The following is a 72,089-nucleotide window of genomic DNA, read 5'->3' on the forward strand; positions in this document are numbered from 1 at the left end:
CTTATTCATTGAACAACAAATTTCTCTTTAACACGATGCAAACAATACAAACAGTGTAATGGACTATTGAAGGTCTTTTTCTTTACAGTTGAAGATTAAAAAAATAATTAAAGGAATTAAGATTTAGATCGCATTCAAAATAACTAGGGAAGAGCACCACAAATTCTTCGTATGACTCCTTCTTGACCTGTTAAAGGCCTGATTTCACTCATCTTCACCATTGCAGCTGGAAAGTCCGACTTGAACTAATGCTAACAGATTTATGCAAAAATTTGAGGTTCGACCTGGATGAAGTTCAAGAACCCTATATTTTTCCCCAAATTTTTGATGTTTTAAATACATGCAAGTACCTAATCTAACTACTAATGGTGATAGAATCATACCTTGATGTTGTTAGAACGAGAGGAGACGTCGGAATTCTGCGGAAAATCGCCTGAGCCAGAGAATTTTCGGGGAAACGGGGCGTGTGGAATGAAGTAACTGTTATGAAAAAGGGGTTTTATCCCGACAGTCGCGCCGACACGGCCCCGTGTCTAGCGGACACGGCCTCGTGCCGAGCAATTTTAAAAATATATATATATATTTTTTAAGTGCTCGTGTGAGTGCCCTGTTTTCCCAAAACTTGGTTAGAAAACTTACCGATTAAGATGTGATCCCGCTTGTTCGTAACTTACCAGGTATGATGTTGGTGCTTTTACTCTTCAACCATTTGAAGCGAGATTTCTTCCTCTTCATCCTCAATAAATCCTTGGTAGAGCTTTAGCCGTTGGCCATTGACTTTGAATGGAATTCCATTTCGAGATTTAATTTCTACTGCACCGTCTGGAAAAATATGGGTGATAGAAAAAGGCCCTGACCACCTAGACTTTAATTTTCCAAGAAATAATTGAAGTCGTAAATTAAACAAAAGAACTTGTTCTCCTACTTGAAATTCAGTAGGTTTAATGTGTTTATCATGCAAATTTTTCATTCTTTCCTTATAAATTTCAGAGTTAGAGTATGCATAATTTCTTAAGTCGTCTAATTCATTCAATTGACAAAATCGATTTTTACCTGCATATTCTAAATCTAAGTTTACATTTCTTTGTGTTTTCTGTTCATTGCGTTTTAGAGGTAAATGAACAACTCAAATTTGTAGAGAGACCTCTACAAACTGAAGATAGGAAAATTAAGAATCTCAAGCATAAGAGATTAGTTCTGGTCAAAGTGAAGTGGGACTCCAAAAGAGGACCTGAATACACATGGGAGCTTGAATCAGAAATGCAAAGGAAATATCCACACTTGTTCCAGTAGATCTAGAGGACGAGCTCTAAAACAAGGTGGGGAGGATATAACAACCCTAACGTAAGTCTACACCCTCATAAATTTTTCGACACCCTAATATATCTTGAAATGTATCAATATGTTTTTATATGCACCCCGTATGTGAAAACCGAGCCCAAAATACAATATAACATATAAAATAAATTAAAAACCTTAAATCTTAAGTTAAGGCGGGCCGCGTATGACCTCACCTCAACTTAACGCGGGCCGCATTAAGGTGTAACCGGACTCCGCTGAAATCATCAGTTGATGCGGGCCGCGTATGAGTTCGTCTAAGTTCATGCGGGCCGCGAGCGACCTAGAATGTGGCGCAGCCCGGTGATGACACGTGTCATCACCGTGTCAAGTCTAGATGGTGATTCGGACGAGCTACGCATTGACCGGAGGTCAACGCGGGCCGCGTAGGCCCTGTGCTCATTGAACGCGGGCCGCGAGAAAGACAGAATCAGGCCCTATAAATAGAAGGCAATGAGCCTTTAGTCCGATCGTTCACTTTCTTTCTTTCTTTCTAAATTTCTGTAGTGGTGTTATTATACCCGGGCGTTATACCCCCTAATTAGCGAGGTTCTGCTACGATGTAAGTATTATAACCCCTGGAGACGTATTAGATACTCTGCCCGATTGATCTAGGGTTCCGTAACGGCTGTCGTGGTTCTGCCCGACGTAGTCGTTGGAATGCCGTCTCGGGGAGGGTATTACTAATGTTAAAATGGGTTATTATACTAACACACGTGCATTTGTGTAAATTATAGATATTCACCAGGAAACCCTAAAGAATAACCTAAGACATCAATGTGAGTTGATCCGCTTTTTGTAAACCTTTTGTTAAATATTTTTACAAAACCTTACATACTTTTCTATGCGAATAACAGTTATTGAGTATTTGTAAGAATACAATTATCGTGGGTATGTTGGGGTTTTGTATACAAAATTTGTTACTACCTGGTTAAGGAGTAACATTTCCACAAGTCAGGTCTGACAGTACCGACGGGTGATAATTGATATAACTTGGAAACAAATGTAATTGCGGGATCGCCCTCAATACTGTTCACTGTGAAATTATTTTTATTTAAACCTGATTAAACTGGGATTCACTCACCAGTATTTCCCACTGACAAAATATTTTTAAAACGCGTTTCAGGTAACAAAATGTGAAAGCCAAATAGAAGCCAGCTGGACAGCACTGACGGCTTGGAAAAGTGGCAATAAAGTTACCTAAGAATAAAAGAGATGTTTTTATTAAATAAATAGGATTTATTCCTATGAAATATGTGTACTGAAAACTTGGGTTTTACCCACGTGTTTAATATTATCAAACGAGGTGGTTTACTCTGATTAAATATTTCATAACTACGGTCCTGATGAAAATTTTCGCTGCCAAATTGGATAAATAAACGTGATACCACCGAAACTGGCTCACGGCCGCCCGTTCCCGGGAACTAGGGATCGGGGGCTGTGACAACATCAAAAGTGCGAAGCCAAACAAAGGGTAGATGAAATTCGTATATAATCAACATAAGTATCTTAACGCCAATGACACTTGTGATTAATTAGGGTGATTGGTCTTTATTTAATGGGTGATGTTATAATAATAAAATATATATAAGAAATATAGTATTTTAACATGGGTTCACCAACTCTTGGACCACGCCAAGTCTAACATATAGACCGTGTTAGACGAGTCACTAGACCAAGTATTTTAATATTTAACTCATACCAAGCTTCATCTTCAACCCAAGCAACACAAAGGGTTTAGCCAATAATGGCCATAACTTGTCCACAAACAATGATTATTGAGTTAATCATGATGGATCAAGCATGATAGTATTTGTCATTTTATGATTTGTTCTAAATTTTGCGAGTTAACACGCTGCAATATGCATGTGGTTCAACATTTTCACATCTATTTTTTATGGTTTAACGGCTTCATCGAAACTCGCATGTCCTAAGCCGACTTAGTTATTTTTTTCCATGTTTTACTTGCCTGGTTAAATTTTTGCGAGCTAACACGCTGTAACGTGTGTGCATGATTCATCAACATTACGTTTACTTTTTATTCAGTTTAACGTTCACGCTGCAAAGCGCAGGTCATAGATACTAGTTTTTATTTTTATTATGTATAAACACTAGTTTATCTATTCTTTATTTTCAACACTCAGTATACTAATTTTTTCCATCCCATATCATATTGTTTGTAAAGATACATATTTTTATAGTTCACAAAAATTTTAGAGTAAATTGCTAAAATGGTCCTTGAGGTTTGGTCACTTTTGCCACTTTAGTTCAAAACTCAAACTTTTTGAATCTGGGTGGGTCCGTGTGGTTTCAATTTTGTTGCCATCATCCAAGATCAAAATCTGGTCAGATTTTTCAGTTAACATCCATATTTTTTTTTGTCTTTTTCCTCCATTTTAATGAAGGGCAAAATGGTCTTTTAATGTTTTATTATAACAAATTAGAAAGATCTGACCATTTTTCCCTTCATTAAAAGGGAGGAAAAAGACAAAAAAGCTGGATGTTAACTAAAAAATCTGATCAGATTTTGATTTTGGATGAAAATGGCAAAAAAATTGAAACCACAGGGACCCGGATTCAAGAGGTTTGAGTTTTGAACTAAAGTGTCAAAAGTAACCAAACCTTAGGGACCATTTTGACAGTTTATTCAAAATTTTGTACTCCATAGATAATAGTAGAATTTGCTAAAATTCGACGTGTTCTTCAATTTAGGGTTTTGTAATTTTGTAATTCGCACATTATCGTCGTTTGTTTTTCAGACCATTTGTTGATTGTTTTAACTTGAGTTAGTATTAATGTGTTCATTAGTGATAGTATTCTGTACGAGACATACTGTAATCATGCCTAGTCATGCACATGTAATGCATTGTAAGACCAAGTTAACGCTAAATTAAGTCTATGTGAACCACTTATATTGATACATCTAATTAAAGCTGTACGGATGCTAACATGGCCAAAAGAGGGTTATACTCTCCTTATGAAAGAAATTTCGTCCTCGAAACTTAGACAATGATATGCTTAGAATTCAAGTTACAAGTTCATTTATAATGGAAGTGTCAAAGCACATAACTTTATATCTTTACTGACAACCAATTATATAATTTGTGACTTTCAAATCATAAACAAAAGAAAGTTATGATTACTTACAAATGCCGATACCTATATACACTTTTGTATCTTTAACTTTACCTATAAAAATTAAAAGGTTTTTCTCTTTCATTAACCCACCGTAGGTTTCCCCGTTAAGAAAAAAAGAAAGACATGCGCTTCTTTTCCAATTGGGTAGTTTCCTAGGGTAACCGATTTCATCTGAAGGATCTAAACATGTTCGATTTCAATCATTTCAGTAAATTTTTATCTTATTATACCTGTTTTGTTTAATAAGGAACGCACATAAATAGGTTAAACACATCACAAAAAGATATATAATCTTTTGAAGTAAGGTATTTTTAAAATTCGAATACGCTGATAACAGGCATTGTGGGTGGTGTGGATTCTTTTATTTTTTTAATTGTTAATTAATATATAGACCTATGATTTAGCTTTGTTTCACTATTTCTTTTTTTTTTAAATTTTTTATTACTCACCCACCACATTTCACAATTCACATTTAGACAACACACCTTCGTGAACGGTGAAACCACTCTGCACGTATGGCGCTCATGTGATGCACTTTTTTTTTTCTTTTTTTTACATTTCACATTCACCATAACACATCCTCCAACTTAGATCATACTCTTATTGTAATTGTTTCAAAAGGAATAATCAAAGATATAGATTTAATCACAAGAAGCTATAAAAAAGATTTAACACCTCCATCGACAACGACACTATGTATTGTTGTTTAATGTTTATGCATTCCCCAAGAGCCATATTCCCCCTCAACTCCGTACAACCACCATCGCAAACGGCGGCATAACAATCAACCGCTGGAACAATGTATTCGCATACCTTGAATGGTGGTGCGTCCACGTAATCATCTAACACTTAGTTTCACTTGATTTTTGGTTTATGAGCTTATTATAAATAATAAAATTACTGTAAACATTTGGTAGTTTTTGGGTAGTCTAAGTATTTTATTTTGCTTTAATGGTTATTTATGCTCTTAAATTATTAAAAATACATAGACACCTCAGAAAAAAAAATCTGCCTTTTGGTCGACAACCTTCTTGTGAATCCCAAGTCTATTGTAGAATGTTTAGGATTTTTAGAAACTCGTAGATAGGGTTTCCACCCTTATGGATTTCTTTTCGGTATTGATTTTTGTTTCTTTATTTCCAGCAAGTGTTTAACCAATTTTCCTCATAAAACCACTATATCAAACTTTTTTAAGTACAAGTTAAGTGGATTCATCATAAAAAGATGAATCTAGGCTTTTTGAATACATCTTCTAGCCTGGTGCATATTTTAAGTTTGTTTTGTACACTTTTTGTTCATTCACTTTGTTCAAACCACTTTCTGAAGTTTATTTTCATAAAGTTTTACATTTTTATAACCCTAACAACTTAATGGCGATGTTGGTTTAAGAATCTTTAAAAAATAATTATTATTTTACCAGATGTGATGTAGAATACTTGTTTGTTTTAGTGTGTTGAATGTTTTTCCATGTTTTGGGTGAATAATTGAGGAACATCCTCACATATGTGCATGTATTATAGATTATTCCTTTATCACAACATCTTCGTGGCCACTAAAACAACAAGTTCAACAAATAAAACAATAACATTGGTTCCTTCAGTTCTCCATGTATATTTTCTTGAAAGTTTTGAAGCATTCCCAAGTTCTTTCATGACTTGGAAATTTGTGAATCCTTTAAAAGTAGAAGTTTTACCTTTTAAAGATGAAAAAAAGATGAAGATTGCTTAGAGTTTCTATAAAGATCACATACTCCCATTGTTAAAGAAATTTCATCCTCGAAATTTAGACTTTGATGTGCTTAGAATTCTTGTTACAAGTTCTTTTACAACGGAAGTGTTAAAGCACATAACTTTATATCTTTACTGACAATCATTTAAATAACGCATAACTTTCAAATTCAGAAACGAAAAAGTAGAAAGTTACAATTATTAACAAATGACGAGACCTATATACATATTTGTATCTTTTACTTTACTTGTAAAAAACGAAAAGGTTTTTCTCTTTCATTAACCTACCATAGGTTTCCCTGTTAAGAAAAAAGAAAGACATGTGCTTCTTTTCCAAATGGGTAGTTTCCTAAGGTATCCAATTTCATTCGAAAGATCTAAACATGTTCGATTTCTTAACTTTCATTAAATTTTTATCTTATTATTCTTGCTGAATAAGGAACACATATTAAATAGGTTACACACATCTCAAAAAACATATATAATGTTTTGAAGGAAGGCATTTTTTATATTTGAATACGCTTATAACAGGCGTTGGGGTGGTGTGGGTACTTCCTTTACTTTTTAATTATAATTAATATATAAACATGTGATTTTGCACTATTTCACCATTTTTTTCATTTTTTTATTACTCACCCACCTCATTTCACATTATGACAACACACCTTAGTGAACGCTAAAACCACACCTGCATATATGGCGCCCATGTGACGCACCTTTTTTTTTACATTTCACATTCACCATAACACATACTCCAACTTAGATGATACTCGTATTTTGATTATTTCAAAAGCAACAATCAAGTTGATAGATATAATCACACGAAGCTATAAAAAAATTTAACACCTCCATCGACAACCACACTGCGTATTGTTGTTTATGCATTCCCCAAGAGCCATATTCCCCCTTAACTCCGTACAATCACCATCACAAACGGCGGCATAACAATCAACCGCTGGAAAAATTTATTAACATACCTTGAATGGTGGTGCGTCCACATCATCACCTAACACATAACAATAATCATTTTATGTGATATTAAACATATATAAAAAGACAAAGAATCAATTAGAATATAGTAAATCACATGTAATAGTAGTCACGATTAGTAAAAAAAAGATGCAAACAAGCTTCATTCTAGTATTGATTTGTGGTTTCAATAACTTTTATCACAACACAGATTCATTCACAACATTGTGCATTTATAAGTTTGTTGGCAATCTTATGAATTAAGTGTCTATATCCGTTACCATATATCAATAATAAATAGCTAATTAATATATGTATTTAAGTATAGTATAATTTTATACAACACAAACTATTTAAAATCTACTGTATTAAAATATAGTATTTTCTAACTTTTTTTACCAGTTAATTAATTTATTACCTTTACCGACACTCAATTATACGTGCATGCACCGACATAGCCAAATTTAACTTTCAAAGTAAAGAACTACCCAATGCATTGTTAGAGTTGTATCAAGGGCGTTGCCATCCATTCCAACTTTGACGGGGTGGTAAAGGCTTTTGCTTTTTTGGGTAAAGATCTGGGTACAATTCCTGGCATGAGATATATTTAATATTAAATTGGTGTAATTTAGAAGTAGGAGTAGCATAACTTTTATCGTTAAAAAGGGCTTTGCTTATCTACTGTAAGAGAGTTGGGCGGACTATTACACAATCATCTTACATATTAAAATTAAAACAAAAGATACACATGTTTTTCTGGTTCTCCATTTATTTTTATTTCTACACTAAATGTCTTTCCACAATTATATGTATTAAATTATTTGTATATAATAATATTTTTCCATAGTCCATTAATTCAAAAGGATAGTTTTAAGGAGTTTAATGAGAGATAGTGTGTAATATGGAAGAAAGAGTGATGTTTTTATGGAATGATATAGTCGAATGGAGAATGACATATGAGAGCGAGTATGTACTTTTATAAGAGAATATGTATGTGAGAGGGGAAAATTGGATGTTTCCACAAAAGACAGGAATCCAGGAAGATGCCATGAGTTCTTTTTTAATAGAGTTAACTTCTGTTTTGCTCTGTTTTGGTCATTTTAACAGTTTTGCCCCAATCGTTTAAACAGTGACATTTTCGTTAAATAGTTTACTAAGTTTTTTCCCTGACACTTCCTAAATCTATTATGTTTATTAACTAGATGGTATTTTGTTAACTTCAAGTATAAAACTAAGGGTATTTTGGTAAAGTTACAAATAAAGATTATATAATAATATATACATATATATACACACACACGTTAGGAGTTGGCTACAAAGTCTAAATTTCCTTAAAAGTGTAAAAACACTTAAAACACTGTATTGTCAACCATAAAACACACCAAAAACCCACAAATAACAAAATAAAGATTACTTAAACATCATATCTGTGGCGGGATGTTTAAGTAACAGATTATGAATGTCAGTCACTATACAAAACACAAAAATATGGTGAGATCTAACAGATTATGTGAAAAAAAATCTCATTGAAACAAATTTCAAAATTCATAATTCGTACGTACAACTGAAACAAAATCCAAATTGTCTCATCCAGGATTACCATCTATATGAATGTTCACAATTCGTACCACTGAAACACACACATCCATGATCCATCACTAATCACATAAACTTACACAAACCCAGCAAAGCCCATCTTACTTCTTCACTATTCTAAAAAAACACAGAGTAATCGCATATACTTTATACATACATGCTCTTTTAATCAAAAGGTATTTGATTGGACGTAAAGGTTGAAGTATAACAATCACAGGCACGTAAAATCGATTCGAAAATTTCATGAATTAAGTCATCAATAATCATAGGAGTATTTGATTATCACCTATAGAAATTGAATGAAACACACAAATAAACAAATAAATCAATTTTGACTTTATAAAAGTCAAACTGGTTTAATATCTTCTATGTTGAGAAACGAATTGAAATCAACAAATGGTTTTTCAAAATTTGATCAAATTTAATCCTTTTCTTCACCAATAAGTTTAATTGAATATTTTTTAAAACACTAAACTGTTGGTGCACTTGTGTCTGTACTTTGTCTGTATTTCGTCACGATATTACGATGTCTTTTATTAGTCATGTAAGTTTGACCAAGTCAACCGTCCTTCTGGTTTGACTTGGCCAAACAGTTAGAAAATGGTTGTCACATGCTTGTGTCGAAGGATGTCACATCGAAGGATAGTTTAGATCCTTCGATGAGTTCGAAACATGAACCTTTCGATGGATGTTGATAGACCTCGATAGATCATCCTTCGAGGAATATGTAGATCCTTCGACAGGTTTATCATCGATAGATGATCCTTCGATCATCTATCTGATCCTTCGACCAGACGACCAGCTTTGGGTATATATACCCATGTAGTGTGTTCATTTCATTTTATGAGACAGAAGCAAGACAGAAAGATAGACACTCGAGAGATAGAGAGAGTATTCTGTCAAGAACACACACACACTTAGAGAGTTTGCAAAACAGATTTGTAAATATTGAGCTTGTTACCGAACCTTCATACGTATTAATACTAGTGGTGTTAATCGGTGAATATTGTGTGTCTTGTGTTTGTGCTTGTTTCATCTCGGTTTGCACTCTAGCTTGGATTCCGCACTTGCTAGTGTGTTTCACATAACAAGGTTAAGGTTTGACCTCATCCTCCGAGGGACCTACAAGTGGTATCAGAGCTAAGGCTCTTTTCCTTGTTAAAACCGAGTTTTTACAAGACTTTGGAGTGTTTGGACACATGGTTTAGCACCCGTTTTTAGTGTTTTTCTTGCATTTCTTGACATAAAAACGTGTTCTAAACTAACCGGGTGTGTTCAAGGACGGGTTGGGTAACTTAAAAACTTGTTTTTAAGAAATTTGGTGATTTCCGGCCAAATTCCGGTCATAATTCCGGTGACCGGTTTCTGGTAAAGGACCTTCCATTTTAAGCATATTTTATTGGTCAAATCGGGTTTGGTACAAAAAGTATGGTCTGACCATACCTTTCTGCCGAAAGATCTCTACCAACCCATCACCTTTTTCACCAACCTGTCAACTTTGTGTCAGCTGTGTCAGAAGAGATCGAAGGATATCCTTCGAAGTCGAAAGTTCATTTTTTGATCAAGGAAGTTCGATAGATAAGCATCTTTCGAACATCCTTCGAAGTTTGTGACATATCCTTCGATCCTAGGAATCTTTTCGAAAGATATATTCGAAAGATAAGGATCCTTCGATTGGAGAATCTTTCGAAATCATTGTTCGAAATTCAACAGTGATCTTTCGAACACTGTTGATCCTTCGAACAAGCATTGATCCTTTTTGTGTTTTTCAGATCTTTCGATCAGGGATCTTTCGGTTGGTCACTTATAACTTTTTAGTTGATTTGAGTGTGATTTCGAGGAATTCAATTTATAAAAGATGAATCCAAGTTGGTGGGGAACTCCGGCTCCAGATAGTGGAAAATATACAAGTACAGGTTCAACTCCCTCATGGTGGGGTACACCTGCTCCGGATGGGGGAAAGTATACAAATACTAGTTTATCTCCCTCATGGGCCGAATCTCCCACACCACCTCGAATTACGGCAGAACAATGGGCATCAGTTACTAATCAAAAGCAAAGTGAACCGAAAATGACAACAGATTTATATGGCAATCCGATACAAGTTCCTAAGCCAGCTCTCACCACAGACTTGTATGGAAATCCATTACCACCAGTTGCCTCACAATGTCATCTTTCTACTGAAGAACCATCATCTCCTGATCCAAGGAACAGTAGTAAGACAAAAACGGCGTTGTATGCTGAAATTGTCAAAGATGTCAGCAATGGTGAATCCTCGGGAGGAAATGACAGTTCTGAACATAACAGTAGTTCAGATGAAGATGTTTCAACTTCTGTTGAGGGTGATACAACTTCAAGTTCAAGCGAGGATGGATCTGAATGTGAATCATCAAGGGAGGTTATAAATTCTGATGCAGAAAGGCCAACACCTGAGAGTGATTCCAGTTAGGTATGTGTCGATGAACCCACTGCTGTAGATTGTGATAATTGTGCTAGCTTAAGAGTTAAGTGTGCTGATTTAGAAGCAAACATGTCTGAGTTGCAAGGCAAGCATGATGCTTTACAAGCTAGTTTGTTTGACTTGTAAGACAAACATGTCTCATTGAATGCCAAGTGGTGTGAATTGCAAAGCAAACACGAAGCTTTGCAAGAGAAATATGATGTGACGTTTATCCACAACCAGAAGTTGACCGTGGATCTTTCAGAATGCACTGAAGCCAACATGTTTTATGAGAACCATGAAAAAGAGTTTAAGTCGGTAATTGAGAACTTGAAGAAAGATAAAACCGAATTAACTAAAATGGTTTCCAGAAAACAAACTGACATTAATTTGTATATATCTCGCCTTGAGATAATGCAAAAGGAGATGGCTTGTGTCAAAACTGAAAGTGAAGCGATCCAGCTTAAGCTAGACAGTTATTTGAGCTCTAGCTATGTGTTGGATCACATCATTGACGTTCAGAAAGAAAAACGGGATGTCACATGCATAGGCTACAAGAAATGTCCACCACCAGTGAGACACAATTATGATGCATTGCCTGACGAGGAGGATAGAGTGTTCTTTGAACCATCTATTCCTCTAGATGTAAAGGAGTTTGCAACAGGACTCGGATATAAGAAAGATGTATCATCCGATTCAGATGTATCAGCAGATACATGTATGTCTTCTGCTGAACTGAATCAGGATCCTCCAGTCATTACTGAGGATGCTGATTCTTCTGATGATGCTGTCCCAGCAAAGTCTGATGCGGTAGTCAAAGATGGGGACATACCTCTCGAGAATTACATTCTATGTGATCCTCCTGCAAAACCCGCTAAGACTGTTGTAATCGAGTCCTCGTCTGCACAAGAGTCGGAGGGTGTGAACTTGCTGTACACTCTTGTTGGTGACGATAAAATCTACTCTGACAAAGATTTTCCTATTAAGAATGTTAATCAATCTTTAATAAGTAAAGTCTTTGAAAATTCGACAAGTAAGTTTTTGGGAAAGACAGGACCACGTGTTACAGTTACACAGTGTCCTCATATTCCAAAAGCTGAAATTCGAAAACAATATGGCCATCAGAAATTACCAACAGAGAAGAGGCAGCCAAATCATACCAAATCTAAAGGAAAATCACCGACTCAGGGTCAGAAGAAACAGACCCAAAAGAAAAACAAGAATGTGAACTTTGTGAAATCCAAGGGAACGGACAAAATCGAAACTTTTGAGAACAAATCTAACTTAGATTTTGTTAAACAAGCAACAGTGTTGAAAAGAAATGAACCAGACTGTTCAAAACCTAGTACCTCGGGATCACAAAGTTCATCATCGGAAAGACGATCACATGATACTTCGGGGATTGTTGACCGAAGATCATGTTTTGAATGTGGTACAATTGGACATATAATTCGAAATTGTCCATATCTTCATAAGTTGAAAGCAAAGGTTGATGTTCCCCGTGAACAAAATCATGCCGCCCAAGAGAATGGAAAAGGCAAACAGGGCGAAAACAAGAAAAAGGGTCGGAAGATAAACCTCGTGAAATCAAGAGGGACTGATAAAATTGATACGTTTGAAAACAAATCCAACAAGGATTCTGTTAAACAAAGTAAAATTTTGAAAAGAAACAGTCCAAACAACTATACACAACAAACAAACGGTTGTGATGTAGGACCAAGTACCTCAAGATCACGAAGTTCATCATCCAGCTATTGCAGTTATGATACTCCGAGGTTTGTTGAGCGGAGATCATGCTTTGAATGCTGTGAGTATGGACACATCATTAGGAATTGTCCATATCTCACCAAGAGAAAGTCAAAAGTTGATGCCCCCCATGGTAACAATTACCATAAACGATCTGTTTTACCAAAACAGGACCCTCGTCTTGTTAAACAACGAGAAAAGAAACAGAAAAGGAAACAAAGAAAAGAAGTTGAAAAGGTCTTAAAACCGGAGGTCATCCAAACAAAATCTGTTAAATCGGATGTTAAACATGAAAAACAGAAACAGATTTGGATTCCAAAACCGGTAACTGTTTCAGGGGGAGCTACATCAATTCCGAATCATCGGGAAATGGATGTTACAATTCTCGATGATGACGGACGGCCCAAGTCTGTGAAGGCTTGGGTCCCCCTCTCCAACTAATCTCTGAATGAGTGTGCAGGATGTTCCAGGAGGAACTATTGATAGTCTTAGAATTGTTGATAGTGGAGCGTCCATGCACAAGATTGGCGACATAAGGCTCCGAAATATTGTTACAAACTAGGAGAATGTTGTTGCCATTGATGGAGAGAGAGGAAAGAAAAAGAAAAAGGAGAAGAATATGTTGGTGAAAGAATGTGGTTGAATGAGGTTGCAAAATTCGACCAAATGAAGAACGTGCCAAAATTTGGTTGTTATGGTTTTTGATCGGGTCCTCAGGAAAGATTCCAATGAAATGTACGCACCTGCAGAACGTCTGAAGTTCAAAATCAACAAAATGGACGTGTAGTGCACATTTCCTCGCGGTATGATTGAAGAAAATGTGTTTGTTGAACGAACTACACCGGATATGCTAATGTCTTGGCGTGGATTGAACAACCACACACTACTTCTCAATAGGAAGACAAAGACCTTCGCTGGTGCAATGTGGAAGACCAGCCGGCACAACAGGTTTTTGATCGGGTTGCTGTGAAGAGATTTTTCAGTAGCTACAAAATCGACTTTGAAGTCCACATCCAGTGGATATCCAGTTTGGGAGAGTGCTCAGATTCCTTGCAATGCACGAAGCAGTTGCAGGATATGGTTTTTAAATTTCTAATATCTCCTATACTTGTTGATTTTTAAGCTGCTATATGAATTATATCATCTCCTACAGCACTCTTTGGCCTGACACGTTGATCTCGAATATCACCTCACACGTGATTGTTTCTTTATGAAACTCGTCAATGTTGTCATGGTCCGCACCGCTTACCGACGTGCCAACTGATTTTTCCAAAATTCGATAAATCTTTTCTGATAAAAACTTAATTTTGGTAAACGGCATTAAGGTCAAGCAAGAGTAAAACCAACATCGGAAAATCATTTTTGTAAATACCTTTGTGTTTTAAATTTGTCTTAGTTTATTGATTTTAGGGGGAGTAAATCCAAAATCTGAAAATCCAAAAGCATCGAAAAATTTCAAAAACACAAAAACAATAGAAAAACAAAAATGAGTTTCCTGGCGAGCAAAAGAGAAAATGATAGTACATCAGTGGTCTATCCAAACCTCTTTAAACCTTAAATGAAAAATGATAAGCAGCTCTATATAAGATGTATCGGTAGGCTCACAATCATTTTAAAGTGTGCAGGGTGATATAAACTTAAATCGACTGAAGACCAGATGGGAACCATTCATTGGCATATGGTCTTAGTACCGAAATTTCGTTTGATAGATTGCCGAGGTTCTGAGATATTCGGTCTTTATGCTGCTTATCATCTGGGTATCATGGTTGTATCTTTTACCGAAAAATAACGGGGACGCAAGTCTAGATCTTCCATGATACTATACATACGTGTACATATCTCATATTGCATTCGACCTCAATAAGTGATAAACAATCACATGTCCATATCAAAATAAGTGATAATATATCACATTTATCCGGGAGTCAAGTTCGTCTCTCTGCTGTACGGAAGTACTGACCTGTTCACGGACTTGCTCCTGTGCCCTCATGCATATGAAAATCAAGTTCCTCATCAATAAGTGATTCTATCACATAGGGCTTGTTTTCAAATCAAAATAAGTGAGAATCTCACATCATATACGGTCAAACAGATGATAATCGGTATACTCACCGGTAAGATGAACTCTCGTGCATACCTTGATACGGGAATGTGTCGTGATGTGGATGAACACCGGTCGGTAAGTATAAATCATACCTTAACGTATCCCCTCGCCATGATTACATCTGATAAGTTGAGCTTAAGTGGACAACAATACCGATAATTGTTATAGAATGCTTATCTTAATGTTAACTAACTGAACAACAAGAGTGTTTTGGCATGACCGTACACTGATATGATTCTCTTACCCTCGAAACTCGTAAAAAGAATGTCTGTATATATTTATTTACTGCTTTCAGTCTTTACATTTCGAAATATTAAAAATACCAAAAAGATTTTAGGTATGTTTTAATATAAACTTTATGAAAGCCAAAAAAATTTTATTTCTATTTTATTTTCGATGGTACGATGTTGGATCTCGAGTCTTCGTTACCTGAAACCTGACTGAAAACCGAATTGACTAAATCTTCATAAACGGTCGAAATTTGCAAGTTTTTGAAAGTTAAAACTAAAATTGATAAATTCGTTAAACTTTCAAACTGTCGGACGGTGTTTGATTGTGACATGGTCATTCGTGTGTCACTTGTTTATGCTAACTATATTCCAAGCAGTTGTTCTCATTACGCGTTTAGATTTCTTGCATGTGCAGATTCTAAAGGCAAGGAGAACATAGTCGATGACAAGCTTTGGAATGAAGACACGACGTGAAGGCTCTCAAAAGATGAAAATGATCGATTTGCCGCTGACCATCATCAACACCACAAGGATCTCAAGCATTAAAGATCAAGTCATTCACGAGCATAACTCAAGGGGGAGCTTATGTTAAGGGGGAGTTTGTCAACACACTTCCTACATGATACGGGTAGTTTGTTGATACACTTTCTGCTTTCAAGACGTGAAGACTTTGAAGATACTCCGACATTGAAGACTTGAAAGGACATCAGAGTCTTGAAGACACGAAGATCAAAGATGATCAAGATCGAGACAAAGCTACAGCCAAGGGGGAGTTTGTTGGTGCACTTGTGTCTGTACTTTGTCTGTATTTCGTCACGATATTACGATGTCTTTTATTAGTCATGTAAGTTTGACCAAGTCAACCGTCCTCCTGGTTTGACTTGGCCAAACAGTTAGAAAATGGTTGTCACATGCTTGTGTCGAAGGATGTCACATCGAAGGATAGTTTAGATCCTTCGATGAGTTCGAAACATGAACCTTTCGATGGATGTTGATAGACCTCGATAGATCATCCTTCGAGGAATATGTAGATCCTTCGACAGGTTTATCATCGATAGATGATCCTTCGATCATCTATCTGATCCTTCGACCAGACGACCAGACGACCAGCTTTGGGTATATATACCCATGTAGTGTGTTCATTTCATTTTATGAGACAGAAGCAAGACAGAAAGATAGACACTCAAGAGATAGAGAGAGTATTCTGTCAAGAACACACACACACTTAGAGAGTTTGCAAAACAGATTTGTAAACATTGAGCTTGTTACCGAACCTTCATACGTATTAATACTAGTGGTGTTAATCGGTGAATATTGTGTGTCTTGTGTTTGTGCTTGTTTCATCTCGGTTTGCACTCTAGCTTGGATTCCGCACTTGCTAGTGTGTTTCACATAACAAGGTTAAGGTTTGACCTCATCCTCCGAGGGACCTACATAAACAACACTTACGTGATTGAAACCGAGATCATGGTTTGTGCCAAAATTTCCTGGCTTGGTACCAAATAAATGGATGGAAAATTTTTATAACAAAATGAATTTTAATAACAATTGATCAAAACATCAAAAGATCACCCCTAATAATTAACTAAAAATTCTACATGATTTTGTAGGAATTGTAAGTGTTCAATAAGAATTCCATAGATTAAACATAAAAGGATATGAATCAGGCATGCGAATCAATAAACATGCGGCGAGATCTAACCAATTATGTGATACAAAATCTTGCAAACAACAAATGTTTTTGAAAGTTTAATCAAGGTTAATCAAATTCAGTCATTCTATTGAACTCCAAGAATTCAAATTTAATATTCAAAACAAAAATAACGTTAGTGATCAGAACCTTATCGCTGTCTTGCTAGACCTTTCCTTAAAGGTCTCAGATTAAAACACTAATCATTAACACCAAATTAATATTCCTTACAATTTTTTTCTTTTGTTTTTGTATGAAACGAGTTGACGCTACCCGCGCGTTGCGGCGGGATATTGAAAAAGCTAAGATTGAATACAAAATCGATTATATTTTTGAATTATTTACAATTAACGATTGAATCCGAATATCAGTCGAGAAAAAAAGAAAAAAAATCTGAAAAACGATGGGTCGGTTTATTTAGGGTTAGTGAATGATATCCAGTTAATATAACCATCATCTTTTTTTGTGAACAACTAAGTATTATCCTTTTATTCCACCATAAAAAACCAAGATATCCATAGCAAGGTGCTAAGACATCTTGTTTACAGCAAGTTTATATTAGAACTAGTTTATATTAGAACTGTCAATACATATTATATATTACAATTACAAAGACATTACATATTGCAAAGACAAAATTACACAGCAAACCTACCCATCCTTTGTCTTCATCTTGCTTTCCGGCCGGTGGAGAAAGTTGCAAATTGGTGCCAAAACTGGTGCCGAATACTTTGGTGTTTTGCTTCAAATTGCGTTGCGAAATGAACAAAACTTAAGAAAGCAAAAAATTATTATAAACTGCTAACCAACTATAAAACCCAAAACAAAATAAACAATAGATCCCGAACAAATCAATAAAAATAAACAAAATTTCAACTTTAACCTAAACAATTGAGCAAAACCTAAAAAACCACATTCATATAAACTGCTAGCCAACCATGAACCTCTAAACAAAACAAACCATAAATCTCCAAGAGCTCATCTCTACGTACCTTGTAATCACTTGTCTTTTGTTGTTGAACACTTCTCTGTCTTCATCTTGAATTCATTCTGCATTAAAGTCACAATAAACATTATATTATAGTAGTAAGAAAACTTCAAGGTAACCACTATCACCCACTAATATAAAATGATGAACTTTAAATATTAAATTCCTCCAAAATTTCTATTTCTTCAATATCATATATCATATATAAAATTTATAAGTGTCACGCTGGTTATATAAAATGGTGCTTGGGTTTAGTACGATTGTAGCCATGGAAAACCACTTTTGGCTATGTTGTTGACTTCAACCCAATATTCAATACATCAAAAATCAAATTTATACCCTAAAACAAAAACAAAGTTTAACCAATCAACAATCTCTCTCTCCCTCTCTCTTTCTGAGATTTGTCGGAACTTCAAACGACAAATTGAATATCAATTCATCAGGATTCACGTGCCGATATTGATATGAAGAAGACACACCTATTTTCTTCCTCGGTTGATTGTAGAACAAACTTCTTTCCAATTCATGTACGAAACAGATCTGTTCATCATAACAACACATGGGTTTAATATATATACATATTTATGTATATACCGATTTTGGTTCAGATGGGTAATCAAATGGCCGGTGGTTATTGTGGTGTTGGTGGTAAGGGTTATATAGGGCGTGAAACGGTGGCAGGCGGTAGGGTAAACGGTGGTCAGAGGAGGCGCGTCGGTTTGATTATCAAGAATTGTGATAAAGTCACGACGGTGGTTGAATGTTTGTGTCAGTTCCATAAGGGTTTGTATACCAATGGTGTGCCTAAATGTCACACCCCCAATTTCCACGTGTCACCGGTGGGCCCGGTGGAGGGTATGGTGACGTAGTTGGCATCATCATAGACAAACAACACAATATAATAATGCACAGCGGAAGCAGAAATAGATTCATTTCAACTTTAAATAAAATGTAATATTAAATATCACGAGTAGTTGAAACGGATCCACAGGCGGATCAAATAAAATAAGATAATTGTTCAACAGTTTTATTGTCGTCCGAGCTTGTGAGACTATTGTGGACGCTCTAGGAGACAGCCAGCCTAGTACGTGTAGTACCTGCACTTAACCTTTTGGGAAAATACGTCAGTTTACACTGGTAAATACAAATTAACTGACTCATTTTAAAAATGATTGAAAATTGATTTAAATGCACATGGCATAAAATATTTTTATAACTTGGGATAATTATGCAATATAATATTGTGAACGAATTACATGTTACTCGTGCGTTCAGTAGCCCGATTCACAGACCGGGTTAAAGATTAATAGACACACCACAATATAGAGTTATACACTGACGGGTGTACGCCTACACCCCGTGCTCTGGTCGTGGCCATCTCGTAAGATAATGCCAAGGATATCCGGGACATGGTCATTAACCCCCCAAAGGCTTAAAGTAAAACAAGACTGTTTAAACGAGCCGATCAAATTATTCAATTGAACACCCAAGGGTGCAAGATTTGTACGCTCGATCAAGCGGTATTCTATATACCGTAACCCAAGCCCGTATATGGAAAATAAGTTAAAAGTATTTACCTTAGTAAGTATGAATCACAATTGGCAAGTGAAGGTAGCTTTTACTGGGCCTCCTATTCTGGAACAAAGGTTTATAATAACCTATTAGATTCCTAACGGGTCTTTATTTAAGCCTAAGCTTAGACCGGTTAGTTTTAAGGACGATACGGTTCAAGCGCACGATTAAGCGAAGACCGGATAGAATGTGATTTAGACCCGACAAGTTTGAATACTTGTATAATATGGGTATACTAAATACATTCTGGATTTTGAGACAAAAATGATAACGTTTGACCCGTTTCGGTCAATTTATGCAAACTAGTTACATAAACCGAACCGAGCGCTAAAAGAGCGTTACGGGTAGCCAAAAGAGTCATATGCAAGTTCCCTGAGATAATATGCTTTAAATATGATATAATATCAGCAAGTTATGTTCCATTATGCCCCGAATGAATTTAAACTCAATTTATGCCTTATAAGGGCATTTTGGTCATTTAGAAGATTATAAAAGGGTTAAATTGGAAATCTGAGTTACAGGTCTGATTTATACAGTAAATATACTTAATTTGACATATTATAACAGTAGGGTATGACCCATATACAAAACTTATCATTCAAAATCAAACTATGCACCTTAGGGGTATTTTGGTAATTTCACAAGGGCTAAAAATGTCAAAACTGGAAATCTGAGTTCAAAAACTTATACTTACTGTTATTTTATAAAAATATGCTAAATACATCAGTAGGTATAATCCTTATATGTTTAATATGGGTATAACGCATACTATGCGTTAAAAACGCTTAGAAAGGCGATTTAGAGCCGTTTCCGGGTTTTCAAAAGAAAGCTGAGATTTTTATATTTCCAGAATGCTCAAAATAACTTATTTAACAAATAAAATCAGTAGAAAAAGGTTTGGGGTCAACAGGATTTATAAAACTCATTTTATGACTTAAAAGGTCAAAACCGGTATTAACCGAATCAAACTTAGAGACCTATGATACGATCAGCCAAAAATTAAATAAAAATCTTCAAAAATCCCAAAATATTATATAACATCAGTGGGTAAAAAGTTTTATATCAAAACGTGGCCTTAAATAGGTTATACGCTAAATGCGCCGTTTATTTAACATAAAGCTATAGTTTTACGATATCGGCCATAACTCAAAATCCGGACCTCCAACTGATATCAAATTTTCGGTGCAAGTTTATAAATCAGTAATAAAGGTTTCTACTCTTTCACTTTTCAAAAAATCACGTTTTATAACAAAAAGGGCAAAATAGTCAACTTTAAGCATAATCGGAAACATGCATATGAATCGGTTAAGCATGAAATCAAGTTGTAAATTCCAGAGAGTTAAACATAAATATAAATGGACCAAAATAAGCTCTAATGCAGATCTCAAACATGCATGCACGGATCCGAATCAAGAGTCAAAGAAAAAGTCGTTTTATAAGACTTTCGGTTCCGATCCGAGTTTATACTAAAGATTGTCGAGTTGATCATGATAAAACATATTCTTATATTCATTATAAAGTTATTTTTGATGATCAAACTGATTGCATGTCATCTACATTACCATTTATGCTATAATTTGCAAAAACACTTCCTGTTGACTTTTTAAGAACAACTTTGACTCGACAAATAGCATGCTTGGAGTGGGAATCAGAGAATATCCTTTTGAGGGTTTGTTTCCCACATAAATACCAACTTATAGGTACTTTCAATTTGAGAAATGACTGAGTCAATTTCGTTTAATTGAAAAGTCAAACTATATTTACTATGGATTGACTTTTGGCTAATAATCTATGATAGAACGAATTAGAGGAAGTTATGGATGCTTACAAGAGTCCTAATGAAGCTTAGATAGCACTAGGAAGTAGCCTTGTCGATCAGAAAGCTCCTGGAAATGCCTTGTGAATTCTTGCAAGTTTGTGGTGTTCTTGGTTACTACACAAGTGCCTCAAAAATGAAGCTTTGATCAGATTAGATTAAATGGTGTTTTCAGGTGTTATGAGAGGCTCACAGGTGTCCCAACATGCATGCCCATCTATTGGTGAGTTTTGGAGGTGCTGAAAGCTGTCAAGCACTCAAAAATCGGACCCAAATCAGGCTGTTCGCGAGTTCTGCATCTGGGCGCTGGGTCGCGGCCCGCGTAAGGCCTCAGGCGGGCGCCTGGGGTCTGCAGCTTCCAAACTTTGTTTAAAAGTTGCAGTTTTGGTCCCTGTTCTTCGTATACGATGTTTTGGCCGTTAATCTTGACTCGTAAACCCTCAAACTTGGTTTTTAGGAACCTTGGGACATTTACCAACATGGTAAAGTCCTCGGTTAACTTTGCGCTCACCCGAAAAGTCATGAAATTCGACGTTGACGCTTTTAACCCCTCAAGTACGGTTTTGGCCATAACTTTCTCATACGATAACGAAACTTCATGAAATTTTTACCACATATTCTAGTGAGTATATTCTAGCATTACAAAGCTTCGGGGCTGCCAAAAGATCATTCAGAGGTATAAATTCAACATGTTGACACTTTTAGTCCCTGTAGTTTGTAATTCCTCACTTTCGTGCATTTTCCGCTTCGTATGATCCATGATCTATCCGTTTAGGGTTATAAACACCACGTAGGGTTATTATAGAGTCTATTTATCCATTGTTGACACTTTGGACCCTTACGTTCCATAGTTTTCACTGTTTGTCAACTTTAGTCCCTCTAAAGTATGTTTTCGCATATGCAAAGCCTATGACACGTGTCAATACATTATTGGACGTAAATTTTCGAGGTGTTACACTAAAGAGTGTGTTTTTGTTGTAGAGCTGCGATTTGTGACGGGGTGTGTGTTTCTTTTCCGGTTTTTAACCAGGGACAATACCAGTGTGTAGTTGTTCCAATACGTCAATCGTCACTTCTATCTATTTCGTATGTAATATTTTCATTTTTTACTTTCAGCAAAGGGAACATATATGTTAAAAGGGTATGTCGATTAGGTTGTACTTAAGGGTATGACGATTAGGTTGTACTTAAAGTGGGGCTTTGCACTGTAATTTATTTAATAGGGTATGTTAACAATATTGAATGTTAGTTTTTGTGTAGATGTATAATTATATTATGTGTACAGTGGGCAGTTGTTTAAAAAGGAAGGGATGTGCCTTATTTAAATGTTACATGAAAGGGTGAATGAAAGGGTGTGAGAATGGGGTGCCATATATATGAAAGGGTGTGTTGTATTTTGTGCGATTGAGTGAAAGGATGTGTGTTGCTTTTTTATATATAGGTAATGAAGACACACATCCCAAGTTGTTTTTTATGTATAAAATGGGGTGTGAATAAAATGAACTAAAGGGTGTGACTTTTAAATAAATGGGACATAACCCAAGTTGCTAATTGTATAAGAGTATAATACATAAATTGTAAGGTGTGGTGTGATGATGAGATTCTTTGGGGTAGATAAGGTGATGTTTTAAGGTATACTCATGTAAGTGATCGCATGAGGCTAATGTCCATGTGTTTAGGGTTCACATGGGATGTTATCCCTAACTAACTAATGCTGTAGATCCTTTAAAATATGAATTTTGTGTTTAGTTTGTGTATTTATACATCATATATACATAGTTTATACATAAAATGGTATCTTGTGGTATTTTTATTACGTATAAACACTAATTTATCAATTCTTTATTTTTAACATCAATATACTAATTTTTTTCCATCCCATATCATATTGTTTATAAAAATACATATTTTATAGTTCATAAAAATTTTATATTCCATAGATAATAGTAGGATTTGCTAAATTCGATGCGTTCTTCAATTTAGGGTTTTGTAATTTTGTAATTTGCACGTTATCGTTGTTTGTTTTTTAGACCGTTTGTTGATTGTTTTAACTTGAGTTAGCATTAATGTGTTCACTGGTGATAGTATTCTCTACGGGACATACTTTAATCATGCCTAGTCATGCATATGTAATGCATTGTAAGACCTAGTTAACACTAAATTAAGATGCTATTTGTTTTTCAGAGGTAAAACGCCTGCAGTCTGCAGACATCTGTAGCAGAAGAGGTGGATAAACCTCTGCAGTCTGTAAAAAGAAGACCGTTTGTTATTTGAACTTCTGGAGACTGCTGAATAACAATGAATATCTAGACTAATAAGCATTTCATAAAAATGAACATATAGAAATCAAACCTATGAAGGCTAATGTGAAGGAAGGAGGCCGGCTGTGAAGGGTGGCAACAGTGGAAGGAAGACGGTGGATGGGGTGGCGACAGTAGGTGGTTGGCAGAGGTGAAGGGGAGCGCTGGTAGGAGGGTTGGTGGAGGTGAAGGGTTGGTGGCTGTGATGTGGTGACAGAGGTGAAGGGGTGGCGGTTGTGAAGGGTTGTCGGCGGTAGGAGGGGTGGTGGTAGGAGGGGTGGCAATGGTGGAGGGGTTGACAATGGGGAGGGGAGGCGGAAGTAGGAGGAGAGGGGTGGAGGAGATGAGACTAGGGTTTCTTGTTATGTTTGGGTTTGAGGGCAAGAAGAGGTTAGAAGAGGTCATCCCACATCTGCACCAAAAAGAGAAGCACATAGCTTTTTTAATGAAATTTCTTCGAGAAAACAAACAATCTGCAGACCCAAACGTCTGCGCGGTCTGTGCGGCGCGGACATAAGAGGACAAGGAGAGCTTTTCAGAAAAAACAAACACCCCTAAGTCTATGTGAACCACTTATATTGATACATGTAATTAAAGTTGTGCGTATGCTAACATGGCCAAAAGAGGGTTGTCACATACTCTCCATATGAAAGAAATTTCGTCCTCGAAACTTAGACAATGATATGCTTAGAATTCAAGTTACAAGTTCATTTACAACGGAAGTGTTAAAGCACATAACTTTATATCTTTACTTATGTAATGCATGACTTTCAAATCATAAACAAAAGAAAGTTACGATTATTTACAAATGCCGAGACCTATATACACTTTTGTATCTTTAACTTTACCTATAAAAATTAAAAGGTTTTTCTCTTTCATTAACCCACCATAGGTTTCCCCGTTAAAAAAAAAAAAAAAGACATGTGCTTCTTCTCCAATTGGGTATTTTCCTAGGGTAACCAATTTCATCCGGAGGATCTAAACATGTTCGATTTCAATCATTTCAGTAAATTTTTATCTTAAACACATCACAAAAAGATATATAATCTTTTGAAGTAAGGCATTTTTCAAATTTGAATACGCTGATAACATGCGTTCTGGGTGGTGTGGATTTTTCTTATATTTTTTAATTATTAATTAATATATAAACCCATGATTAAGCTTTATTTCACAATTTCTTTTTTTCAAATTTTTTTTTATTACTCACCCACCATATTTCACAATTCATATTTAGACAACACAACTTCGTGAAGGTGAAACCACTATGCACATATGGCTCCCGATGCACTTCTTTTTTTTCTTTCTTTTTTTACATTTCACATTCACCGTAACACATACTCCAACTTAGATGATGCTCTTATTATGATTATTTCAAAAGGAACAATCAAAGAGATAGATTTAATCACAAGAAGCAATAAAAAAGATTTAACACCTCCATCGACAATGACACTGCGTATTGTTGTTTATGCATTCTCCAAGAGCCATATTACCCCTCAACTCCGTACAACCACCATCGCAAACGGCGGCATAACAATCAACCGCTGGAAAAATGTATTCGCATACCTTGAATGGTGGTGCGTCCACGTCATCACCTAACACATAACACTTATCAATTTATGTGATATTAAACATATATAAAAAGAAAAAGAATCAATTAGAATATAGTAAATCACATGTAACAGTAGTCGTAGTTGCAACGATTAGTAACAGAAAGATGCAGACAAGCTTCATTCTAGTATTGCTTTGTGGTTTCAGTAACTTTAATCACAACACAAATTCATTCACAACATTGTGCATTTATAAGTGTGTTGACAATCTTATGAATTAAGTGCCTATATCGTTACCATATATCAATAATAAATAGTTAATTAATATATGTATTTAAGTATAGTATTTTTAATTGTTCTTTTAGTTTCATACAACACAAAGTATTTAAAATCTACTGTATTAAAATATAGTATTTTTTAAAACTCTTTATACCAATTTATATATTTATTATCCATACCGACACTCAGTTATACGTGCATGCACCGACATGGCCAAATTGAACTTTCTATGTAAATAACTACCGAATGCCTTGTTAGAGTGGAATTTAGGGCATTGCACTAAGTTCTGTCCATCCTATATTTTAATATGTATAAACACTAGACTTTGACATGCTTAGAATTCTAGTTATAAGTTCATATACAACGTAAATGTTAAAGCACATTACTTTAATAATAAACTAAGTTTTGTCCATCCTATATTTTAATATCTTTACCGACAATCAGTTTGCATGACTTTTAAATCATAAATAAAAGGGTTACGATTATTTACAAATGACCAGACCTATATACACGTTTGTATCTTTAACTTTAATAATAAACTAAGTTCTTTTATGTCATTTGAATAGTTAATCATAACCTAAGTTTGTTTTATGTCATTTGAATAGTTAATCATAACCTACGTTCGTTTTATGTCATTTGAATCACTAATCATAAACTAAGTTCATTTCAAGTCATTTGAATATTTAATCAAAAACTAAGTTCGTTTCAGGTCATTTGAATAGTTAATAACAAACTAAGCATGTTTCTCCCCCGAAGTATAAAAACAAGTAAAAAAGGGACCATGAACTCATAGTATTCATGTTCCTGCTTCTACCTGAAGACGTCGGCTAAGGGTGTGTGCACTACCCGGTTTCTACAAAGCGAGAAGCACTAATAAGACCTCATACCTAATTAGAATGACAAATGAATAGGAATTCTACCATAAACTAAGTGTATATAGTGTTGATGAGGTTAATAGTTGGCCGGTGTTCATTTGTAAAAACAAAATATACAAAACAAAATTGTTTAACATTTATTGGGTTTTGATTATGTTTTCTACTTTTAAATTTCTTAGTATTCATGTCATCAAAACTTTACGGCAATTCAGTCTTGGGATGTGGATAAATGTTGTGTAAAAGTGTGACAGTTTTAGGGCTTGTCCCATTTCACCGTTTTTGGCCAAAATGACTCCAAACTTTTGGATTCTTTTCAAAACTGTTTTGGAACATAAAAATATACCATTTCGAACTTAAAAACTGTAGGGGTGTATTTCTATAATTTATAAATGTTGGTTTGGAAATAAATGTCGTTTTAAATACACATAAAAACCCTAAAATCACCAGAAGTACTTCCAATGCCCAATAATTCAAAACCAATTTCCCAAAAATAACGTTGACTCTATATATTTCTAGAAAAAATGTTAGTATTAATATTTTTCGTGTTTTTGTTGAGAAAATGTAAATAAAAGTCTTTAAAATGTAGTTAAAAACCATTATTTAGAACATAGCTCCCCAACTTTGTTTCATTTAATTTTTGTTTTATGAGCTTATTATAAATAATAAAATTATTGTAAACATTTGGTATTTTTTTGGGTAGTCTTAGTATTTTATTTTGCTTTAGTGGTTATTTATGCTCTGAAATTATTAAAAATACATAGACACCTCATAAAAAATCTCCATTTGGTCGACAACCTTCTTGTGACGTCACAAGTCTAATGTAGAATGTTTAGGATTCTTCAAAACTCGTAGATAGGGTTTCCACCCTTATGGCTTTCTCTTCAGTATTGATTTTTGTTTCTTTATTTCCAAGAGGTGTTTAACCAATTTTCCTCATAAAACCACTATATCAAACTTGTTTAAGTACAAGTTAAGTGGATTCATTAAAAAAAGATGAATCTAGGCTTTTTGAACACATCTAGTAGCCTAGTGCTTATTTCAAGTATGTTTTGTACACTTTTTGTTCATTCAGTTTGTTCAACCACTTTCTAAAGTTTGTTTTTAGAAAATTTTACATGTTTATAACCCTAACAACTTAATGGCGATGTTGGTTTAAGAATCTTTCAAAAATAATTGATATTTTACCAGATGTGATGTAGAATACTTGTTTGTTTTAGTGTGTTGAATGTTTTTCCATGTTCATGGGTGAATAATTGAGAAACATCCTCACATATGTGCATGTAGTATAGATAATTCGTCTATCACAACATCTTCGTGGCCACCAAAACAACAAGTTCATCAAATAAAACAATAACATTGGTTTCTTCACATAAAAGTGTTCTCCAAGTATATTTTCTTGAAAGTTTTGAAGCATTCCTAAGTTCTTTCAGTTTGTGGATGCTTTAAAACTAGAAGTTTTACCTTATAAAGATGAAGATTGCTTAGAGTTTCTTTAAAGAACTTTAAGTGAAGTTTGGGAGTGTGGTGTGTGTTTTGCTTCTTGTTTTCGGTTTTAAGGGGAACAAAGAGAGAGAGAGAGAGAGAGAGAGAGAGAGAGAGAGAGAGAGAGCCAAGGGGAGAGGAAGAGGGAGAGGAGGGTGTGTTGTGATCACATGAGGCTAATGCCCATGTGTTTAAGGTTCACATGGAATCTTATCCCTAACTAACCAATGTTTTAGATCCTTTAAAATATGAATTTAGTATTTAGTTGGTGTATTTATACATCATACATACATAGTTTATACATAAACTGGCATCTTGTGGTATTTTATTATGTATGAACACTAGTTTATGCATTATTTATTTTTAACACTCTATACACCAATTTTTTTCCATCCTATATCATGTTGTTTATAAAAATAAATATTTTTTTAGTTCATACAAATTTTATAATCCATAGATAATAGTAGAATTTGATAAAATTTGACGTGTTCTTCACTTTAAGGTTTTGATTTTTGTAATTCGGGCATCAACGTTGTTTTCTTATTTTAGACCGTTTGCTAATGGTTTTAACTTGTGTTAGCACTAATGTGTCCGTTAGTATTTTCTACCGGACATACTTTAATCGTGCTCAGTCTTGCACATGCATTGCATTGCATTGTATGAGACAGTTAACGCTAAACTAAGTCAATAGGAGCTACTTATGTTGATACATGTAATTTAAATTGTATGGATGCTAACATGGCTAAATGTAGGTTATCACATACTCCCCTTGTTAAAGAAATTCAATCCTTGAAATTTAGACTTTGATATGCTTAGAATTCTTGTTACAAGTTCTTTTACAGCGGAAGTGTTAAATCACATAACTTTATATCTTTACCGACAATCATTTATATAACGTATAACTTTCAAATCATAAACAAAAAAAGTAGAAAGTTATAGTTATTAACAAATGACGAGACATATATACACATTTGTATCGTTTACTTTACTTATAAAAATTAAAAGGTTTTTCTCTTTCATTAACCTACCATAGGTTTCCCAATTAAGGAAAAAGAAAGACATGTGCTACTTTTCCAATTGGGTAGTTTCCTAAGGTATCCAATTTCATCCAAAAGATCTAAACATGTGCGATTTCTCTAATTTCATTAAATTTTTATCCTATTATTCTTGTTGAATAAGGAACACAAATTAAATAGGTTACACACATCCAAAAAAAAAACAAATATAATGTTTTGAAGAAAAGCATTTTTTATATTTTATATTGAATACGCTTATAACAGGCGTTGAGGTGGTGTGGGAACTTTTTTTACTTTTAAATTAATAATTAATTTATAAATAGGTGATTTTGCACTATTTCACCATTTGTTTTTCAATTTTTTTTATTACTCACCCACCACATTTCACATTATGACAACACACCTTAGTGAACACTGCAACCACCCTGCATATATGGCACCCATGTGATGCACCTTTTTTTACATTTCACATTCACCATAACACATCCTCCAACTTAGATGTTACTCTTATTTTGATTATTTCAAAAGCAACAATCAAGTTGATAGATATAATCACAAGAAGCTATAAAAACATTTAACACCTCCATCGACAACGACACTGCGTATTGTTGTTTATGCATTCCCCAAGAGCCATATTCCCCCTTAACTCCGTACAACCACCATCGCAAACGGCGGCATAACAATCAACCGCTGGAAAAATGTATTCACATACCTTGAATGGTGGTGCGTCCACATCATCACCTAACATATAACAATAATCATTTTATGTGATATTAAACATATATTAAAAGAAAAAGAATCAATTAGAATATTGTAAATCACATGCAATAGTAGTCGTAGTTGCAACGATTAGTAACAAAAAGCTGCAGACAAGCTTCATTCTAGTATTGCTTTGTGGTTTCAGTAACTTTAAACACAACACAAATTCATTCACAACATTGTGTATTTATAAGTGTGTTTACAGTCTTAGTCTTATGAATTAAGTGTCTATATCCGTTACCATATATCAATAATAAATAGATAATTAATATATGTATTTAAGAATAGTATTTTTAATTTTTCTTTTAGTTTCATACAACACAAACTATTTAAAATCTGCTGTATTAAAATATAGTATTTTCTTTTTTAACTTTATGTACCAGTTAATTAATTTATTACCTTTACCGACACTCAATTATACGTGCATGCACCGACATGGCCAAATTAACTTCCAAAGTAAAGAACTACACAATGCATTGTTAGAGTTGTATTAAGGGTGTTGCCAGCCATTCCAATTTATTCCAATTTTGACAGGGTGGTAGAGGCTTTTGCTTTATTTGGGAGAAGATCGGGGTACAATTTCTAGCATGAGATATATTTAATATTAAATTGGTGTAATTTAGAAGTAGAAGTAGAGTAACTTTCATCGTTAAAAAGGTTTTGCTTATCTACTGGGAGAGAGTTGGGCGGACTGCTACACAATCATCTTACATATTAAAATTAAAACAAATGATACACTTGTTTTTCTGGTTCTCCATTTGTTCTTGTTTCTACACTAAATGTCTTTCCACAATTATATGTATTAAATTATTTGGTCTTGGGGTGAAGCTCGGAGGGTCGGTATGATGTATCAACTTCCCTTCTTTTGTATTTACGCTGGTTTTGCCGTTAATTTGTTCCTTTTGTACATTTAAGCTCTTTTAATCCTGAAAATCAAAAGTATACAAATAAATGCACTTTTTCCAATATTAGTACTAAAAAGAGTTGATTTTATACCTTATTTGATATAATTTATATGTTGCATTTGGTGCATATCAGTAGGATGTAGAGGAAGGTTGGCCATGTTCAAGTGAGGTGAATAATGAAGGTATAGAGTGTAAAATTGGAAGTTTGCGCTTGCAATTGATTAACAGACTATTATGAAATGGTAAAAGTAACCCAAAACTTCTGAAAGAGTATTTATAGGGTTTTTGTAACGATCACATGAAACTACCTGATAAAAAAAAGTAGTAGTTTCCCCGTTATTTGTGTTTTTTAATTGTGAAAAGACTTTTCAGTGGAGTGATTTTGGAATCCATGCCTGATAACTTGCAGGCTTGATTCCATCAAGGCTTCACTGCATTGCCTTTAATTTAGCACTTTAAATCAGACCTCATTGGCTTGTACTGATGAGTGGTAGAATGGTAATTTTCTGTTTAGGCCTAATGTTGGCAGGTCGCGCACCAGTCACTTAAACTGCCCTAGTGAATTTCCTATGGTTTAGGGCCATTGTTACAGGAGCCTTAACAATTTTAAATACTTCAAAATTGTGTTAACTCACACTAACTGAATTCACTACATGGATAGAAAACTAGCTTTTCTTGAAAGTTTTCCAGATTAATCCTCTTGCTTTTCTCATAAGCTAAGACCATGTAACAATTCACTGTGTTGTGCTTTGTTTTCTCACAAACAACACAGAATAGTGTGCCTTTTATGCTTTTACCCCTTTTTGAGCCAGGCTTTGATTTGGCTTTAGAGATTTGGTTGTAGTTTTGGACGAAACTACTGGAGGAATATCAGTTGGTGTTATTTTCGCTTCCGAGGTCACCAAGTGGATATGTATAATTTATATGATTTAAATTAAATAATTAGTAAGTAAAAAAAAAAAACCAGATTCTCAATAAACACATGGTTAAATAAAACTTAGTACGAAATTGGTACTGCAAAATTACAATCCAGCATACATATTATAAATTGTACCGAGAATGATTATATCATACGTAAATATATTTCAAACAAATTAGCAAAGGCTAAATCTTAACTAAAAACCTAAAATCGTAGTAACTACAGCTATTAAATTATAATAGAGAATGAAACCCACACTTCTTATTCATTGAACAACAAATTTCTCTTTAACACGATGCAAACAACACAAAAAGTGTAATGGACTATTGAAGGTCTTTTTCTTTACAGTTGAAAATAAAAAAATAAATTAAGGAATCAAGATATCATTACAAACAGTGTAATTTCCAAGTAATCGAAAAAAGATTTAGATGACATTCAAAATAACTAGGGAAGAGCACCACAAATTCTTCGTATGACTCCTTCTTGACCTGTTAAAGGCCTGATTTCACTCATCTTCACCATTGCAGCTGTAAAATCCGACTTGAACTTTGAAGGATTATTGCTATATTCCCTAACAATGCTGTCTGTTGATCCACCGCTAAACAACACTTGATCAGACTCAAGAAGACCCTTCTTTTGTATCAAGTTCTTGAAGTAACTATAATCAAACGAATTAGGAGTCACTAAATCGAGTGGTGCAAGATTTCCGTTGCCGTCGTTGATAGGGCAACCACGTCTACGGGTGCTAGCGAATCCTGCATCAATGTCTGATCCATTGTCGTATATCCTATCACGGAATAAGAAGCATTGCGCTTGTCCAATAGTATGAGCTCCTGCATTAACCACATCTTCAATATTAGCTCACACTTTGTTATAATTTATATAATGAAATATATATTAATCGATGAATTAATTAAGCTACATATACGGCAAATAAGCACCTGATAATGTGTAGGTCCCTCGGAGGATGAGGTCAAACCTTAACCTTGTTATGTGAAACACACTAGCAAGTGCGGAATCCAAGCTAGAGTGCAAACCGAGATGAAACAAGCACAAACACAAGACACACAATATTCACCGATTAACACCACTTGTATTAATACGTATGAAAGGTTCGGTTACAAGCTCAATGTTTGCAAATCTGTTTTGCAAACTCTCTAAGTATGTGTGTGTTCTTGACAGAATACTCTCTCTATCTTTCGTATCTTTCTATACTTCTGTCTCTTGTGTCTAAAATGAAGTGAACACACTATATGGGTATATATACCCAACACTGGTCGTCTGGTCGAAGGATCAGATAGATTGATCGAAGGATCATCTATCGATGTAATACCTGTCGAAGGATCTACATATACCTCGAAGGATGATCTATCGAGGTCCATCATCATCCATCGAAGGTTTATCTTTCGATCTCATCGAAGGATCTAAACTATCCTTCGATGAGTCATCCTTCGACACAGACATGACAACCATTTTCTAACTGTTTGGCCAAGTCAAACCAGGAGGATGGTTGCCTTGGTCAAACTTACAAGACTAACAAAGGACATCGTTATATAGTGACGGAATACAGACAAAGTACAGACACAAGTGCACCAACAAACTCCCCCTTGGCTGTAGCTTTGTCTCGATCTTTGTGTCTTCAAGTCTTTGACGTCCTTTCAAGTCTTCAATGTCGGAGGATCTTCAAAGTCTTCACGTCTTGAAAGTAAAAAGTGTATCAACAAACTCCCCGTTTCATGTAGGAAGTGTGTTGACAAACTCCCCTTAACATAAGCTCCCCCTTGAGTTATGCTCGTGACTGACTTGACCATTAATGCTTGAGATCCTTGTGGTGTTGATGATGGTCAGCGGCAACTCGATCATCTTCATCATTTGAGTGCCTTCACGTCGTGTCTTCATTCCGAAGCTTGTCGTCGACTATGTTCTCCTTGCCTTTAGAATCTGCACATGCAAGAAATCTAAACGCGTAATGAGAACAACTGCTTGGAATATAGTTAGCATAAACAAATGACACACGTATGACCATGTTTCAAACAAACACCGTCCGACAGTTTGAAAGTTTAATAAATTTGTCAGTTTTAGATTTAACTTTCAAAAACTTGCAAATTTCGACCGTTTATGAAGATTTAGTCAATTCAGTTTTCGTTCAGGTTTCAGGTAACGAAGACTCGAGATCCAACATCGTACGATCGAAAATAAAATAGAAATAAAATCTTTTTGGCTTTTATAAAGTTTATATTAAAACACACCTAAAATCTTTTTGGTATTTTTGAATATTTCAAATGTAAAGACTGAAAGCAGTAAATAAATATATACAAGGATGTAGAAACTGAAAGTATTAAATAAATATTTACAGACATTCTTTTTGTGAGTTTCGAGGGTAAGAGAATCATATAAATAAATATTTACAGACATTCTTTTTGTGAGTTTCGAGGGTAAGAGAATCATATCAGTGTACGGTCATGCCAAAACGCTCTTGTTGCTCAATTAGTTAACATTAAGATAAGTATCCTATAACAATTATCGGTATTGTTGTCCACTTAAGCTCAACTTATCAGATGTACTCATGGCGAGGGGATACGTTAAGGTATGATTTATACTTACCGACCGGTGTTCATCCACATCACGACACATTCCCGTATCAAGGTATGCACGAGGGTTCATCTTACCGGTGAGTATACCGATTATCATCTGTTTGACCGTATATGATGTGAGATTCTCACTTATTTTGATTGAAAACAAGCCCTATGTGATATAATCACTTATTGATGAGGAACTTGATTTTCATATGCATGAGGGCACAGGAGCAAGTCCGTGAACAGGTCAGTACTTTCGTACAGCAGAGAGACGAACTTGACTCCCGGATAAATGTGATATTTTATCACTTATTTGATTGGACATGTGATTGTTTATCACTTATTGAGGTCGAATGCAGTATGTACACGTATGTATAGTATCATGGAAGATCTAGACTTGCGTCCCCGTTATTTTTCGGTAAAAGATACAACCATGATACCCAGATGATAAGCAGCATAAAGACCGAATATCTCAGAACCTCGGCAATCTATCAAACGAAATTTCGGTAATAAGACCATATGCCAATGAATGGTTCCCACCTGGTCTTCAGTCGATTTAAATTTATATCACCCTGCACACTTTAAAATGATTGTGAGCCTACCGATACATCTTATATAGAGTTGCTTATTGTTTTTCATTTAAGGTTTAAAGAGGTTTGAATAGACCACTGATGTACTATCATTTTCTCTTTTGCTCGCCAGGAAACTCATTTTTGTTTTTCTATTGTTTTTGTGTTTTTGAAATTTTTCGATGTTTTTGGATTTTCAAATTTTTGGATTTACTCCCCCTAAAATCAATAAACTAAGATAAATTTTAAAAAACACAAAGCTATATACAAAAATGATTTTCCGATGTTGGTTTACTCTTGTTTGACCTTAATGCCGTTTACCAATAATAAAAAGTCAAATCTTGATTTGTCAAATGCTTTGGTAAAAAGGTCGGCACGTTGGTCATCGGTGTGGACCTTAACAACATCGATTAGCCTTTTCTAAAAGCAATCACGTAAGAAGTGATATTTGATTTCGATGTGTTTGGTCTTTGAGTGCTGCACAGGATTTCTAGTGATCTGTAATGCAGCAGAATTATCAACGTAAATAGGAGTAGTTAGGAATTCAAAACCGTAGTCGCGTAATTGTTGTTGGATCCAAAGAACTTGGGAACAACAACTTGAGGCAGCAATGTATTCAGCTTCACATGTTGATGTAGCGACACACGTCTGCTTCTTGCACTGCCATGTGACTAGGCGATTTCCTAAAAACTGACATCCAGCCGTTGTGGATTTGCCGTCGATTTTGCATCCGCCAAAATCAGAATCACTGAATGCGATCAAGTCAAAGTTATTATCCCTAGGGTACCATAGACCGGTGTCAGGGCAACCCTTCAAATAACGAAAAATCCTTTTTACAGCTGCAAGATGTGAGGCCTTCGGGTTGACTTGATATCTGGCAAGCAGGCACGTTGGGTACATTATGTCTGGTCTTGATGCTGTGAGGTACATAAGAGATCCGATCATTGCGCGATAGTATGAGGGACTAACAGCTTCACCCTTCAAGTCTGGAGTAATTCCGTGATTTTGTGGCAGTGGGGTACCAATGGGCGTGGCATCAGACATCTGGAACCGGCTCAAGATGTCACCAACATATTTAGTCTGATGGATGAATATCCCAGACTCAGTTTGTTGCACTTGTAGGCCCAAAAAGAAAGTCATTTCCCCCATAGCACTCATCTCGAATTTATCCTGCATTATGCGCTCGAAATTCCTACACAAGACATCATTAGTAGAACCAAAAATAATATCATCAACGTATACCTGTACCAGAAGAAGATCTCCATCTTGTTCTTTGATGAAAAGAGTACAGTCGATAAGACCTCTTCGAAAACCGATCTCCAGCAGATAGTTAGATAAGGTTGCATACCAAGCTCGCGGTGCTTGATGTAGACCATAGAGAGCTTTGTTGAGCAACCAAACCCGATCGGGATGGATAGGATCTTCAAAACCTGGAGGCTGTTCGACGTACACCTCTTCTTCAACCACACCATGTAAGAATGCACTTTTGACGTCCATCTGGTAAACTTTGAATCCTTTGAATGAGGCATAAGCCAGAAAGATCCGAATTGCTTCCAGACGTGCAACAGGTGCATAGACTTCGTTGTAGTCGATTCCTTCTATCTGACGAAAACCTTGAACGACTAAACGTGCTTTGTTCCGGATAACAACTCCGCGGTCATCCTTTTTGCATTTGAAAACCCAACGGGTACCAATCTTCTTGTAACCAGCAGGTTTCTCTACGAGTTTCCAGACACCAAGCTTCTGGAATTGTTGCAGTTCTTCCTGCATTGCTTCAACCCAAGAGTTATCTTTCATGGCTTCTTTCCAAGTTCTTGGCTCTTCCTGTGAAACATAACACGCGAAAGACCAATCGTTTTGTTGCCCGGATTCTCGAATACCATCATACAGGCCTGCATTGTTGTTGTTTCGCAACATGTTTCTTGTTTGAATGCCACTTTGCACATTTCCGATGATGTTTTGTTGAGGATGGGTATTATGAATCCTTGTTTCTGGATTATCTAGAACTGGAATATTTATACCCAGATTGTTGAGATTGAGATCAATAACTAAATCAATGCCCGGAATTGACGAAGAGGATGATGCAGTTGCTTCAGCTGTTCTATGGGTATCCACTGGAGGAGTACCCTCTGAAGTACCATGTACTGCTGTTGTTGGAGCTTCTTGATCTGCATCTAGAAATTCATCATCCTCTGAAGATTCGTTCAATTCGGTTGCATCATGAAAATCCTCATTCTCGAGAGTATTATTGTTCACGGAAGATGGTTCTTGATTGACAAGAATTGGACGAACCACCGGTGAAACTGTTGCATTGTCACTCTCGAAAAACATCCTTGCCGCAGCACTTTCTTCAACGGCTTCAACATTGATCGAATTGAAAAAGTCATCGTACTCAAACATCCAAGGCTGACCAGGACATTTGACTGGCAAAGTGTGCCTTTGTACTCTGACCTCAGACCATTCCTCGACCCTTTTTGTCTCTAGATTCCAGACTCGTAAGTTAGGGGTGGCATACCCAAGAAAGTAGCCATCAATTGCTTTTGCCCCAAACTTTCCTTTAGGATCGATGATTGTACATGGAGCTCCAAACGGTTCAAGATAAGACAAATCTGGTTTCCGTTTTTGAAGAAGCTCAAAGCATGTCTTATTGTGCCTTTTGACTGTAAGGACTCGGTTCAATGTATAATATGCAGAAGCCACAGCTTCAGTCCAGAATGGAATGGGCAACTGCGACTCTACCAACATAGTCCTAGCAGTCTTGATCAATGTGCGGTTCTTACGTTCAGCGACGCCATTCTGTTGAGGAGTATAAGCTGCACTAAACTCATGAAGAATACCCTTTGAAGTGCAAAACTCCGCCATGGCATGATTTTTAAATTCAGTACCATTGTCGCTACGTATCCGCCTAACCTTCAACTTATACAAATTCTCAATCTGAATGATCAAGTTTTTGATAATACCAAAGGTTTCACTCTTGTGTGCCATGAACGCCACCCAAGAAAATCTTGAATAATCATCAGTAACCACGAGACAGTATTGATCATTTCGAATACTCTTGTGCTTGACAGGACCGAACAAATCCATGTGCAAACGTTCAAGAGGAACTGCCACCGTGTTGATCTTCTTTGTAGGGTGTCGTTTCTTCGTTTGTTTTCCTTTCTGGCACGAAACACAGACGTCTTGAAGATGGAAATTTTTAAGAGGAACACCATTCACCAACTCATTTGAAACCAAATGATTCATTTTGCGTAAGTGAATGTGACCCATTCGTCTGTGCCAAGAGATAGAGTCTTTTTCTGTGGCTTTGGAAACGAAACAAGTTGCTTGTGCAGACGTAGTAATAGCTTGGCTCATATCAAGGACGTACAAATCATTTATCCTTGGAGCTGACAAGAGAATCCATTCTTTTGGAATTTTGAAGCCGGGTTTCAGCACATAACATCCATTAGCATCGAAGTGTACTGAGAATTGCTTGTCACAAATTTGAGAAACACTAAGAAGATTGTGATCAAGTTGTTGCACAAAGTTGATCTTGTCAAAGCTGACAATCCCGTTGGATATCATTCCTTCACCCGTAATATAACCACCCTTATCTCCAGCAAATGCAACATAACCTCCTCTAATAGATTTGACGTCGTAGAGAAGCTTCATGTCGCTTGTCATGTGCCTGGATGCCCCACTATCAACAATCCAATGACTACTGATAGTTCCTCCTGGAACACCCTGCACATGAACTTAATTGATTAGTTAGAGATGGGGACCCAAGCCATTGTGGTCTTGGGTCTTCCATTTTCATCAATAACAATAACTTCTTGTCTTTGATGATTGGTAAATTGTGATGGTCCCCCTGATTCATTAACCGTTTTTGGTTTCCAGGTCTGTTTTGTTTTACCAGTGTTATTCTTTAAAATTTTAACTTCATTGTTGTCTGAAGTTTTTGAATTGTCTGGTTTTACAGAAACAGCTGTTTTGTTAACCACATCGGTTTTAATCGCCTTTTCAATTTTCTTGACCTGTTGGCGTTTCTGTTTCATTTCCCTTTCTTTTATAAGACGGGGATCTTGTTTTACCGAAACAGTTTGCCTCCGGTCAGTTTGGTCACGGGGAGCATCAACTTTTCCTTTTTGTTTATGAAGATATGGACAATTTCGAATTATATGTCCAATTGTTCCACACTCAAAACATGATCTTCGTTCAACAAACCCCGAAGTATCATGTGATCGTCTTGCCGATGATGATGAACTTTGTGATCCCGAGGTACTAGGTTTTGAACTACTTGGTTCATTTCTTTTCTGTACAGTTGCTTTCTTAACAAAATCTAAGTTAGATTTGTTTTCAAACGTTTCGATTTTGTCCGTTCCCGTCGATTTCACAAAATTTACATTTTTGTTCTTCTTTTGATTCGGCTTCTTTTGTACTTGAGCCGGTGATTTTCCTTTTGGCTTGGTGTGATTTTGCTGTTTTTGCACTGTTGGTAATTTCTTATTGCCATATTGTTTTCGAATTTCGGCCTTTGGAATAGGAGGACACTGTGTAACTGTAACACGTGGTCCTGTCTTTCCTAAAAACTTACTTGTCGAATTTTCAAAGACTTTACTTATTAAAGATTGATTAACATTCTTAATAGGAAAATATTTGTCAGAGTAGATTTTATCATCACCAACAAGAGTGTACAGCAAGTTCACACTCTCCGACTCTTTTGTAGATGAGGACTCGATTGCAACAGTCTTAGCGGGTTTTGCAGAAGGCTCACATAGAATGTGATTCTCGAGAGGTATGTCCTCATTTTTGACTACCGCATCAGACTTTGCTGGGACAGCATCATCAGATTCGTCGTCAGAAGAATCAGCATCCTCAGTAATGACTGGAGGATCCTGATTCAGTTCAGCAGAAGACACACATGTATCTGCTGATACATCTGAATCTGATGATACTTCTTTCTTGTATCCGAGCCCTGTAGCAAACTCCTTTACATCTAGAGGAACAGATGGTTCAAAGAACACTCTATCCTCCTCGTCAGGCATTGCATCATAATTGTGTCTCACTGGTGGTGGACATTTCTTGTAACCTATGCATGTGACATCCCGTTTCTCTTTCTGAACGTCAATGATGTGATCCAACACATAGCTAGAGCTCAAATAACTGTCTAGCTTAAGTTGGATCGCCTCACTTTCGGTTTTCACACAAGCCATCTCTTTTTGCATAGTCTCAAGGCGAGATATATACAAATTTATGTCAGTTTGTTTTCTGGAAACCATTTTAGTTAGCTCGGTTTTATCTTTCTTTAACTTTTCAATTACCGATTTAAACTCCTTTTCATGGTTTTCATAAAACATGTTGGCTTCAGTGCATTTTGAAAGATCCACGGTCAGCTTTTGATTGTGGATGAATGTCACATCATACTTCTCTTGCAAAGCCTCGTGTTTTCTTTGCAATTCACACCACTTGGCATTCAAAGAAACATGTTTGTCTTGCAAGTCAAACAAACTAGCTTGTAAAGCATCATGTTTGCCTTGCAACTCAGACATGTTAGCCTCTAAATCATCACATTTAACATGCAAACTATCACAATTATCACAATTAATAGCAGTGGGTTCATCGACACATACCTGACTTGATGAACTGTCGACATTAGCCATAAAGGCTGAATGGAGAGAAGACGAAGAATAAGCAGCTTGATCCACCAAGATAGATCTTCTCTGAGTTCCTGCTGCAGCTTCCTCCAAAAGCTCATCAATATCTGCATCGACTGACGCATTTGATGTCTCACCCACATGATCATCGCCTGAACTTGAGGATTCTTCATCTGAACTCCTGCTATATCCCGAAGAGTCTTCATCCTCAGAGGATTCACCACCACTGGCGGAAGATTCTCCACCACTGGTGTGAACTAAATCCTTAACCACTTCAGCAAAACATGTTGTTCCATCTGGAGCATCACCACTCAACTGGATTGACGAGTCACAACCTTCATCCACTTGAACCACAAGTGCCCGGTTGGCATTTGATGTTCCAGCTTGACTCTGGTTGTTGACAGGTATCAATGTACGTTCATTGTTCCTGTTCTGGTTATGCTGGTTGCCTTGGTTTCTGAAGGGGTTCTGGTTCCCGTGCTGTGCTGGCTTTGTACATTCCCTTTTAAAGTGACCCCGTTCACCACAATTGAAGCACTTTACTGCCTGTTTATCGAATCCATACTTGGTGTCTTTCTTACTCTCCAAGCTGGTTCTGCCAGTACTTTCCATGAAATCCTTTGCCCTTCTTACAGCACTAGCAAAGGCCCACTTGATATCCATCAAGTCCATCTCTTCCTTATCAATCTGCCGATAGTCTTCTTGTGTCAGATTAATGTTGCCAATCTGACCTTCCACTAACCCACAGTACGCGCTCACTATAGTGTTAAGCAGCTCCATGTGTTCCCTTGCTACTTCTACACTGACCTTAGAGAAGCTTGAAGTGTCGAGCTGTACTGTATTTGGTTTTGATTGCTGACCAGCAGATGATGTCCCTCCATAACACGCTTGTTGTTGAGCAGGAGGAGGAGGAGGAGGTGGTTGTATAGGATTCCATACATGTCTGTGGTGGGAGCTGGCTTAACAGGAACTTGTACTGGATTGCCATACATATCCGTGCTTGTGACAAATGCCGTTTGAAGTGGAGCATGCGGACCGGTTCTTGCAGATGAAGAATTGGAAGTTCCATAATACATTTCTGGATTTTGTGGCACTGGAACTCTTTTTGCCTTTAATGTTTCCTCCTGATCCTTGTTTTCTAAAAGCTGCACGAAGTCGTTGATGTTTGTAGTTCTCAAAACTCCGTTATACTTCAAGATTTCCAAGAAACTATTCCATTGTGGAGGCAATGCATCAGCAAACTTCTTCACCACCTCTGCTGTAGTTGTCGCTACTCCAAAATTGTTCAACTCTGTAAGCAAGTGATAAAACCGGCTTGTCATGTCTCCCAAAGACTCCTTATCCATGCACGTGAAACCGTCAAATTCTTTCTTGAGAAGATCATGACGCAATTGGCGTGTTGCTTCATTCCCTACTCCTCTGGTTTTCAACCCGTCCCACAACTTCTTCGTTGTCTTGAAACTGACAAACTGGTGATAGATATCTTTGCTTAACGCCTGAGTGAGAATAGCGTATGCTTTCTTTTCCAGATCATACGTTTTCTTTTGATCTTCAGGAAGATCGGCAAACGTAGCAGTATCTGAAGCAGCAACCTCTATAGCTTGATCGAAATCTGTAGTGAAACGTATCAACAGTTCGGTATTTTGACCAAGAACATATGTACGAAATCTATCAACCCAGCCCGGATACTCGTTTAAGTGCATCAACTTTGGAGGTCGATTCAAACTTCCGGTTTCGCTTTCGCTCAATAAAATACTTTGAATGCTTGGATTTTGATTTGATACTAATGCCCATTGACCTGACGATATGGCATTTGCTTGCGAAGATGTCGACACTGGAGACTCGGCCCATGAAGGAGATAGACTTGTATTTGTGTACTTTCCACTGTCTGGAGCCGGTGTACCCCACCATGAGGGGGTTGAACCCGTACTTGTATATTTTCCACTATCTGGAGCCGGAGTTCCCCACCAACTCGGATTCATGTTTGATAAGAAAAATGAATTCTATATGAATATCCCGAAAGATGACAGCCAGCCGAAGGATCCGTTGATCGAAAGACAAGACAACACAAACTGTTAAACCTTAACAGACTAAGATCGAAGGATCAACAATTGTTCAAAGGATCAACAGTGTTCGAAAGATCACTGTTGAATTTCGAACAATGACTTCGAAAGATTCACAATTGAAAGATCCTTATCTTTCGAATGTATATCCTTCGAAAAGATTCCCTGGATCGATGGATAAGTCACAGACTTCGAACGATGTTCGAAGGATGATTATCTGTCGAACCTCCTCTGATCGAAAGATGATCTTTCGACTTTGAAGGATATCCTTCGATCTACTGACACAGCTGACACGAAAAGTGACAGGTTGGTGAAAAGGTGATGGGTTGGTAGAGATCTTTCGGCAGAAAGGTATGGTCAGACCATACTTTTTCTACCAAACCAGATTGACCAATAAAATATTGCTTAAAATGGAAAGATCTTATCCAGAAACCGGTCACCGGAGTAAGCCGGAATTTGGCCGGAAATCACCAAGTTTCTTAAAAACAAGTTTTAAGTTACCCAACCCGTTCTTTAACACACCCGGTTAGTTTAGAACACGTTTTTACGTCAAGAAATGCGAGAAAAACACTAAAAACGGGTGCTAAACCATGTGTCCAAACACTCCAAAGTCTTGTATAAACTCGGTTTTAACAAGGAAAAGAGCCAAAGCTCTGATACCACTTGTAGGACCCTCGGAGGATGAGGTCAAACCTTAACCTTGTTATGTGAAACACACTAGCAAGTGCGGAATCCAAGCTAGAGTGCAAACCGAGATGAAACAAGCACAAACACAAGACACACAATATTCACCGATTAACACCACTTGTATTAATACGTATGAAAGGTTCGGTTACAAGCTCAATGTTTGCAAATCTGTTTTGCAAACTCTCTAAGTATGTGTGTGTTCTTGACAGAATACTCTCTCTATCTTTCGTATCTTTCTATACTTCTGTCTCTTGTGTCTAAAATGAAGTGAACACACTATATGGGTATATATACCCAACACTGGTCGTCTGGTCGAAGGATCAGATAGATTGATCGAAGGATCATCTATCGATGTAATACCTGTCGAAGGATCTACATATACCTAGAAGGATGATCTATCGAGGTCCATCATCATCCATCGAAGGTTTATCTTTCGATCTCATCGAAGGATCTAAACTATCCTTCGATGAGTCATCCTTCGACACAGACATGACAACCATTTTCTAACTGTTTGGCCAAGTCAAACCAGGAGGATGGTTGCCTTGGTCAAACTTACAAGACTAACAAAGGACATCGTTATATAGTGACGGAATACAGACAAAGTACAGACACAAGTGCACCAACATAATGCAACCATGTCCCTGGCACTAAGCCCGTTATCACCAAAGGTGGATATAAGTGAGTCTAGCGATGCTTTGAAACTAGGAAGAGCACCGGATTCTGCTAGAAGAAGGCTAGCCATGGTTGAGTCTCTTCTTCCGAGCTTCACAGACCATGATGGACCACCAACCATTTCTGAGGCATCACGGGCAGCAACGGTTAGTACATCCGCAGATGATACAACTCCAGGACAGAGTTTTTCAACCTCAGATTTTGCTGCCTCTATCACTTCATAACCTCTTACTGAACCCTTATTAGGCAATGCATTCTTTTCACTTATGATTGAAGGGCCGTCATCTAGCAAGATAGACGCGTCACAACCCTGCATTAAATGTTACAAAACTCGTTACAAATTATCTTTTTACATCTTGCAGAGAGTGGCGGATCCAGGAATTTTTTTCAGTGGGTTCATTCTTTATAGATGCTCCAATCTCATAGGATCAGACGTAAAAAAATTCGAGTCGGTTTGACGGTTCGGGTCAGGTTAAGTTCATCACATAATAAAAATACGATACAATAATAAAGAACATGATCATCAGAAATTATAAAACACGTAACATATATACCATGGTATTTACAAATACACATTGTAATAAAATAAATTATAAGTATCAAGTAACTTGCAAAAGATCTAGCTTTATGACAAGCTTGAATGTGGGGATGAGCAAATGGTACCCGGTACCGGTATCGAACCGGTACTGGTACCGAATTTACCGAACCAGTCACATTTTCGGTACCGACTTTTGACATTTTCGATACCGGTTCGGTACCGGTCGGGTATTTACCGGTTTTTACCCTTAAATACCGGTACCAGTACCCACTTTTGGGGATTTTCGGTACCGGTACTCTCGGTATCGAGCTCATCGCTACTTGAATGTACACACATATATGAACATATATTAGCATAGTGGCATAGTACTCTAAATACCAAAATAGTTACCTTTTACCTAAAAGAGTTGCATGTTATCGAAGGAATCACACATGTAGCGAAAACCATTGAAATATTGTTAATACTAAGTGTGAGTAGCAAAGAGTGCAATGCAAGATGAAAAAAAAGAAGAAAAAGACACTGATGACATAATATGTTTGTATTTGTAATCACCACCCCAAATATGGGATAATTGTATTCAGTTATCCAATGGGTTTGCTTAGTTAAGTTGGGGTAAGACTTAAAATGATATTTATGAGTAATAGAAGATTCGAACACATGACTTCTAAATTAGAAAGGCTAATGTTTAGCCACTGCGCTGCTTGAGGAATTTTGCTGCGGGTTCATCTCTCAAATCATTTATGGGTGAATCCGATTTTTTTAATAGCATTTCTACTAGTAATTTTAAACCGAGTGGGTTCGTGTGAACCCGTACGTATAAACCTAGATCCGCCCCTGCTTGCAGATATGGTATATGGTTAAGATAGTACCTGAACAAAGCAGTCGTGGAAGTGGAGACGAACGATGGAAGCTGCCATGCGACGCTCACGAGATATGGCTGTTCGGATGGATGTCCTGATTGTACGTAGTGCATTGGGACATGAAGCGTCATAGAATGTAGAAGATAACTGTGCTTCGCATGGTGTATTGTTTATAACACAAAGAATTAGCAAGAAGAAGATAAGTGTAATAATATTTGGGGAAGCCATTTGAGAGAATGGATTTCATGATGTGTATGAAGTTGAGTTATGGAATGCAAATAAAAGGGCATGAAGGAGGCTTATATAGTGTTTGGGGTACACCGCGTGGTGAAGATGTCTTTGTTTGATCAACAGTTGTATGATGGGCTGACTTTGTCCCCTTGCTCGTTCATGCGTGTAAGCTCAGCAAAAAGGCTATTTGACATTCTCACCAAGTCAATAAAGTTAACTCCCATTAAAATATTAAACTAAAACATTTATCCACTACCCTTCCTTTTGTCCCAAGCCGACTAAATAAAAAAAAAAGAAAGTTCATTGCAAATAACTTTTAAAATGTTATTGATAATTATCTTATGACATGTTTACAAATATAGTGATTTTCTTTTAACAGTTCATAAGGGGGAGGGGGTGGTCATCATTTGCAAAAATTTCATCACTTACAACACCCAATCAAGTTCCGCCATGTCATCAACTGTAACACCCCGAAAACGGGTTTGGTAATCAAACCACGTTTATACTAAAAGACGGGTAAATTACCTTTAGTGGTAAAAGTAACCCGGCGAATATTAGGATTCTTGAATAAACAAGAACTTACTAACTAGGAATTTTAACCTAGTTAGCTAATATTCTAGAAGTAACTTATGATAGGGTTAAAAACAACCAAAACTATATGTCAAACAAAAGATGAGGGGCCTAAGTTGTAAGAAATTGAAATTATATTACTAATTTTAATAAAAATCAAAACCAAACACCCATTAAGGATGTCTGGTCGTACAGGAAAGGGCAGGGGCGACTCCCCACTCTTCAAGACCCTAGAACTTCACTAATCTTGCAAATTGAAGGTCCAATTCAGTCCAAAATCGAAATTTAAGCATGGATTATTGATCCTCATCACAAGAGGATTAAAAGGTATGTAAAATTTAATGAAAAATCTCTAGTTGGATTTCTAGGTAAACTTAGAAATCTGAAATTTATGGTTGCATGTTCGTTATATGATGAAATTAGGAATGATTTTATGTCTAGGAGTAAACCCTAGTCATTTACTTGTTGAATTGATGTTCCTAATTGTGAATTCATGATCACCCGATTATGTGCTAAATGGGTTTTGTAGAAACATGATGAACACTAGAATCATAATGGTTAAATTGTGTTAATAGAACTCCCTAAAGTTAGATTTGAAGTTTGATGTTAGTACTTGTTAATTTTGCTAGAATTTAAGGGTTTAGAACACTTAAATGGGCTGGAGAAATTTGATGTTTCGTGTTGCACACAAGGTGCTTGTTAAAATGCTTGAACAAGAAAATATAACAAAGCTGATTGGAAAAAAAAATTGTTGGGCTGCAGTTTTTAAAAAATCATATAAAATCACTGGAACATCCTGTGAGGTTGAACCTTATATGCTCAGAAAGCTATTAAAACATACTACGTTTTATGTTTGAACATGTTTGTTAAATTCTGATGTTAAATGGGTCAAAACAGTGTCCGAAGTAGGCTGAACTGTTTTGACAGCAAGCTGATTGGAAAAAAAAAATTGTTGGGCTGCAGTTTTTAAAAAATCATATAAAATCACTGGAACATCCTGTGAGGTTGAGCCTTATATGCTCAGAAAGCTATTAAAACATACTACGTTTTATGTTTGGACATGTTTGTTAAATTCTGATGTTAAACGGGTCAAAACAGTGTCCGAAGGCGGCTGAACTGTTTTGACAGCATGCTGATTGGAAGCATTTTGACTTCTGAGCTGATTTTTGCGAAAATCATAATTAATTATAGGAAGCTCGGATTGAGCTGATTCTTTTTGGGTTGGAAAGATATTTTAGTATTCTATATTTCATCTTTGATCGCCAAGGGCTGAATAAAACCGTAAAGTGGTTAAAAGAGTCAATTCCGCAGCTACATTGTAAAGTTGCTACATATTTTATTGATAAACTTTATCTAAGAAAATTGTATACAAGAAAAGGATGAATTGTGAGAAATGTGATAATGATGGCATTCTAATAAATTAACTTGAGGCAATGTGTCTAACGTGGAAATATAATTTGATTGTAAGACTTGGTAAGAGATATGTCGTAGTAGCTTTTATTCCATACTTGAATGGTGTGGTGTGTACCATGTATTTGCTTCAAACAAATTTTATAAAATTGGGTGTATTAAAGGCATCTAAAATACATACAAATGATTTATGCAAGTAATATGTACGTGTATGCCAAACATGTTCTAAGTTAGTGCTCAGTCACATACACAAGGACAGTTTGACTTACGAAAGTCAAACTGACCTAAAACTAATGTCTTGATAAATGAGTATGTGTGAATCCATGAGATGTTGTGGTCATTTTATATAATGACTAATCTAACAAATCTTGTGGGTATTGTGTTAAGTTTGATCTCGTCAAGCTAAGTGGGAGCTGGAAAGGAATGGATCAAACGGATCATGGATGCGAAGAATGTTTGCGCGGACGCGAGGTAAGTAGAGCTTACACTTTTGTTTTTTTTAGGATACGTATTTACTTTATAGATTATAAACACGACCAAGGTTATATCCGAAATATGGGTTCTGACACGAAATGATACGGGTCGGGACGAATAAAAGGATAAAAACCATGTTTAATGGCAAAAAGGGGCGAAATGAGTTAAATAATGAAATGGTAAATAAATACCATTCAAATATAAGTGCAAAATGTTTGGTCGTTTAGACTAAACAGGTCAAATGGTAATGTTAACACCATTTGACGAATAACGACTAACAAGTGCATGTCGAGTCTAATGCTCACAGGGTAAAACGGCTTATGGAATTTACGTGGCTATGAATCAGCAAATTATTAAGGCAAGGTATTAAAACGGGTCAATACTTTGACCCGCGCCAGGTACGCGTAAATTTGGTGAAAGATATGTGAATACCTTAATGTAGAAAAATGACATATGAAAGTAGAGAGTAGGATTGAAACTTAAATGATTAAATCCTCTCTAACGGGTCAAAACAAGAACTTGAACGTAAATGGGTTCTAACTAAGTAAAAAGCCCCATGATTTATGATTTATTTGATAGGAAATATTGAAATTATGATTTTCATGAGTTTATAGAGCAAGTAAACACGTTTGTTTGATAAAATTGCGAACGGGTTAAAATTTGGTAAAAATGGTAATAAGCCGAAGACTTAAAAGTCTTAAATTTGTTAATTCGGATGTTGGATTTTGACTCCATACTATGAAGGGTCAAATTACAATCATGTAGGAAGAAACGGTGGGTCAAACGGATAAGCAGTTTGAAAGATACGAAAGTTTTCGTGCCAATAAAAGGCAAAATAGGAAAGCTGAATGCAGGGGCCACCGTAACTTACGGTGACACCGTAAGTTACGGTGGAGTTGAAGGCTTTACGGCAGCCCCCTACTGATTTACGGTAGGGGCATGTCACACCAGGGGCCACCGTAACTTACGGTGCCACCGTAAGTTACGGTGGAGGCCAGTTGGGAAATCCATGTTTTGAGATCAAGAGTTTAACGTTGGGAATTCTTTTTCCTTCCATTATCATTACCGGATTTGTTTAGATTTATTTCAATCCCCGTATGACTAAAGCATTTCATGTTTATGAAATGTAGGTTCATTTTGGATGCCGAGAGACGATCAAGCTCATCGAAGAACCGAACACGATATAGTTACATGCTTCCGCACTTTGCCACGTTGTATATTTTAAACAACGAATTCGATCACGTTTTGTAGAATAACTTATGAATTGTAAAAGTTTTAATTTACTCGAAATTTTCTAAGGATACTTAACCTTAAATACATGTTTGTTTTCGTAAATTATACGAAAACCTTTAAAATAATAACTAGGGTGTTACATCAACCATTACACTCACAACCTTTTATAGTGGCAATAGTTGTCACTCACAACACCCAAAAATAAAAACCCTCACACCTCCTCACATTCACTTAATACCCCATAATGCGTGAGATATATCACGCACTACATCCATCACTCGTTGAAATATATGGTGGCGGTTGGTTGTTGAAATCTATCACGCGTGGAAGAAGGATTTATCACGGACAAAAGGGCACCGCCCCCAGTCCCCTAACTAAATTGGTTATAGTGATTAAATATATTTTTTCACAGGCTTTAATATGTTTTTCTCGCAAATCTATAAACAAAATAATTGGGCTGACAATATCCTGAAGAAAAAACAAGTTCTTATGAAAAAAATATATATGTACAGAAAACATGTTCAATTATGAGATTATGAAACACAGATAAATCACAAAAAATATAAAAAAGAGGAATGTTATAATCTAAAAACACTAAAAATGAATTTATAGACATCTGGAATGACCTTTCTTCATAGAGAGCATGATTGTATAAATTCTTAATATTGAATTGTTAGATTTAGTTCGATAACGAGCTAATCTACTTCTTCGGGTCATATGAAATAGACAAACAAACTCCAATCATATGAGTGACTGGGTTTTTGATATGTAATGATCCTAATTAATCATGTAGTTGGTTTGTTGTGTAGAAGTAAAATTAGGATTATTGTTGTAAATAAGAACATTAACACGAGCTTTTTTCTTGTTGGAATCTTAGGTGGATTCTAGGTGTGGATAGAGCAATTTTGTTGTAATCGCTAGTCGCTAGTCGAGCGGTGGAGTGGTGACTAGCGATTAATCGGGATTTATTGTGTTTAATCGGCGATTACTCGGAATTAATCGACGCCTACTCTGGATTTTTACAACCATGGGAGAGAGGGAGGTGAGAGGAAAGAAAGAGTGTTGTGTTTTCCTAAATCCTAATAGGAGTGGACCAACAATGTGAGTAGAGGGAGGATAGAAAGAGAAAGGGAGTTTAATCAATCAACAATCTCTCTCTCCCTCTCCCTCTCTCTTTCTGAGATTTGTCGGAACTTCAAACGACAAATTGAATATCAATTCATCAAGATTCACGTGTTGATGCTGATACGAAGAAGACACACTTATTTTATTCCTCGGTTGATTGTAGAACAAACATCTTTCGATTTCATGTACGAAACATATTTGTTCATCGTAACAAAACATGGGTTTAATTATATATATATATATATACATATTTATGTATATACCGATTTTGGTGCAGATGGGTAATCAAATGGCTAGTGGTTAATGTGGTGGTGGTGGTAAGGGTTATATATGGTGTGAAACAGTGGCATGTGGCAGGGTAAACGGTGGTCAGAGGAGACGCGTCGATTTAATTATCAAGAATTGTGATTAAGTCACGATGGTGGTTGAATGTTTGTGTCAGTTCCATAATGGTTTGTATACCGATGGTGTGCCTAAAGAGTATGTTTTTGTTGTAGGGATGTGATTTGTGATGGGGTGTGAGTTTCTTTTCCGGTTTTCAAACCGGGGACAATACCGGTGTGTAGTTCCAATACGTCAAAGATCACTTCTGTCTATTTCGTGTGTAATATTTTCGTTTTTTACTTTTAGCAAATGGAACATATATGTTAAAAGGGTATGTCGATTAGGTTGCACTTAGATGATACTCTTATTTTGATTATTTCAAAAGCAACAAAATCAAGTTGATAGATATAATTCCAAGAAGCTATAAAAAAATTTAACACCTCCATCGACAACGACACTGTGTGTTGTTGTTTATGCATTCCCCAAGAGCCATATTCCCTCTTAACTCCGTACAACCACCATCACAAACGGCGGCATAACAATCAACCGCTGGAAAAATGTATTCACATACCTTGAATGGTGGTGCATCCACGTCATCACCTAACACATAACAATAATCATTTTATGTGATATTAAACATATATAAAAAGAAAAAGAATCAATTAAAATATAGTAAATCACATGTAATAGTAGTCGTAGTGGCAACGATTAGTAACAAAAAGCTGCAGACAAGCTTCATTCTAGTATTGCTTTGTGGTTTCGGTAACTTTAATCACAACACAAATTCATTCACAACATTGTGCATTTATAAGTATGTTGACAATCTTATGAATTAAGTGCCTATATCCGTTACCATATATCAATAATAAATAGCTAATTAATATATGTATTTAAGTATAGTATTTTTAATTTTTCTTTTAGTTTCATACAACACAAACTATTTAAATTCTACCATATTAACATATAGTATTTTCTTTTTTAACTTTATTTCCAGTTAATTAATTTATTAACTTTACCGACACTCAATTATACGTGCATGCACCGACATGGCCAAATTAACTTTCAAAGTAAAGAACTACACAATGCATTGTTAGAGTTGTATTTTAAGGGTGTTGCCAGCCATTCCAACTTTGACGGGGTAGTAGAGGCTTTTTTTTTTTTTTTTTTTTGGAGAAGATCCGGGTATAATACTTGGCATGAGATATATGTAATATTAAATTGGTGTAATTTAGAAGGAGGAGTAGAGTAACCTTCTTTGTTTCTCTCTTTCTCTCGAATCCCCCACTATATATTTTCCTCTCTGTTTACCTCTCTAGAAAAAAAGAGACCTTCATAGTTCGTCCACCACCATAGATGACCGGAGCTGATGGAACCACAATCAGTCGCCAGAAAAGGTGCATAGAGCAAACAGAGAACCTGTGATGTTTTAGATAGAGAATGAAGAAAGTGCAACTGAAAAAGATGAGGAGGGAAGACATAGAGCCTCTGATGTTTTAGAGAGAGGAACCCGCCGACAATGGGAGGGCAACACCCCCTCTATCTGTTTCTCTCTTTGTAACCCCTCTCTCTATTCTTATCTGCTGTCCCACACACACACTCGTTGGAAATAAAGAGGTTCTGTTGTTTTAGAGAGTGAAATAAGAAATCCAGTGCAGCCAGAAAACATGAGAGAAGACAAAGAGTTTGCTTTAGAGAAAGAAAGGAAAGAAAGCATGGGTTAGTAGTAAATGCATTAGTGCAGCCAGAAAACATGAGATAAAACAAGGAGCTTGCCTTAGAGAAAGAAAGGAAAGAAAGCATGAGGTTGTGTAGTAAATGTATAAGGTACAAACATATATAAAACACAACTAAATTGAATAGTGGAATTGTAAGGTAAACAAAATTTGACAATTATTGCTTAATAAATATGTATAATTTATATGATTTAAATTAAATAATTAGTAAGTAAAAAAAAAAAGCAAGATTCTCAATAAACACGTGGTTAAATAAAACTTAGTATGAAATTGGTACTGCAATATTAAAATTCAGAATACATATTATAAATTGCATCGAGAATGATTAATATCATATGTAAATATATTTCAAACAAATTAGCAAAGGCTAAATCTTAACTAAAAACCTAAAATCATAGTAACTATTATTAATTTATAATAGAGAATGAAACCGACACTTCTTATTCATTGAACAACAAATTTCTATTTAACACGATGCAAACAATACAAACAGTGTAATGGACTATTGAAGGTCTTTTTCTTTACAGTTGAAAAAAAAAATTAATAAAGGAATCAAGATATGATTACAAACAGTGTAATTTCAAAGTAATCGAAAAAAGATTTAGATGACATTCAAAATAACTAGGGAAGAGCACCACAAATTCTTCGTATGACTCCTTCTTGACCTGTTAAAGGCCTGATTTCACTCATCTTCACCATTGCAGCTGCAAAATCCGACTTGAACTTTGAAGGATTGTTGCTATATTCTCTAACTATGTTGTCAGTTGATCCACCACTGAACAACACTTGGTCAGATTCAAGAAGACCCTTCTTTTGTATCAAGTTCTTGAAGTAATTATAATCAAACGAATTAGGAGTCACTAAATCGAGTCGTGCAAGATTTCCGTTGCCGTCGTTGATAGGGCATCCACGTCTACGCGTGCTAGCAAATCCTGCATCAATATCTGATCCGTTGTTGTATATCCTATCACGGAATAAGAAGCATTGCGCTTGTCCAATAGTATGAGCTCCTGCATTAATCACATCTTCAATATTAGCTCACACTTTGTTATAATTTATACAATAAAATATATATTAATCGATGTATTAATTAAACTACATAACCAGTAAATTAGTACCTGATAATGCAACCATGTCCCTGGCACTAAGCCCGTTATCACCAAAGGTGGAAATAAGTGAGTCTAGCGATGCTTTGAAACTAGGAAGAGCACCGGATTCTGCTAGAAGAAGGCTAGCCGAGGTTGAGTCTCTTCTTCCGAGCTTCACAGACCATGATGGACCACCAACCATTTCTGAGGCATCACGGGCAGCCACGGTTAGTACATCCGCACATGATACAACTCCAGGACACAGTTTTTCAACCTCAGATTTTGCTGCCTCTATCACTTCATAACCTCTTACCGAACCCTTATTAGGCAACGCATTCTTTTCACTAATAATTGAAGGACCATCATCTAGCAAGATAGACGCGTCACAACCCTGCATTAAATGTTACATAACTCGTTACAAATTATCTTTTTACATCTGGCAGCTATGGTGGTCATATATATATGGTTAAAATAGTACCTGAACAAAGCAGTCATGGAAGTGGAGACGAAGGATCGAAGCTGCCATGCGACGCTCACGAGATATGGCTGTTCGGATGGATGTCCTGATTGTACGTAGTGCATTGGGACATGAAGCGTCATAGAATGTAGAAGATAACTGTGCGTCACATGGTGTATTGTTTGTAACACAAAGAATTAGTAAGAAGAAGATAGCTGTAATAATATTTGGGGAAGCCATTTGAAAAAAAATGTTAATGATGAGAAGTTGAAAGATGGAATGCAAATAAAAGGGCATGAAGGAGGCTTATATAGTGTTTGATCGAGGTAAACCGCGTGGTGAAGATGTCTTTGTTTGATCAACAGTTGTATGATGGGCTGACTTTGTCCTCTTGCTCGTTCATGCATCGAAGCTCAGCAAAAATGTTTAAATTTGACATTCTCACCAAGTCAATAAAGTTACTCCTATATTGAAATATTAAATTAACACATGCATCCACTACAGCACTACTTTTCTTTTGTCCCAAGCTGACTATATATAAAAAAGAGTTTATTATAAATAACATTATAAATATAGCGATCTCATATATTTATTTCACATGCTTGCTAGCTTTAATTGTTGGTTCAGTTCTGTTTGTGCATGAAGGAAAACAATATAAATCATACCTGTCACAGCAGATGGTGCAGAGGATAATCCAGTAATGGAGTTCGACATGCTTGTCATCTAGATCTGGTTCCTCCTTAGGGTGCTGACTGATGATGGGGACTTAGAGAACCGAAAAGGGGTATCGGTTATGGAGAGGAGGTTTCGTGATGATGTTATGGCTAATGGGGTGTGTGAATTGTGTAACTGAGTAACCCTTAAACCTCCACATAACTCTCCTTATATAAGCACCCAGGAGGAAACCTAATTAGTTACTAAGGGTAATATGGTCCATCAACAATTACCAACTAATTAAATAATAGGTTCTAATATATTTTGATCTCTATAATGTAAATGATTAAGATGGCTATAGATTAAATATTAATACGTAATATATTTAATCTTACATTCTCCCACTTAGCCGAGTAATCATTTACTATGAGTATTAGATAAGCCTGATCAGGAGTTAACACTCATTTTAGCCTTAAACAAGTACTATAGCAGAAAAATACAGCCGTTGAATCATTATGCGACTCAGGACCCCCGTTAATCATACTATAGCCTTAATTTAAAACCTAATCATCATGATCAAAATACGCGTAAGCCCTTTGTTTGATTTGTAACTTTTATTTGTCTATATGCCATTATACCGGTTGAACATATTCTAACAGACATACAAAATCAAACTTGAGGAAAATTAACTAATACTTAGTCATTCATAGTACGATATGCAATTGCGCACGACTATTAATTAATACCCGTCTATGAGCTCTCTTAATAAGACTTATGGGTAATAGCCCTTCAGTTATAGGATCCTTAAGCATATCATGAATGTATTCGATACAAAACTTAGTTTCCTCAATTCGTTCATAAACGAATAATTAATTGCGTATCGAAACTTAATGCAGCACCTCTTGAACTGTTACTGTTCAAGGAGTTATGGTAGCTGACTTTATCACACTAATTCTTCAAAACATTAATTATATGGAGTTAATAACCTTATGAGTCCACTGATAAATTTCCAACAACATTTAGTGACCATGTTATGTCGTTATAACTTAGGTTGTTAATATCAGTGCATTATGACTCCTCCATGAAATAGGTTTTGTCTGCTGACATAAAGATATACCCGAAACTGCATTTTATAATCTTCGAATATCTCAAAGTTAGAGTAATAAACCGGTTTTAATTCTCACTTCTTCTTTAAATTGTAGTCTCTCGTTTCTTTTAAAGATATTGTAATACTCCATTAGATGCTACACATTAATCTAGACATATCTAGTGTGTTGCAATATGAGTAATATCTAAACGAGTATAGACTTAAACTTACATAAGGCTTCTAATTAATGAAGCATAAATGAATAATCTCATTTATCCTATTATCCTCTAAAGGAGAGCAATATTGATTGTTACATATGTAAGGACCCATTTAATGTTAAACTTATGGAACGAAACTAATATCCCATTTGGTCTATCTCAGTATGTTATGATATCAATCACGTAAGAGATATCTCTGAGTTTTATTATATCAAAGTTTGTGTTAACAATGCTTTGACTTATGTAACATATGCTTGTCAAAGAATGTCATCTATATAGACAAGTTTATTTTGGTTGCTCCCACTCATCTTGAGGTACGTACATTAATCCACTTGATTCTTGATGAAAATAATTACGTTAGCTTTTCATCACATTATGATGTTTGCATTAACCCATACACGGATATTATTGGCTTACAAATAAAGTGTTCTTTAACCTTCAGTTTGAAACTTTAGGTTGTTATCTAATGAACATGTAAATGTGTCAGCCATTTATTAGGGAAAAACGTTTTAATGTTCATCTAATGTAGCTTAAAACTATTATAAGCTACTAGAACAGTGATGATCCTCAAAGAAATCTTTTGTTAGATATGCAATAAAGATTCTTTAATAATTTATCTCTTCCTGAGAACAACCTTTGACAGCCAATCATGCTTTTGAGTGTCTGAACGCTTATATTAGGATTTGGTTTAGTTATGAACACTCTTAGGTAACTTAATCAAATCCCAAATGTTACACAAACACATAAAATCAGTTTTACTAGAAAACTGTTTTATTCCATTCATATGATTGATTTACACTAATGGCTTAATTTGAAGAGATAGGAACAGTAAACATTTCCAAAATCCATTTCAACTTCAATTAGGGAGGTTATGTAATCATCAAAGTTAGTAGGCTTTTAAACCTAGATGACCTCCTGAGTTGATTATTGGGTTCATTAGAAGTTTCAATTTTATGGATTAGCTCTTGGTTAGGTTGCTATCATTTGTTTGTAAGAGTTGGTGCAGTATAGTGTACAAGAGGTGTAATCGGAGTTAAATTCGGAGTGAAATTTAATGACACTCTTCCCCCCGCCTCTTGTAGTCCTTGCAAATCATGATAAGGACTTTGACTGCTCCCACCGAACTTAGAAATCTTTAGGAACTCAGCATGCGTAGGGTCAATGTGAAACGACCAACAAATTCTAATAGAGAAACAAGTTAATGACGTTAGTTGTTGTAGTTTCTCTTGTTGAGGATTATGTTAGTTTAGGTAAGAAATCTAAGTGTGCCCACAATTAAGAAACAATGAAACTTTTGTAAGAGTAGCATTAGATTTGAGGAGACAAGTATTGATGATAGAACAGTGTCATGATGGAGCGGTGTCTTGTACAAGAGGTGCAAACTTATAAGGTAATGTAAAATTTTCACTCCCCACCTCTTGCAACTATTGCAAGTTATTATTAAGACACTTAATGCTCCCACTGATCTTTAATATCTCTAAAATGCTACAAGAAAAGTTTCAATGAGCTACGTGACGCGGGAACCTATCACATATACGTTAGACTTTATTTGATTTCTTTAATGTCCAGATATCATAAGAAACTTTAGGAACATATTTAATAGAAATCTTATAAAGTATATGTATGAATAAATTTCTTCTAAGACCGTGGGCCATATGTGACAAAATTTAGATACAAGTTGATAGTCTGTTAAATGATAAATGAATTATGTCTGAATATTCCATTTGGAATAAGTTCCACAAATGTCAATGAATGACTTATGATGGACCCATGCTTATTCCCTAAGCCAAGTCATATTTTAGGGCTTTAACGTCATGATTTAAAATCACTTAAAATGAGATTAGATGGATAATCATCCTCATTAACCATGTCATGATTTCTCATGAATTTTGGTTCTAATGGATGAAATTTATAAGTCTCATTTTCCTTTTGTCAAATTTTCGTTAGCATGATGACAAAGGTTGTGAAAAATAAGGTATCATCTAGTTTCATCTTAGTAATGTTTCTATCCAGATATTTAGAACAAATAAGAGGAGAGTTTAAGATAAGTGTGACTTTATGTTGACTATGCAAACCTCACAACCTTCATAACATTGCTTAATTATGATACTGTATTCTGATTAATCTCCAGAATATATAAGGTATCGTAAAGCGTTGTTGGAAGACTGTTCATTATGGTTCTTATAGTCTTAACATTTAATTTTGTCACTAACTCTCATGTTAGTTATTTGTCGAGTTCTGGTAAGGAAACGTATGGAACTAGAGTCAACTAATCATGTGTTAATTGGAATATTAAAATTATCAGACTTAAATATCATTAGTAAGTTTCTATCTAATTAATTTATCCAACTGTTCTTTAGAATAATGGATAGTCTCGTTGCTTATGCCTAGTCTAATGACATAATTATGCAGTGAGATTTTCCCTTGAAGAACCTTAACGTTGGGATTAACACTTGTAATTTGTCTATGGACTTTAGAACAATCCTCTCTTAAGGTTTTAGTGGTTGTAAGGTGAATAACATCTTATTTTCCAGTTTCAAACATTTATTTCTATGTACATATGTTGCTTATCAACACACTCGTTATACTTTGGTACTTTTGAGTGTTATAGCTGATTTATAATGCATCAAATCGTACAAATGAAAACTTAGTATGTAATGTACTGGAAAATGTACTTATTTCCATGTATAAGCCCTTAACTTTATGGGTCATGGTATTGTACATTATAATATATTCACATATACCACTTAACCTTATAATTTATAATTTTAAATGAAGACATGCGCCTTAGGAGTTCTTGTGATTATTCCACAATTATAGATTAGTCTTAGGAAAAACTGAATCTGGAATAACTTTAGTGATAGCAATTATGTTAGAGAGTTCTTGATTATCATAAGAGACATCATGTTCGATTTACCCTAATCATCATGCTCTACTTTTCTTCTGTAGTGCCTTATCAGAAGAGAGCAATAGGGTTACCGTGTCTTAAGAGATAATCAAGGATTTAATTTAAGAGCTAATTCTTATAGAAACTTTAAATAAAGCAAAACATTTTAGGCTTAGGAATTAGAGTGGATGAGATATAGATTTATAGAAGAAAATTATAGTGAGTAAAATATGAGTACTAAGAATAAGGCAGACAAAATGATCACAAAAAATTAATTGAGGATCATTAATATAAGGATCATTATGTGAAGAGGTTGTGATATGTCTATTACTAACATCAAAATAATAGACTACTTAAAGTTCTACTTAAACGAAGACAGAACAGCTTTGGCCAGAAGTGTAATCATTTAAGCATATGTGCAAAGTGGTTGAAACAAATCAGCTTTGGCCAGAAATTGAGACAAACACTTTAGTTATGCACTTGTTGAGTATGCCATCTATGAATGAATTAGATCAGCTTTGGCCAGAAATAAAGACATTCATGCTTATGATGCACACACAACATAGCTTTCGTAATACTTGGATGATAAGTAGATGCATCAAGTCAGCTTTGGCCAGAAATGATGCATCAGAAGCTCATTCAAGTAAAGCCATTTTGGTTTTGTAAAACATTATTTGATCCTCATTAATTAACTAAATAATTACAAAAACCAATCATTTAATAGCAAACCACCCGTTAGCGCGGATCGAACTCCGCGGTGAGTTCGCTGGGGGGTGCGGGGGACAGCGTGCCCCCGCCCGAAAAAAAAAATTTTTTTTTCTTTAGTTCACATTTAAACAGCTTAAAATAATGAGATTTCGAGTCGCAACCACGATCTCGACTAATGACGTTATGGTTGCGAGTCGCAACTACGGTCTCGACTAATGACGTTTTGGTTGCGAGTCGCAACTACGGTCTCGACAAATGACGTTATGGTTGCGAGTAGCAACCTCATGGTTGCGAGTAGCAACCTCGTGGTCTCGAGTAATGACGTTATGGTTGCGAGTAGCAACCTCATGGTTGCGAGTGATGACGTTATGGTTGCGAGTAGCAACCTCATGGTTGCGAGTAGCAACCTCGTTAACAGCTGTTAATTGTGATATCATAACCGAAAATTCGAAATCTAAGGGATTAAGAGATATTCTTTCCTGTTTTAAGCTGATCTAATTTTGTCAACATATTTCGAAAATAATAACTGTTTATCTAATAACAGTTTCGAATAAAATTAAAAGATAAAATTAGATCAAACATGGAAAAAACACCCATTAATCCTAAATCATTCCAAAACATAACAGAATACTTCGAATTTTCTCATGAACATGATGAACCCTAATCATAAAAAATAAAATTCTGGAACCCGAAACCTGAATTTTTTTAAGACTTCTAAACAGATTTCGGTTGTAAAACATGAACCCAGTTAAAATCGAATGAACATATGATTATTTTTCACGAAAACTAAGATCTCGAGTCGATGTTCATGACTCGAAACGGCTGTTAATTTCATAGAGTTTCAAAATTCCGTTTTCCAAGTTTCAATCCCAGAATTATGGATACAAAACAGAACTGACTAATCAACATATGCTCTGATACCACATGTTGGTTCAGTTCTGTTTGTGCATGAAGGAAAACAATATAAATCATACCTGTCACAGCAGATGGTGCAGAGGATAATCCAGTAATGGAGTTCGACATGCTTGTCATCTAGATCTGGTTCCTCCTTAGGGTGCTGACTGATGATGGGGACTTAGAGAACCGAAAAGGGGTATCGGTTATGGAGAGGAGGTTTCGTGATGATGTTATGGCTAATGGGGTGTGTGAATTGTGTAACTGAGTAACCCTTAAACCTCCACATAACTCTCCTTATATAAGCACCCAGGAGGAAACCTAATTAGTTACTAAGGGTAATATGGTCCATCAACAATTACCAACTAATTAAATAATAGGTTCTAATATATTTTGATCTCTATAATGTAAATGATTAAGATGGCTATAGATTAAATATTAATACGTAATATATTTAATCTTACATTAATGTGATTTTATCGCAACTCTAGAAGCAAAATAATTAATTAGGCTGAAAATATCATATGAATTTAAAGACATTTGAAATGATATTTTTCATATAGCGCATGGTTTGTTGAATTCTTAATATTGAATTGTTAGATTTAGTTTGATAATGAGTGAATCTTCTTCTTTTGGTCATATGAAATAGACAAACTCTTATAATAGACGATTTGTTTTCTAATCATATGAGTGACTTGGTTTATGATACTTAATGGTCCTCATTGTAATCATGTAGTTGGTTTGTCATGTAGAAGTAAGATTAGGATCATTATGCATTATAATCAATCCTAATGGAGGTTGTTTTTTCCGAATCAAAGGTGGATGCTACGGGTGGAGAGGAGGAGGGGGGGTGAGAAGCAGTAAGGAGTGTTGTGTGTTCGTAAATCCTAAATGCGAACGGACGAACTATGTGAGAGGAGGAAGGAAAGAGAGAAATGAAAGAACAGACGAGAAAAGGGAGATAGGTCTTGTGGTGACGGTTTCCAAACATTTTCTCGGATGTAGATGCTCTAATTGTAACTTCTCTAACATAAATACGTATATGATGACTACAAGAAATTATTAGCTTCTCTAACATCCTTTTAGCTCCTATAATATGTAAAACAATTTTATATAATTATAATCTAGATGTTAAAAACACGGATGTGATAGTCAAAGTTTAAAATTGTTTGGAGACTTTATTAATCAAATGCCAGCTAGTAGTGTTTTAAAACAAAAAAGCAATCCATCTATATATATATAAATAATAAAATCATTCTCTTTAGTTGTGTTTTATAGACGACGTTGCAAATATATATTAGTGTTGACCGAGTCAACCACAAAATTATGTTTTATTATTAAGATGTTCGCATGTGTGTCTATATATGTGGAGCCTTTTAAAATTTATAGGTTGATACATGTATGGATATGAATTTGACTAATAATTTTTTTTATAATAAATTGTATGTATTGGATGTGTTAAAAAATTTTGTCTATCCTGGGAGAAGTAAATGTCAAGACATGATATGAAATGTAAATATGAGGCTACTAAGCCCGAAATTGTGAAAAGCAAATTGATACAATTTAAAAAAAAACAATACATACTTTTTTATATATATTTGTAATATAATCTAGTTTTTTCTATGTTAGTTTGTAGTATTTATATATATAATATTAATTATTAACATTTGGCCACTTTATGGTATTGTACCCTCTGCATATTGGTTGTCTTTGACAATTTGTTGTTTACATTCTGTTTTAGTGACTGTACAAGGTTTTTATATGTTGCGTGTATTTTCAGGTGTGAAGTTGTCTCCCTTTTAGCATTATTTGCTTACTTCACTTTCTGCATGCCCTAGGTGTATAGAATTCTCTCTTCGTAGGTATGTTCGATTCCTTTTTCGTTTGCTGGTGTGAATTTCTCGGAAATTGTCGCCGTCATTTTACTTTCTTTCTTGTTGTCATACTTTGAGAAAATTTTGTTTTTGGTTGTTTGGTTTATTGTTTTGTGAATATATTTTGATTAAAGTCTTTGTTGCCTTCAATTGTATTGTTACCGGTAGGGCTGTAAACGAACCGAACGTTCAGCGAACAGTTCGTGAACCGTTTGGCGGGAAGTTCGTTTATGTTTGTTCGTTTAATAAACGAACGAATATGAACAAGAAATTTCGTTCGATTAGTTAAATGAACGAACATGAACAGAGGTCTCGTTCGTTCGTTCGATTATGTTCGTGAACGTTCGGTAAGTGTGTTGGGATTGAACCCTAGCAGAGGAACAAATAATGTAAAGCCAAAACCGGATCCCATCAGTGGACTCTTAATAAACAGCAGTTTACTCTAATCTCTCCCCTTGACAGTGGTTATCTAACTACTGATGATCTTAAGTGCTGCTTAACTACAACAACTGATGAACCAAACTCTGATGACTACCTAACAACTGGTGAAGACAAACTCTGCTGCTCTATCTACTGCTGTTACCTAAGTGCTGCTGAAGACTCAAGCCCTGCCCTCTCAAAGACTGATCACCTTTCAAGAAAGCACTAAAGACTCAACATCTGTTCTAAGGCTACAACAATGGAACGTGAAGCAGTAGTTTTCTTTATGTTTGGTATATTAGTAATTATCAGATGTTACATAGCAGTAGTTTGTATAGAACAGTGTTTATAGTTTGTTGGGTCGTTAGATGTCACTATCATGGTGACGTCAGCTGAAGTATATCAGTAGTTAGGTTTGCCTATAAGTATGACAGTACTCTGTACTGTTACACTTGATCGTTTTGAGTGAGTTCTTCTCCTCAATTCATCCTTTCATCTTGTGCAACCAACTCTGGTGTATCAGGCTGAGGGGGAGTTTAGATTGTAAGCTTTTACTGTAATCTTTTGCTTTGTATTTTAAATCATTCAACTTAATGAAAAGCAATTGTTTATCAATCTATACTTTCCTTTGTTAGTGTTTACAAAGTTTGCTACTCATTTCCGCTGCACTTATTAGTTTTATGCAAACAAACACTAATCATGACAGCCTCAGATCCTAACAATTGGTATCAGAGCTTGGACAGTCAAATTCGATCTAACAATCAATTTGACATAACAGTTCAGCTCAAAATTCATTGATACTAAGGTTGGTTGCATTCAGTTGAAAAACAGAGAACGAGTAAATCATGGTCAAAATGATTATACAAAAACTCTGTAGATCAACCAAGATGTCATATGACACACAAATCTCACACAACAAATGTTTTCATACATATGTCACTCATAGTTTTCAAATCTGAAAAATATCTGATAAATTATGGGTTCGTTCAATGTTTTTAATATTGATTTTATTTGTTGTTTTGATATTTGTGATGTTTTAATAAACTCTAAAGTATGTACCTCAGATCAGCAAAACTCGTGTTCATCTATAACACCTTGTTTACAGCTGATATTGAAAAGAGGGAGAAAACTTTAGTCAAAATTTCTCATGTGTTCAAAGGCATGTTGAGTGCCTTCAAAAGGACCAAATCAACCTTGTCTAACACATTTTGAGAAAAATAAAATATCAAAAACAGTCCCAATCATAAGTAATGTGAGATCTGTAATAAAACATGGTCAAAATGTTCAGATCTCTCAAAACATTGCTTCAAAGTGATTTTGGACAATGCATGTTCAAAATAAATTCTCCTAGTGAGTATTTCTGAGCATGTAAATAAACAGGGTAAAATGGAAAAGTGAACAGATCTCAAAGTGTGGCTATCTCAAAACTTTTGAAATCAAAAGAAAAGAGTATTAGCATAAAACACTTTTGAGGATAAAATCAGATCATCAGTGGTCATCATGCAACTGTGTGCATTCATCTATACAGAAATTGTTCTGGCAACCATGGCATTCCCAGTGATTGTGCTTAAAAGAAATTTACAATCAATTAACAAGAAAATGAACCAAACAATGGTTAGAAAACTTTGAGAATAATTTGATCATTTACTTAAACAACTGTCAGATCCTTTTGATTATCTTCAAAACATCCTTCATTTTTTTAAGGGTGTTTTCCTTTTAATAAAACCAGATGCATTTTAATTTCTATAAAATGTATTTTGAACTTTTATTTTTTTTAATAGTAAAAATTCATCTCTGGTCAGGATGTAATTTCCTTGTTTTTGTGTGAAATTACTATCCTTAAAAATGGTCAAAAGGAAATGACTCACACATCAAGGTCATGTTAAGCTCAAAGTTTAGTTTTGTCACAGATCTGAAATTGATTGTAAATTTATTTTTGAACTACTAAGACACTCATGCTCTAGTAATTAGACATAAAATGAGTTGTTCTAAGTAGAGCAAGACTTCATCATCTGAGATGCTAAACCACTGTCTGAAAAATTGGACAGATGGCAAAAATCCTGAACAAAATTTCTGAGAATCACTGCTGACAACTTAATCTTGATATAATACATCTAAAATGTATTTTGTTAAGAATAGCATTTTGGTGCTCAACAGATGTTAGATAAGATATTGTGTTTCCACAAAGACAAAAATCAATATCTACATCTAAACCAACAGATGCTAAAATTATTTGTCAAAAGTCAAAACATGGCTGCACAAACAGTTGTTAAACATATGATCTTCATTTTTATCCTCTGCTGTATCTAAAATGCTGTTGTGCCTTAAACATCTGCTCTCTAAAGTCTGTCCACTGTTAAAGTGTCAACCTCTGCTCTTCAAAAACACTGATGTTTAAAATCACTGTTTCATCCGCTGCTACACCCACTGTTCCATTTTATTACCGTTGTAACTACTGATGCTTGGCTCATCAGTAGTTGTCAAAACAATTGTCTTCCATCATTTTCATCTCATCAGATGTTTGACACGTGGTCAGTTTTTAGCCTTCAGATCAAAATAACCGCTGCCACATCAGCAATCACTTTTTCCCTAAATAAAACCCTGATTAAATCCAAACAGGGGATTACACTGTCGAATTGAATTCCAAACATTCTCTTCACAAAAACAGTTTCCCTCTCATAACTCCAAAAAATCTTCTTCGATATTCATCATCAAAAATGACGAAGCCAAAATCGAAACCAAATCAAAACCTTCATCTTCTTCCTCCAAAACAGCAGAAGCCACTGAAATGGCCGCTGAAACCACGGAGTTACGCTACAAAGCTCCGCACAACTATGTGGGTATCCTCACAAAACCCACCGATAACCACACATTCGACTCCATCCTTGACATCCTTTCTGCATCAAAGTACAAAACTTTGATAACAGCAGATGCACCCATTTACCTTGATACCCAGAGAGAGTTCTGGAAAAATGCCACCCTTGAAAAACAAGGAGATATCATCGCCGCCATCAACTCCTCGATACAGGGTAAGGAGGTAAAAATTTCTCCGAAATCCATCTCTGAAACCTTTAAACTCGATGATTTAAATGGAAAAACCTATTTTACAAAAGACGAGTTGATAAAGGATTTGATGAACAGGGGTTATGCAGAACAACCAAAGGTAGATACCCTACAAAAGGGTTACTTCCCTTCTGCACCCAGGTTTTTATTTCACACACTGCTCATGTGTGTTTCGAATAAGACAACGTCTTTTAATGAGATACCAACGAAAATCCAATGCCTGGGGTATGCAATTTTGAATGATAAAAATTATAACTACTCCCAGGAAATATTTGATGACTTGGTAAGGAACGTTGATAATAAAGCTTTTCTGCTCTTTCCAAGATTTCTAAGCTATATTTTTGAACAAACATTTGTAGAGAAAGATGCAGAACTGCCCAAACAAGGTGTCTCATTCAAAATAAACTTTTTAACAAAAGAAACCTTTTCAAGAATGTTGGCACCAATAAAATTGAAAACAAAAGAGGCTGAGCAGGTTTTAGAAACTGCTGCTGTCCCTGAAGAAACCACTGCTGAGCCCACTGCTCCAGGTGATCAAAGTAGCACACCCACTGCTCTGAAACCCACACCTGCCACCATCAAAAAGACCAAAAGAAAAACATCCAGAAAACCCACCAAACCCAAACCAAAGGCAACTCTGGAAGATGAGATCCCAGAGCAACTGCCAGTGACAACACAAAAGTCACCAGAAACCACTGCTGCTACTTCCTCACAGCAGTTAGAAGAAAGATCTCAACCCCAGCCTAAAACTCCTCCTGCATCCTCACAAAAGGGTCAGGTTGTAAGCACAGGGACACCACAATATGAAGCAATGGACCCACTCGGATCCATCTTCCACAGTCCTGATCCCAAGGACATGTCTCTTTCTACCCCCACACCTTCACCAATAATATTACCACAAACAATAATGCCCCTGTTGCATGCAGTTGATATGGCACAGACACAAACCAGTTCCTCTCAATCACCCATTACTGAGACTATACCTCCACAAGTGACTGGGTCTGATGTGCATACCTCTGCTATCCAAGCAACAGTTGAGGAGGTTACACCCCCTGAGTTACAAGTAACTCTTGGTGGTAGTTCAAGTGGAGCAGCAACTACAACTGATGGATCAACAGGTCTTCAGTTGGACAGTTGTTTCATTACTAAGACTCCCTTGAAGGCAATTTCTTCCATGGCAACAACGGTAACCACCAGTGTGTTAAATATAACCACTGGTACCATCAAAGGTTTATCGGTTGCTGAAGAAAGAAGTCCCCAGTACCAAGAACAAGGGGCATCAATGGATGATTTTTGGGATTCACTTCCTAAGTCAAACATTGATCTAACCACCGCTGGTGGGGATTCAGATGATCCTGTTAAATCAGGTGATGATTCAAGATATAATGAATTGACGGCCAGAGTTGAAAATCTGGAATCTTCAGTTGAAGAAATAAAAGATATGGTGCAGCAGCTGTTACAAGCTCAAAAAGCCCAATCATCTGCTCCTCCTGCTCAAGCACCTGCTCCACAAGCATTTGCTGCAAATGAGCTATGGAATATTTTTCAACCACTGCTTGAACATCAGCAACAAATGGCTACTAAAAAGCATGAACTTCAAGTGTAAATGCTGACCAACTTGGTTGAATCTCGGTTCAAGGATACTCAAGCTGATATCAAGGCTATAAAGGCCAGCATTCAACAGAATGCTCAAATTGAGAAAGCACCATCTGCCATTCTCTTCTTGGATATACCTCTGGCAGATAATGCCAAAAAGGGGGAGAAAATCAGGTTGAAAAAGAAAGGCATAGAAGATGGGGTGCACATTGAACCTGAGAAACCCAAATCTTCAACAGCTGATACACCAGCAGTTACAAAAACTGCTGCAAGTAGCCAAACAGCTGCCATCTCATCAACACACACCACCTCATCACACACCATCAAAACTACTGTTCCACTACCACCAGTGTCTACAACACAAAAACCCTCATCAAAACCAAAAACCACTAAACCACCATCATCCAAACCTACACCACCACTGCCTCCTGCCATAAAGCAGAAGACAGCAGATGTTACAACATCTGCTGTAGTGACAACAGTGATTGAAGCACCAGTTGTTTCAACCACTGTTAGTCAATCACTATCCACTGCCATCCAATCACAAACCACTGATCCACCCAAAACATCATCAGCCTCTTCTTCAAAAAGGAGAAGGGTCTTCATTCCTGATGATGATTCACCACCCCCATCACCACCTTCAAATATCATTTCCCATTCTCCATCCCCTGCTCAAAAGCAGAAGACAACTACTGATACATCAGTAGTTGTAATGGCAACAGCAGTTGAGACACCAGTTGTTTCAACCACTGTTAGCCAGTCATCCACAACTACCCTAATTCTTCCTATGTCTCTTCCCATATCACAATCACAGCACCTCAAAAGAAAAAGAAAGCCAATCACTGCTGATGAAGCTAGCCATGATCCTAACGCTGCTAAATATCCACTTGAACTTGAAGCCATCAAAGATGAGATGAGGCAGTTTCATACAGAAGCAGACCCATCAAAAAGAAGATTCTCCTCACTCATCGGTTATATGGTTCCTGAAGACAGGGATGAGTATCTCAGATTAAAGGCAAGGCAAGCTAAGGCTAGAACTAAAATTGATTGCAAAAATGAGGAACTGAGTGAAGAAGGCTTTGCTCAAAGACTGGAGTTCTACCTTACAAAGGTAAAGCAGATGGAAGAATTTGCACAAGAGCTAGAAAGAGAAAAGGCTGATCAAAAGAAGAAACTTAGAGAACAGCTTCTAGCCTACATCATGAAAGAAAAATTCTACCCTGCTGAAGAACAACAGTTTGAGGAATGGCCTGTAGTAGCCTTAAAGCATGAGGCAGAGAGAATTCAAAAGGTGAAGAGTGATCCTACAAAGAAGAAAACTGCTCCAAACTGGAGTAAGTACAAAAGACTCATTGCTGATCTCACTACTGAGTATAAAAGGAAGAAAAGGGAGTTGGTGGATGCTGAAATAGGCACTGCTGAAGCCATAGCAAAATGGTCTAGGCAGCAAACTGATGAAGCGTATGAAAGACTTGGAAAGAAGAGGATGAAAGACTCTAATTTTCCTAAAAAGTCTGATTACAAAAAGCTTCAAGAGCAAGTCAAACTTTTCGAAACACAGATCAGCACAGCAGAAGACTTTGTCACAAAGTTGAGAGAAGAAAAGAAGGAAATGCTATCTGCTGGAGTAGATAAGGACAAAGAAGCTGAACTGATTGAAGAAGCTATGAAGAAAATAGCTTTAGATAAAGAAAAATTGGCAAAACTACAATCCCTTGCTAAAAAGGTCAAAGTAGTAAGGCAAAAGTCATCAGCAAATCTCACAAAGAGTGAGCTGATTGACAAAGAAGTTGAAGCAGACATAGCTGAAGCCAACAAGATAATTGACCAAGCATTCATACGAGTGTCTGAAGCTAAAGATGCTGCTCTTCACTTCTTCAGGCCAACCTCTTCAAGTTCATCAGATAATAAATCTCTCCCAAGAAACCCATTGAGTTCAAAAATACTAAAGTGGATGTCTGATCAAAAGACCCACGTATTGACTCTGCTCAGATTCAATGGTGAAGTGAAGCATATATCAAGGAATTAGGCACTAGGCCTAAGTACTGAAGATCTACATGATCTACTTGAGCTTACATTGTGCAGGGATGAGGATGATACAAGTTCCAAGGATTTTGAAAAAGAATTTAAAAGAAAAGCAAAGGAACTTCTGATGAAGAATAAAGGTCCTGAATAAGGAAGGGTTTTGGCATTATCTATTCCAGGGGGAGATTGTTGGGATTGAACCCTAGCAGAGGAACAGATAATGTAAAGCCAAAACCGGATCCCATCAGTGGACTCTTAATAAACAACAGTTTACTCTAATCTCTCCCCTTGACAGTGGTTATCTAACTACTGATGATCTTAAGTGCTGCTTAACTACAACAACTGATGAACCAAACTCTGATGACTACCTAACAACTGGTGAAGACAAACTCTGCTGCTCTATCTACTGCTGTTACCTAAGTGTTGCTGAAGACTCAAGCCCTGCCCTCTCAAAGACTGATCACCTTTGAAGAAATCACTAAAGACTCAACATCTGTTCTAAGGCTACAACAGTGGAACGTGAAGCAGTAGTTTTCTTTATGTTTGGTATATTAGTAATTATCAGATGTTACATAGCAGTAGTTTGTATAGAACAGTGTTTATAGTTTGTTGGGTCGTTAGATATCACTATCATGGTGACGTCAGCTGAAGTATATCAGTAGTTAGGTTTGCCTATAAGTATGACAGTACTCTGTACTGTTACACTTGATCGTTTTGAGTGAGTTCTTCTCCTCAATTCATCCTTTCATCTTGTGCAACCAACTCTGGTGTATCAGGCTGAGGGGGAGTTTAGATTGTAAGCTTTTACTGTAATCTTTTGCTTTGTATTTCAAATCATTCAACTTAATGAAAAGCAATTGTTTATCAATCTATACTTTCCTTTGTTAGTGTTTACAAAGTTTGCTACTCATTTCCGCTGCACTTATTAGTTTTATACAAACAAACACTAATCATGACAGCCTCAGATCCTAACAAAGTGTTCATGAACATGTTTGTGAACATTCATTGATTTGCGTTCGTTTATGTTCGTATGTTTGTGTTTTAATTGAAGATCTTTGTACTTTCTTATATTTTATTTGTACTTTTTATATTATTAAATTTTTATTTATTTTATTTCCCTAACAATTAAACTAGGAAATCCACTTTCACCTTGTTTATGCGTCATTTCCCTTTCATTTCTCATTATTTACATCCACGAATACGATCGACCTCCGTTCCATAATAAGGGATTCAAGTTCGAGTGCTACTCTCTGGGCTATCTATCTTTATCCTTCGTCGCGTTCGCCAAATTTATTTGTGTCCGTTTATGTTCCTGAACCGTTCGCGAACACCCTCATTTTCTTATTGAAAGAACACGAACATAAAATCTCGTTCGGTAAGCGTTCATGAACCGTTCGTGAACACATTTATTTCCTTAACGAACGAACACGAACAAGGCATTGTTCGTGTTCGTTCGGTTCGTTTACAGCCCTAGTTACCGGTGTTCAGTTATAAACTTTTTCCTTTGATTTTTTTTATAGATGTGTCACTTTTGTTTTTTGCATGTGAAATGGGTAATTCAATTTGTTTTGAAATTCTACAAATAATTTTGTGTGTTTGATTTGTGTAAAGGTTTATTGCTATGTATGTGAGTTACAAGATATCTAATTTGGGTTATGTTATATCTGAATTTTTTTGTCTCGTTCTATTTTTTTTTTAATTTAATGTTCTTTTTTTGTGATAGTGTATTCTTTGATATTAATAGTTTAGACTGTGATATGCTTAGAATTCTAGTTACAAGTTCGTCTACAATGGATGTGTTAAATCACACAACTTTATATGTTTATCGACAATCAGTTATATAGTTATATAATGAATGACTTTGAAATTAAAAAAAAAAAGAAGGTTATGATTATTTACAAATGACGAGATCTATATACACATTTGTATCTATAACTTTATGTATAAAATGTAAAAGGTTTTTCCCTTTTATTAACCACCATGAGTTTCTCCGCTAAGAAAAAAGAAAGACATGTGCTTCTTTTCTAACAGGGTGGTTTACTAGGAAACCCAATTTAATCCGAAGGATCTAAACACGTTAGATTTCAATCCTATCATTAAAATTTTATATTATTATTCTTGTTGAATAAGGAACGCAAATTAAATAGGTTCACCACATCATAAAAAGATATATAATATTTTGAAGTAAGACATTTTTTATATCAGAACAGGCTGATAATAGATGCAGAGGGTGGTGTGGATAATTTTTAAATTTATTATTATTGTTATTAATATATAAACCTATGATCTAGCTTCATTTCACAATTTTTTTTCTTTCAGTTTTTTATTAGTCACCCACCACATTTCACAATTCATATTTTGATAACACACCTTAATGAACGGTGAAACCACTCTGCACATATGGCGCCCATGTGATGTAGTTTTTTTTCTTTCTTTTTTTACATTTCAAATTTATCGTAACACTCTTGATATTCTTATTATGATTATTTCAAAGGAACAATAAAAGAGATAGATTTAATCACAAGAAGCTAAACAAAAATCTAACACCTCCACCGACAACGACACTGCGTACTGTTGTTTATACATTCCCCAATAGCCATATTCCCCCTCAACTCCGTACAACCACCGATCCAATGGATGTTTAAGTGCTGCCAATATCTGCCTATACTTTGTCATTCATTGTGAGGGTTTCGATCCCGTGATTATCGTTAAAGTTGAATTAATTTAATACACTAATACGAGTTCCATTGTATCTAGAAATTAAAATTCGCAACTAGGAAGCTGTTAAACTAGAATACTTAGCGATTAAGTAAACATAGTAGTTAAAGTAACTTAACAGTTAAGTAAACTTAGTAGTTAAGCAACCTTAATAATTAAGAAAACTTAATGGTTAAGTAAACTTAGTAATTAAGTAAACTTAATAGCTGAAGAAACTTAAGAGGAAAGGAAACTTAGCAATTAAGCAAGCTAAGTAAGTTAATTAA

General features: G+C 35.8%; 2 protein-coding genes and 1 long non-coding RNA gene across 3 annotated transcripts; 1 reads left to right on the forward strand and 2 right to left on the reverse strand.

The window, feature by feature from the left end:
* Positions 1-31,814: 31,814 nt before the first annotated feature.
* Positions 31,815-43,967, reverse strand: LOC110920207 (lignin-forming anionic peroxidase). The gene is made up of 2 exons (XM_035984980.1): positions 43,589-43,967; positions 31,815-32,272 (listed from the first exon to the last, which is right to left on the reverse strand). Exons 1-2 carry the CDS (start codon positions 43,950-43,952, stop codon positions 31,881-31,883), a joined length of 756 nt encoding a protein of 251 aa, XP_035840873.1. The 5' UTR covers positions 43,953-43,967; the 3' UTR covers positions 31,815-31,880.
* Positions 43,968-45,752: 1,785 nt separating this feature from the next.
* On the forward strand, positions 45,753-49,077 carry LOC110918754. The gene is made up of 4 exons (XR_002581535.2): positions 45,753-46,162; positions 47,633-47,716; positions 48,027-48,117; positions 48,850-49,077. It is a non-coding gene; the product is annotated as an uncharacterized LOC110918754 (long non-coding RNA).
* Positions 49,078-52,554: 3,477 nt separating this feature from the next.
* On the reverse strand, positions 52,555-53,940 carry LOC110918755 (lignin-forming anionic peroxidase). The gene is made up of 3 exons (XM_022163043.2): positions 53,701-53,940; positions 53,253-53,613; positions 52,555-53,144 (listed from the first exon to the last, which is right to left on the reverse strand). Exons 1-3 carry the CDS (start codon positions 53,917-53,919, stop codon positions 52,756-52,758), a joined length of 969 nt encoding a protein of 322 aa, XP_022018735.1. The 5' UTR covers positions 53,920-53,940; the 3' UTR covers positions 52,555-52,755.
* Positions 53,941-72,089: the final 18,149 nt, after the last annotated feature.

This window comes from Helianthus annuus, chromosome 16 (assembly GCF_002127325.2).
Source record: "Helianthus annuus cultivar XRQ/B chromosome 16, HanXRQr2.0-SUNRISE, whole genome shotgun sequence".
Lineage (NCBI taxonomy): Eukaryota > Viridiplantae > Streptophyta > Magnoliopsida > Asterales > Asteraceae > Helianthus > Helianthus annuus.

Excerpts from the sequence above, each read along its gene's own strand:
- LOC110920207 (XM_035984980.1), bottom strand. The coding sequence starts at position 43,952 with ATGCAGGGTTGTGACGCGTCTATCTTGCTAGATGACGGCCCTTCAATC. Across the intron at positions 32,273-43,588 it reads CAGGGACATGGTTGCATTAT|CAGGAGCTCATACTATTGGA; the intron begins GTTGGTGCACTT and ends ATGTGGTTAATG.
- LOC110918755 (XM_022163043.2), bottom strand. The coding sequence starts at position 53,919 with ATGGCTTCCCCAAATATTATTACAGCTATCTTCTTCTTACTAATTCTT. Across the intron at positions 53,614-53,700 it reads TCCATGACTGCTTTGTTCAG|GGTTGTGACGCGTCTATCTT; the intron begins GTACTATTTTAA and ends CATTTAATGCAG. Across the intron at positions 53,145-53,252 it reads GGACATGGTTGCATTATCAG|GAGCTCATACTATTGGACAA; the intron begins GTACTAATTTAC and ends TGATTAATGCAG.